General features: G+C 41.0%; 1 long non-coding RNA gene across 1 annotated transcript; it reads left to right on the plus strand.

The window, feature by feature from the left end:
• The first annotated feature begins 1,023 nt into the window (after positions 1-1,023).
• On the plus strand, positions 1,024-55,464 carry LOC133049248 (uncharacterized). Its single transcript, XR_009691254.1, has 4 exons — positions 1,024-1,066; positions 26,686-26,752; positions 29,378-30,682; positions 55,270-55,464. It is a non-coding gene; the product is annotated as an uncharacterized LOC133049248 (long non-coding RNA).
• Positions 55,465-72,089: the final 16,625 nt, after the last annotated feature.

Raw genomic sequence — 72,089 nt, forward strand, 5'->3', positions numbered from 1 at the left:
AGCTGTTCAGATGAATCTTAAATAATGCTGATTATGAACTATATGCCTAAAGTAAAAGAATAATGCATGTGTCTAGCCTCTAGTAGTAATCAGTAACTAAAAATTCACATAACCTTGGAGTTATCACATTACCTAAAACTCCTAAAATAAATATGCAAACTAAAGGGGAAAAAAAAAACTATAAATGTGGCACCAATATAGACAACAGCAAATTTCATCATATGTTTATTTAAATTGTTTGAATTCAACTATGTTTGACAAAAATGTAAAATGAGAAAACAAAATAATGCCAGAGACTCCCACTGTTCCACTCTGTGAGCTTAGGCCTTGCAGGAAGCACAAGATGGGAAACATGAATCTCTTCTTCACCCAATCTCTGCGATTCTACAATATAATTCCAGAAAGATTCTGGTTATATGTAGGCTTATATCTCTAAAACAACCCATCAAATGCAAGCCAACTATTTCATCAGAGTCACTGAAGAAACAGTGAGCTCTTGCAATGCTAGAGAGGAAACTAGTTGGAGTAGTATGTGCTAAACCCTGTCCTGGGGCAAGCTGGGGGATTAGGAAAAAATTTTCTGGGAGGACATTGGTTGGAAGAAGTATGTGGGAGAAAACATGCTCTTTGCTGCTGTTTTTAAAGGAATGCTGCCCATATACTATGGCTCCTGATTTAAAAGGGAATGAATAAATTATACAAAACTCTCAAAAGATTAGTGACTCTGGCTTAAACAATAGCCTAAATTGTTGAAATGGAGCTATTCTAACAGAATTAAGAACTGACGAATTATAATCATTTGTAGGAGCCAACCAGAGCCTTTTAAATTATTTTAAAACTAATTAAGCAGGGTAACACAGTTTAAAAATAATGATGTGCCAGTGACTTGGCTTATGGTATCTGGATGTGCCATCTGAGCAGAATAATCAGATGAACTTAGTGTTCCTCATATGTAACCTAACAAAGTTTCTTTTGACTCTTACCATTCATTTCCTCAGCTCTCTGCTTTACTCTTTGAGACCACAGCAGTCGGTGATGTTGAGAGTTTGAGAACATCAGACAAAAGGTGAAGTAATAAGCAAAAAACATCAGATGTGAAATTATTCAGCAGAAAGTATTTGAATAATACATATATAAGGAAATTTAATTTTGGTCATCCTAATTTATGATGTTATATAATACCAATTATATAATTATATAATATCAATCCTCATGGGGGTGGAAAATGCTACTAGAGACTACTGTTAACAAGAGGGACATCCCGGGTGGTCGGTCCACTGGCCAGGAATCCGCACTCCCAATGGAGGGGTCCCAGGTTCAGTCCCTGGTCAGGGAACTAGATCCCACATGCCACAACTAAGACCTGGCACAGCAAAATGAATAATAAATTAATTTTTTTAAAACGGAAATTAGACTTTTCCAACGAGCAGTATTTCACAGTAATAGTTGAAGTCTTAGGCAACTCAAGATGAGTATTGAAAATGAACATATCCAGAATGAGAATTAGAATCACAGTGGAACAGTTTCTCTATCAAAGGAACCTAAAACATGGCAGTAATTATGGAAAGACAGATAGATAATGCAAATACACTCATAAGTCAGCAGACCCCAGATAGGATACAGCAAGACCTGTCTTAGAAGATTGTTTTAGAAATGCAAGATAACACACCATATTTTATCAATTCTGAGACACCATGGGTTCTAAGACATGCCATTATTTTTGGACTACTGAAAGAAAAAAATGCTGGTAATTAAATTACAACATAGGAATTCCCTGGAATTCCCAGTGGTTAGGACTCGGTGCTTCCACTGCCAGGATGCCAGGTTCCATCCTGGTTGGGGAACTAAGATCCCACATGTCTTGTGGTGCAACCAAAAAAAAATTTTTTAATAATAAACTGTGATATATTGCTGTCTTATCAGTATGAATTTTTCCATACTGTATTGAATTCTACCAACCAGAAGTATTAGTGATACAACATGCTTTAAAAGCATACTCCACTGTTGTCTTCAGTAATTCTTCCATTCTACAAGTTCTGATGCTGGTGCTTTCTTGATCCAACTAGAAGGTGTTCGTGAAAGGTTTTCAGACCACAAATAGGATTTATATCCTATCTTTAAATGCTTAGTTGTCTAAAATGTCTAAGGTTTGCAACTGCCACCAAGAATAATCACATAGTTTGCGGATGTGCAGGCTATGACAGCTACATCACAACTGTCTTCTGGTGACAGCACTGTAAGATGCAATTATTGAAAGTTGAATTCCAACTTTCAAGATGTTACAAGAGAAAGCAATGTACATTTTTAAATCAGTGAGGGACTTCCCTGATGGTCCGGTGTCTAAGACTTGGAGCTCCCCAAGCAGGGGGCCCAGGTTCAATCCCTGGTCAGGGAACTAGATCCCGCATGCCCCAATTAAGAGTTTGAATGCTTCCAGCTAAAGATCCTGCATGCTGCAACTAAGATCTGGCTAAGCCAAATAAATATTTTAAAAAATAAAATTGATGAAATACTACTTAGTGCTTATAGCTCTTAAAATAAGTATCATGAGAATATACAAAGAGCTCTGTGGTACTGAGAATAGAGCAGCTAATCTCACAAAGTATTGACATTTGAGCAGACAGAAATCCGTGGGGCTGGAACACGTGTGGAAGAGTGGCAGGAGTTGAGCCTGGACCACCTCATAGAGGGTTTCATGTGTACAAGTTAGAAATTCTGAATTTTATCTTTGAGTGATAGAAAGAGTTTTGAGGTTAGGCAATAATATAATCAGAATCTCGTTTTAGGAAAATAACTTCAGTCACAACTGGAAAGATGCAGTGGAATGGGAATACAGCATGCAAGGAGACCAATGAGGCAATTTCTGACTTAATTCAGGGAACAAATAGGAATCACTGTGGATGTGACAACAGGGACAGTGAAGTAAGGAGTGTGATTTAAAGACGTGGAGATGATAGACTCCATGAATTGACAGGACTTGGTGAACTGAGTAGATGCAGGCAGAATCATGATACTGTGAGATTTATTCCACCTCTCGTCATGTAAAGTGAATGTCAAATGAATGGTAAATATAAATTCTAACAAGAACCAACGGTGTTTATTCAGTCATTCGTTCAACCAATATTAAGTGAGTATGTCCAGGAGCCAGAAATTTAGCAGTGGCTAAAACAGGAAGGAAAATGCCTGCCCTTATGAAGTTTACATTCTAGTGGGAGAGGGAGGCAGTAAACAAGATAAGTATATAGTACCTTCACTCTAATTGCAAAGGAGAAAAAATACAGCAGGAAACCTCACAGTGTAACAGAGGGGTAGGGCTGCAGTGTTAGATGTGGAGGACAGGGAAGACATGTTGAGAAATGACATTTGAGTAGAGACCTGAAAAAAGCAAGAGGCAGAGCTGCGCAGACATCTAGGCGAAGACAGATTTTAACGATTTACCTTACTGAAAACATTTATGGTTTGAAATGCTGATACATTTTAAGGTCTCATCTGTTGGTAAGTATGCTTTGCTGATACTTAATAAGTATTCTGATAACAAGTAATATTAATAATAACTATTCTTGGCTGATACTTAATACATATTCTTACTAATAGTAGTATTGCTCTAATTAATTATAATAAAAATTCTTTGCTCATATAGGTCCACCTTGACAAGCAGAATATCAATTATTCATTAAATATTATTGAATATTACTGAGAGATTTATCTTAAAGTTGACAGGTACTGTTTCAGATTCTAGAGATTCTGTGTTAAATGAGATAGACCTACTCCCAACCCACACAAGAGTTGCCAGATAAAATACAGGACCCAAGGTTAAATTGGAATTTCAGATAACACATCATTTTCTAGTATAATTATGGACCTGATATTATGTGGAGTATACTTATGCTAAAAAAAAAGTATGTGTTCTCATCTGAAATTCATATTTAAGTAGGCATCCTGTATTTTTATTTGCTAAATCTGACCTCACTGAACCTACAATCTGACCTTCTGGAAGCAGAGATGAGTAAATAAAATTAGTATACAGTGCATATCCTGTATAACCTGGGAAGCCATAAAATGGAAGACACTGGGACTCTAAAGGTATGGAGGAAACCTGCCTGCCAACCAAAAACATTTATCCCTGAGAGCAAGAAATAAACTTCTCTGTACTTGAGCCATGTGTTTTGGATCCATTTGTCCCATGGTCACTTTGTAACAACTGCCTACCCTAACTACCTTAGTGGCCATTCCTCAAATTGACTATCGTGGTCAGATTGACTCCAGAATCAGAAGTTGTCATGTAATGTACCAACAATTAATAAAAAATGTAAGTAAACTTTTACATTTTGTAAATGTAAATAAACAGATAAAAATGCTTGTACTGTAGTCATCATTCTCTCAGGTGCTGGTTTTAAAAACTGGGGTGCCCCATGTGGGGTACGAACCCTTCACTCCTCAGGAATAAGCTCACTCATTCCTCTTTTTTCCTTTTCACTGCAACATTCCCTCCTGATTAGAGGTCGCTGTGCCAGGGGCGGGGTTTACAGTGAGATTGTATCTCAGCCTTTTCTACCTGCTTCAATGTGGTTTCTCTCTGGTTTGCCTCATGTGAAGGGTTTGCTTTGCCAGTTTTTAGGTTTTTTCAGAGGAAATTATTCTAAAAACAGCTGTAGATAGGTTGTGTCCATAGGAGGCAGTGAAATCAAGATCTTCCTATGTCACCATCTTGAACCAGCAAATAAAAATACAGGATGCCCACAGTTATCATCCTAACATGGCTCTAAATCTGAGTATTTTCAAGGCAGTCATGAGAGACATAAGAAAATTACATGATTTGATGGTTTCCCTAAGCAACTAACACTGTACATTATTTTCAGCTATTAAAATATTATACAATTTTTTTTCTTTCAAACAGTTATAGAATGTAAAGACAGGTATGGTAGGCTCTGAAAGTTACGAAAAATACGACATGATTTCTGATTTCAGAAAGTGTAGGGCCTAGCAGAAATAAAGACACATAATACTAAGCAGAATATAATCAGTGCCAAAAGTGCAAATAGTATCTTTAATTGAAGTGAGAAATTCATTGAGACTAGAGAAGAGGAAGCATTTTTTTCAAAGCTTTACAGTTTTCTATCTTTAATTTTTTTGCTGTTGTTGAAAGGAATTGGTCGAAAATTTACAAAATGCAAAAATAACAGAGAAAACCAAAAGTCACTTTTAATCTCACTACACAGATACAGCCACTGATAACATTTTAGTGTATATCCCCTCCTTTATATTTTAAATAAAATTAGGATCCTTTACATATATTTTTCTAGCCTGCTTTTTCTCCACCTAATGTGGGCATTTTCCACTAAAGTTTTAAAGTATGACTTTCAATAAATGCACAATATTCCATCTCATGGATGTATCATGATTTATTTTCTTATTACTAGATATTTTATTTCCAGATGTTTTAGTTTTATAGATAATTATGCACTGAACAGCCCTAATCTTTGTAATAATTCAACAGCTATTATCTGAACACTAGTTGCTGCTCTGGATGTTGGAGATATGTTAGTGAAAAAACAGTGCCAAATTCCTTCCTGCCATGGGGAAAAGGAGGAGAGACAATAAATATGTAAACTCTGTGCTTTGTGAGATGCTGATAAGTGCTCTGGAGAAAGATCAAGCAGGGAAGAGTAAGTAGTGGGGCTAGGTGCTTGCCTTTTAAACCTGTGCAAGAGAAATAACTAAAACATGGAGTAGAATTTGATAATTGCCAAAACAGATACAAAATGCAAAGAAGGACATTACCTAATTGGACAGGATAGGAAAGTGAAACCCCTCAAATCAGCAGAGAACAAGGTAGACACCCAAAGCCAAAGCAAAGAGAATTTCTTTTTACAAAAGTTAATGACATATTAAAGTGAAGACTGAACAAAAGCTGTTAGATTTGAGGAAGCCACTGTTGACTTTTATAAGGAATATAAAGACAGAAGAAATAAGATGAATTAGATCACCAGGGATTTTAGTGAATGACTGAAGGCAGAGAATATAAACTTCTCTTTTTGAACTAAAAAAAGAGGATGGGTTGTTAAGCTCAAAGGACAGAAGAGAACCTTTATTTTAAAGTGAAGGAAAAACCTGAACATGTTTTTAGGTAGAGAAAAAGCAGGGGTAAACCGAAAGTGTGAGAGAGGTCTGAGGGTGGGGTAGGTCTTAGCAACAGGAAAGGACAGGCCCGGGAGCACAGGTGGGAATAGCAGGACGCGGAAAAAGGTGCACTGGCTTCTCTGAGACCAGAAATGATGACAAGACTGTGAACCATGCCCAGCCCAGTGCTCAGTGTGATGTTAGCTGACCACAGGCTGCCCAGATATTTGGTCAAATATTCCCAGTGTATGTGAGGGTGTTTTTGGATGAGAATATTTGAATGGGTAGCCTGAGTTCAGTAGATTGCCCTCCCCCAAGTGGGTGGACCTCATCCAAGCAAAGACCTGAATGGAACCAAAAGGGACACTCTCCCCTGAGGAGGAAGGACCTCGAGCCAGACTGCCTTGAGGTGGACTTCAGTCTTTCAGTCTTCAGGCTCAAACTGAAACACGCTCTTTTTGGGTCTCAAGCCCGCCAGTTTTTGGACTGGAACTGCACTATCAGCTCTCCTAGGTCTCCACTTTGCTGACTGTGGATGTTGGGACTTCTCAGGCTCCATGATCCTCTGAGCCAATTCTTTAAAATCAGTCAATCTCAATCTCTTTCTCTCTCTCTCTCTGTATGTGTGTGTGTGTGTATATATATATATATATATATATATATATATATGTATATGTATATTTTGTGTTCTGTGTCCATTGGTTATTCCTCTGCAGAACCCTAATGTGCCAGTTCAGCCTTCAACTCTGGGCAATAGTGAAGGACAAGGAAGTCTGGCGTGCTGCAGTTCGTGGGGTCACAAAAGTAGTTCAGGACTTAGCAACTCAATGACAGTGTGCCAGTATATGGCAAATGTTTCATCTGTGTTGAATGATAAAATCAATTATAGAGAAATTCAAAGGTGGAAAGAATAAATGCTGAGGGAGCCATGGGAAATGGATGGTTGCCCAAGCCAACCAGTGATACTGACAGCCAAGTAAGCACTCCAGGGAGGTCCCTTCATTGGCTGCTGCCACCGCTTAGTCACTTCGGTCGTGTCCAACTCTGTGCGACCCCATGGACTGCAGCCTGCCAGGCGCCTCTGTCCATGGGATTCTCCAGGCAAGAATCCTGGAGAGGGTTGCCATGCTCTCCTCCAGGAGATCTTTCGACCCAGGGATCAAACCCAGGTCTCCTGCATTGCAGTCAGATTCTTTACCAATGAGCTACCAGGGAAGCCCCTTCATTGGATAATATGGACAAGCAAGCAGATGTTCGGAGCTCTTCATGGGCAAGGATCCTAGCGGGCAGGTGGACAGCCTCTAGGACATTCTACAAGCATTCCTGTAAGTAGTCAGAGCTCTGACTACATTTCAGGAATATGAAATCAAGGGAATGGGAAGAAAACAAGCATTTCATCACCTACTTGTGCAGGCCCTCTGCTAGCACTTCCCATGCCTGCAAGATGAGTGTTCTTTCTTTTTCAGAAAAGGAAGCAAAGACCAAGTAATATTAATTAAGATAATCCAAGGTCACAAAACAATAGACTCAGAACCTGGATCTGATTCTGGAGGCGTTATCCAGGGCAAGCCTGACAGTTGTCATTGACCGGTCTATGGGACTTGGGGCTTAGGGACCAGCTTCCGATCCCTGTGCAGACTGTAGGAACTGGGATTGTTGTTTATCTAAGTCACATCCGACTCTTTGCGACCCCATAGACTGTAGCCCGCCAGACTCCTCTGTCCATGGGATTTCCCAGGCAAGAACACTGGCTGCAGCTGCTGCTAAGTCACTTCAGTCATGTCCGACTCTGTGCGACCCCATAGATGGCAGCCCGCCAGGCTCCTCTGTCCCTGGGATTCTCCAGGCAAGAATACTGGAGTAGGTTGCTATTTCCTTCTCCAGGGGATCTTCCCACCCCAGGGATGCAACCCACATCTCCTACATTGCAAGTGTTTTCTTTACCACTAAGCCACCTGTGAAGCCCAGGAACTGAGATACCTGGATCAAAAACAAGTCAGAGACTTGGACACAGAGGAAAACATAAGGGAGCCAATCAACAAAATATAGTGTAAGGAAGGAATCTGCTCATCAGAACTTAACTGGAAGGATAATGGGGTGAGAGCTTCTAAGATATCTGTAACACTTTAATGTTCAATTCACCAGTCTCCAAAGACTGGTGCTCTAAAACAGTGAGCAAAATAGCTTTACATCTTATTAAGCAATATCTGTCACAGATGATGGGTACATAGGAGCTCTCATGACATCTACTTAATTTGCCAGATTAACTGATGCTCCTCATTCCTTCATTAAAATATGCCCATGGCACAGAATACATATATATATATACACATAAATGCCTGTGTGCTCAGTTGTGTCCAGCTCTTTGCTACCCCATGGACTATAACCCACCAGGCCCTCTGTCCATGGGATTTTTCAGGCAAGAATACTGGAGTGAGTTGCCATTTCCTACTCCAAGGGATCTTCCTGATCCAAAGATCGAACCCACATCTCTTATGTCTCCTGCATTGGCAGGCAGGTTCTTTACCCCTGAGCCACTTGGGAGTCCCTCCACAGCACAGTATATGCCCCAAACTTGTAAAATTTCCTCTACTATCCTTGTGAACTTCACCCACTACAAGTTCCATGCCTGTGTAGTCAGATGCCTTTCTGCCCAAGCCTCTTTATACCCACTGAACTTGTTATTGTAATTATGTTAATTATTATATAAACCCATGCAATTTGAAAAAATGTCACTAAATAAAACTGCTGCCAAACTAGGTGTAAGCAAGACAACTATAAAAACCTGGAAAAAGTAAAAATCCACAATTATTTTGCATTTCAAAAGATTGACAAATACAGTCAACTCTTGCACAAAAGAGGGGTTAGCGGTCCCACCACACAGTGGAAAATTTGAGTATAATTTATAATTGGGCCTCTGTTTATGCAGCTCCTGGGTATCCACTGTCCACATCAAATCCACGAATTCAATCAACCAAGGATCAAATAATACAGTAGTACTTACTGTTGAAAACACTGGCATATAAGTAGACCTGCACAGTTCAAACCCCATGTGAGGGTCAACTGTACATTTGCAGTTCAAGCTATTTTAACATTAAGGTATGCAGCAACATTTAAGAAATCTCTTTGCTTTAATTTACTTTTTCAATCCACCAATCACCAGTGTTGGCTAAGAGGGCTTTTATTAAGCTCTGCACTGTACTTGTATAGCACGTTTGTTTGCTTTTTTCTGAAAAAGCACAATCTGTCTAGAAAAGCAAAATTCAAGGTTGAGTCCACGTTCTCTAAGTGATTCTAGTCAGAACTTTTCTGTTAAATCTCAATAGAGAGCATAATACTACTACATGTCTGTTTGGACTATTCCTCCAAGTCTCAGGTATAATGTGATTCCTATGCATTAAATTCAATGTTGCAAGCAAATATATGGCTCACTAGTATTCATAAGATTGCAAGGAATTATGCATTTGGGGGCCATGTTGTTGTTTCACTATAGGCCAACATGTAGAGCATTCTAATAGTTCTCAGTGCAAGGAATCCTAGAGATAATCTAGTGTGATTCTTTTGTAACAAAGATAAGTAAGCTGATGTCCAGGGTTAGAGATACCTGCCCAAGTAAAAATATATTGTAATAAAAGTAAGGGAAACGTTTCAATAACCCCAAACAATTGGACCTTCCCATAAACACATAGCATTTAAAACCCAGGATTCTCAAAGCACTTTTAAATCAAGTCATTAACAATTCTGATACCTATGTATCAAATTATTGTCCTATTTTCTATCAGCTGGGTTGCCTCCTCTCAACCACTGACTGAAAGGTCAACATTTTCTTTGCAGGTGAATCAGTTGAGAGTTGCATTCATCCGTGAATAAGAAACCTGAAAAACAAGGGTTATTTTTATCACCTGTGTCAGTGGTAGGCTGTCCAGGCAGGTCTCATTTGCCCACTCTTAAGTTTTATAACGTCATTAAGAACATGATGCTTTCTCAGGTTTTTGTTCAGCCAACCTTAATGTGTGCTTGTCAACTGGTAATGAGCTATTTCACCTCATGCATTGTAGGTTTGCTTCGGTAGAAGTGATGGAAAGAAGAAAAGAAAGCATGTCAGCTGAACTGGCTTTCCCTTAGAAAAGAGATTTTCTGGAACCATCCTAATAATTTCCTCTTAGATCTGATGGCCAACTATGTTACACGGCCACTGTCACCTGCACTGTGACTGTACTAAGAGATGGGAGGGCACCCCATAACCTTTGTAGGACTGTTGCCAGGATTAGGAAGTGTGTGTGGCGTCTATATCATGTTCTTGGTTCACAGTTGCTGCTGCTGCTAAGGTGCTTCAGTTGTGTCTGATTCTGTGCGACCCCATAGACGGCAGCCCACCAGCCTCCTCTGTCCCTGGGATTCTCCAGGCAAGAAGACTGGAGTGGGTTGCCATTTCCTTCTCCAATGCATGAAAGGGAAAGTGAAAGTGAAGTCACTCAGTCCCATAGATGTCAGGCGAGTTTATGCTCCTCAGTTCTATCTCGTCACGACAAAGATTTGGAGTGACAGACATTAAAGCCCTCGGCACGTCACAGCTCTCGGGTCTTGGACAGACTGTGATATAGCTCTTAGACAAATCAGTGTTACAGCTCTACTTTATTTAGAAAATAGCAGGAGAATCCATCCTCCAGGTGTGAGGGCATGCCAACCCAAAGACGCGAACCAGCATGTGTCCGACTCTTAAGCGACCCCATGGACTACAGCCTACCAGGCTCCTCCACCCATGGGATTTGCCAGGCAAGAGAACTGGAGTGGGGTGCCATTGCTGTCTCCTCTTGGTTCACAGTAGATACTGAAAAACCAGCAGCTCTTATTTTGTTAGAAAAAAATGAAATGAGTGGTGACATTGCCAAATTTCTTCCACAGTAATTATGAAGAAATGTAGAAATGTTTTCATACATGTAAAGAATCCAATGTGGTAATAACATAATTTTTAGTAGTAAAACTCATTTATACTGAACTTCCATTTGGCACTAAAATATTGGTATGGCAACTTTTAAAAACTCATTTGATTAACCAGATTATCATTCTGGACACTAGTCAATAGTTTGTGAATATGCACTGTAGTCTCAAAAGTTTTAAATACAAATGACCTTTTTCTCTCATATGTTTCATGAGTTGGGAAGTATTTGTTTATTGTACTTTATTGCTAAAAATGTATTTTGGGACTTTCTTGGCGGTCTAGTGGTTAAGACTCCTAGCTCCCAATGCAGAGGGCATCGGTTTGATCCCTGGTCAGTTAACTAAGATCCAGCATGCCGTCTGGTATGGCCAAAAGAAAAAAAGGTATTCTATCATAAGTAAAGCATGTTCAAATTGGTGATATGTGAGAGAATAACATCTGTTGGGCCATTAAAATTTTACCACAATAATTTATTTGTAATATTCATACATTGCTAAATAGAGATCATCACTTTAAAAAGATGTCTCTGTAGAGATCATCAGGTTTCTGGTTTCAGTTGCAAGAATTTCTAGTTTGCTATAGGCATTGCCAGTAGAATGGCAATACCAGAAGTTTTATATAAGGTACTTGATTTTTGTGGAGCAAAAAGAAAAAAGAGAAATATGTACTTCATATGAAAATTAACCATTTTCATATACAAAAACTAAAAATATTAGCAGAATTTCATAGATATAAAAACATCTAGGGCTAACATCTGCCTCATACATATGGTTTCCATGTACCAGTCAATCCCATGATAAAAGCTGAAGTACAATCCAATATTGCATTATATTGAACTTTGATGATATAAATTGCTTTGAAATAGTAGGCAAAAAACAAACTTCACATAAAACCTTTGTATAAACATTTTCTCTAAAATGAGTTAAATATGGGGACTACCTTGGTAGTCCAGTGGTTAAGATTCAGTTCTTCCACTGCAGTGGGCATGATGAGGTCAAAAACAAAACAAGAATTAAATATGAAAGGGGTATGTGTGTGTGAGATAAAAAGAAGGGAATGTAGCCATTTAAAAGTCTATCTAGGAATCATTATGCTTCATGTTTTACAAATACTTTTATCTCCCCATCTTTACAACAACCCTGAGTAGTTAATTCCCCAGTAAGGGGATCACCTGGAGGTATCCGAGCGTCCTGAACAGGGACTGAGAGCTGGGCTTCAAACACTGAGCAACCTCTGCAGCCTACATTGGCTCCTCTAGTCCGTGCCCTAAACACGAGACTGTCTCATGAATGTGACTTCGCCTCTCAGTTTTTCATAGCAATTTTGTGACTTTTGGGCTTCCCTCATGGTTCAGTTGGTAAAGAATCTGCCTGCAATGCAGGAGACCTGGGTTTGATCCCTGGGTCAGGAAGATCCACTGGAGAAGGGATAGGCTGCCCACTCCAGCATTCTTGGGCTTCCCTTGTGGCTCAGCTGGTAAAGAATCCGCCTGCAGTGTGGGAAACCTGGGTTCAATCCCTGGGTTGGGAGATCCCCTGAAGAAGAGAAAGGCTTCCCACTCCAGTACTCTGGCCTGCAGGATTCACAGAGTCAGGCATGACTGAGCCACTTTCACTTTCACTTTGTAACCTTTGATATTAATAGATGTATTGTGGTTTTAATTTTCAGATCTGTGAAATGTAATTTTGGTTCTAGTTTGCTTTTCAAAATACAACCCAAGACAATACAAGCAATGTAATATGAAGAAATGAGTAATTAGATGGCGAATTTAACCAATTTGTAACATTTGAGCCCATGCTTGCCCTGGCTTGCAAGATTTTTTTCCTCTATAATTACCAAAATACTTGATTCAGTTATCCAGTTCATTTTATATATGTATGTATATCTCCAATTGCATTTTTTAAATTGCCATATTCCACTAGGAAGCATGTACATGCTTTTTCCTTTTGAACTTTTTCTTGCTATTTTTCCCTTTGCTTAGGTTTACCCCATCATCTATAGTTAAGCCTGTTTTCTAGGAAGTCTTTGTCCTTCTTTAAATTATTTCTTTAATCTAAATTCCACCTCTTCCCAACTTCAATTCAGCATATATCCTGCACTTACCTATAGTACCTGTGTCAACAGTATTATTTCATTGGCAACACTGTCACTACTTGAAGTCAGTCTCAGTTGTGAAAGAGAATTTATCTAAATAAACAGCATAACAACAGCAATGTTGAAAAGATATTTTCAATGTCTTTTGTAAAGAACTGAAATAAAACACAAGTCTCTCTTTAAGCCACTGGATCTTTTTGCAGACATTAAAAAATTTAAGTTAAAGTGCACTTCATTTTTCTCACTAATGCATCCAAGAAGATCCTTTTATACTTTGAGGAGTATCATTTTCACTTGCATGAAGAATTCTGAAATCTATTAGCTACTCAGATCCAATAGTTTTTTCCTTCCCACAGATTGGGCTGAGCAAACTGCCCTGGCAGGAAGCCACCAGAAATTCCAGTTGCAGAAGACAGTAATCTTCCCTCACAAAAAGGGGCCTGGAAAGTGCTAGCAATGCCCTATTCCTCTTAACCATCTCTAATCATCTCTAACCCTTACTCAAGAAAAGGGCAAAGGTTAAGTAAAAATGTCTGGCATAGTTGATTTCTTAAAAATAATAAAAATACATACTCACACTATGGATAAACTTTTTAAAGTATGTTCTGCCTTATTTTCTGAGACATAAAAATATTTTGAGGCAATTTCAATGAATCAGATTTCAAGAAACTACTAGAACATCTTTTGTGGGTTGCTTTCATTTTGTCTGAATTATGATATGCATTTCAACACTTTGCTCTACCAGAGTATGTAGGTTTGTCTGTCACTTCACAGCTGTCAAAGGGAAATTCTTATTTTAAATCTCTATATCATCATTGAATAGTTCTAATAATAAAAGGCCTAAATTTTAGGTCCTCAGGGATATCAAGGTATCTCATCTACTGTGTTGTTCAAGTTCTGGCAGCATGTTGTAAAACAGATATGTAATAGGCAGTAGAGGGTAAGAACAAAACCTAACATTGTTACCTGGTGTCGATAGCACCCGAGATGTTGAATAAGATTATACAATATATTTTGTTTAAGACAAGTAGGCTATTGCAATAAGTGAACCAAACTGAGGTGGGGGTGAGGAATTCCAGATATATCTCTTTCAGAATACATCTTATCACTGACCCCTTTTCCTCCTTAAGTAAGTGTATTCCTCCTCCTACATATCCCAGAGCATTGTCGTAACATTCTTGTGAAAGCAGTCATTTAAAAATGGAGTTCACACAGACTTAAGATAAGGAACTCATGGTGGGGGGTGGGGGTGGTTGGGAGCTAGAGGGAAGGGATAGTTAGGGAGTTAGGGATGGACATGCACATACTGATATATTTAAAAATGGATAACGAACAAAGACCTACTGTGTAGAGCACAAGGAACTCTGCTCAATGTTATGTGGGGGCCTGGATGGGAGGAGGGGAGTCTGGGGGAGAGTGGATACATGTATGTGTATAACTGAGTCCATTCACTGTCCACCCGAAACTATCTCAACACTGTTAACTGGCTATACCCCCAATACAAAATAAAAAGGCTAAAAATAAATAAATAAAAATTACACAATACTATACTAGCTTTTCCATCTAAAAAAAAAGAAAAACAGAGTTCAGAGTTCACATTGCAACCTTGTTAAGGTGTTCAAGTTGTGTGATGACCTTGGAGATAGCTCCAATTGAACAAAGTCTAGTGAAGTGGATCTAGCATAGCAAATACAAAACCCCTAAGCTTCTTTTTATTCTACTAAATATCTGTACTTGTTATGGCTTCCCTGAGGAAGGGTTTGGTGCTGGTAAAAGGGCAACGAGCCTGATGGTCTGAATTTGACAGCCAAAAATAAACATGGAAAATATCCTGACTTTCAGATGCATGACTCTGAGATTTAGCCCAGGCTGAAGTCATTTACCTTTGCACTGTAAAAAAAAAAAAAAAAAAATTGCTATATGGGTAAACAGCAGAGTTTATCTTACTTAATAATGACTATCAAACAATCCAAGATATTTTAAGCTCAAAATTGTTTATTCACAAATAATGAAGAAGAGCATTACAAACACACCTACAAAATTATCTCATATTCATCACCTGATCCTTTTCTTTACCTATCAGTTGTGCTGCTGTGTGTTTTTAAAGTTATAAATTTCTAAAAATGCATGAAACTTTTAGACAAGCTGTGAGACAGACAGATGATAGATGGAGAGAGTATGTATATATATATTTTTATAAACATTTTTCCCCTGGTCATTCTCAACTGGAGATGTTGAACTGGGAAGCATTTGGAGATGGACAAGGGTACTTCTGATTTCTCAGTGACGGAGGATGTGTCAGACAGTGAGCTACTGCCGTTCGGGGCCAGAAGCTAGGGACATGAAACAACCTGCAGGAATGGCGTGTTCACTGTGAGGAAGTACAGACAGGAGTGTAGGCACTCCGTGTGGGCTGTGGAGCCACACAGCTTGAGTTCGAACCCAGTTTCTGCCTGTAGGATCTTGACCATGTTAACTAAGTGGTCTCAGGCTCAGCTGCCTCATCTGTAAAATGAACATGGTGGTAATATCTGCCTCACAGAATTCTGTTGTAAGGATTAAGCAAGTTAAAATATATAAAGTGCTTGACATACGGTAAGCTCTCGTTGCTGGCTATGGCTGCTACAAGTTCACTCAGGTCCTTCACTTTATGTTAATTAGAACTGGTAAGAGAATGTACAAATACAGTTTTTGAAACCTGCACCTCCTAAATTTAAAAATTCTCAGTCTGGAATCCATGATGTAGTAGGAGATATTTCTTGATGATGACAGTCATAACGGAAGCACACTTTCAATCACTAAATGTGTTCAGACGAAGCAGTAGGAGAAGGTTAAGAGTAGGAGTGGGAAGCATTCTCAGGTCAAAGAAAATTTGTGTGGGCTGTAAAACAGTGTAAGCAGACACTTTACAGGGTGAAGAGATGCAGGGGAGTCCTGATCAAATTATCACTGTGAGTTTGCACAATGGTGATCACAGCTAATGAGAGGCAACCAAGAAGAGGTTATTACTGACCTAGGACCATGAGGAAAAATCAAATCCAGATCACAGTCAACTTGGAGGGTATCTGTGGAACACACTACACTCCCCTCCCGTGGGGTCTGCAAGTCTAGAGCCTATCAATGCAGACTGAGAACATCCTGAATAGTTAAATGCTTCTTTCTGTAAAAGAGGAGACTTCTCACTCTGCAGCTAAATCTTGGATCTGTTGTTTGCACACAAGGGCCTTTCCTGTGTAATACTCATTTGCACCAATATTCAGTCTTTCAAACACGTAAAGGAAAAGCCATTGAAAGCTAGTTTTACCTCTATTATTTATAATTCTAAAAGTGAGCATTAATCTTAGTGTTTTATACATACATACATACAAAAAAAAAAAAAAAAAAAAACTGAATCCAAACAAGAATGAGGTTAGTGCCTGTGGGAAGAACAGAATAGCACATCACAGGTGGATGTAACACATTTTTCGTAAGCACAAATTAAGCAGCCTGAAACAAAAAGATAAAAGTAAACCAACCACCCTTCTAATTTCCTAAATTGAAGTTCTGTCAACTGTCAGATGTTTAAAGTGATGATTCAAATGATCAAACGCTTTAATCAAAAATAGAATTGAGTATTAGCACCATTAATAGAAAACTTCCCAAAATAGCGATAGTAGTACTATGTTGATTCATTCTCTTTCAGAGACTGAGTCACAAAGTATAAAATCTAGTAATTTGGAACTGATGACAAACTATCCCATTTTCGCTGTATCATTCTTCATTCCTCTTCCCACCTTGTAAGTCTTCACACTGCTGAAGGTCCAATAGTTCTCCTTTACGTTCTCTAGCTGCACACTTGCATCACACACACACACACACACACACACACACACACACTTTTTGGAGGCTCCTTAAAGTCATCTTACTGGCATTACTGTGAATGTTTCTCAAATCTCTGTCTGATCATCCTTTCATTGCACTCTAGTCATACTGTTTCTGAAAGCTATGAGATATCACCACTGAAACACAAAAGTTCAACTGTAGAGACTTCCCTGGTGGTCCAATGGCTAAGACTCTGAGCTCCCAATGCAGGGGGCCTGGGTTCGCTCCCTGGTCTGGAAACTAGATCCCACATGCCGTAACTAAGAGTTCACACGCTCTAAAAGATCCCATGTGCCACAATGAAGACCTGGCACAGCCAAATAAATAAATATTTTAAAAATCCTACCATAAAATTCACATATTTTCCCCTTACATCACACACCCAAACCATCAACACATCAGGTTCATTTTCCAACTACATCCAAACTCTGAACCTCTCTCTTGGCCTCCCTTCCAGCCTATACCAACCTCAAGCCTTCCTCCGTTTCACAGTGGCCTCACCACTGCCATCCATGCTTCCACCCTTGCTGTGCTTCACTCTCCTGGACATAGGAGGCAAGTGGCGCTTTTAAAACAGAAGTCACATCCCAACACAACTCTGCACAAAACCCTCCAGTGACATAATTTCCCTGCAAGAAAGTATGCTATCCCACTTCTGTCACTGGGTTACCTGAGGAAAGCTACTTAACAGCTCTGAGCCTCTATTACCTGCTGGTAAAATGAGGACAATGATTTTCTTATTGGTGTATAGGGAATATACATGTTCATTGTGACAGACATAGTAGAGTGTGAAAACTGTACTTAATTCTACTGATCTCTAGGGAAGCCTTTGTGGCAATGAAATGAGCCATAGGATGTTTTGTCAAACTCAGGAATGAAGATGGATGTACAGGGTCAGGTGGTAACTGAGAACCTTAGAGCATAACCATTCCGTGACTCTTAAGAATGAGCCCTCGAGGAATTAAGTGTAAGGTAAACTCACAACCAGAAGATTAGTCCAGGACAAAGACTGCTGACAGGACCCAATACTCTAGATCCAGGTCATCTACTTGGATGGTCGGATGCAAGTGATCACCAGTATTTTAAGTAGAGAGAATGCTCAGGTCTGGGAGTTCCAACTTCTTCCCTTCAATTTTAGTTGAATACATGGACACTCAGAATTGATCCCATCCCCTAGTTTTCCTTGCCTTTGAGTGTCCCCTGGTCTTGGGATGGGAGCAGGAGGAATGCATGTAATTTTGAGGGTTGTAACTAAAAAAGTCAAACGCTGGGCTGGATGAAGCACAAACTGTAATCAAGATTGCTGGGAGAAATATCAATAACCTCAGATGATGCAGATGACACCACCCTTACGGCAGAAAGTGAAGAGGAACTAAAAAGCCTCTTGATGAAAGTGAAAGAGGAGAGTGAAAAAGTTGACTTAAAGCTCAACATGCAGAAAACTAAGATCATGGCATCTGGTCCCATCACTTCATGGCAAATAGATGGGGAAACAGTGGAAACAGTGTTAGACTTTTTTTTCTGGGCTCCAAAATCACTGCAGATGGTGACTGCAGCCATGAAATTAAAAGACGCTTACTCCTTGGAAGGAAAGTTATGACCAACCTAGATAGCATATTAAAAAGCAGAGACATTACTTTGCCAACAAAGGTCCATCTAGTCAAGGCTATGGTTTTTCCAGTAGTCGTGTATGGATGTGAGAGTTGGACTGTGAAGAAAGCTGAGCGCTGAAGAATTGATGCTTTTGAACTGTGGTATTGGAGAAGACGCTTGAGAGTCCCTTGGACTGCAAGGAGATCCAACCAGTCCATCCTAAAGGAGATCAGTCCTGGGTGTTCATTGGAAGGACTGATGCTGAAGCTGAAACTCCAATACTTTGGCCACCTCATGCAAAGAGTTGACTCATTGGAGAAGACCCTGATGCTGGGAGGGATTGGGGGCAGGAGGAGAAGGGGACGACAGAGGATGAGATGGCTGGATGGCATCGCTGACTCGATGGACATGAGAATTGGTGATGGACAGGGAGGCCTGGCGTGAAAAGGCCAGGGGGTCGCAAAGAGTCAGGCATGACTGAGAGACTGGATTGAACTGAACTAAAAAAGCATGTCTTCCAACCCTTTTTCTTAATTTTGCTGCTAAATATGATTAGCCATCTTGGGTCCTGATAAGGACCACACTCTAAGATAGTAGAGAAAATAAGATCACCAAAGCTCATGTCTGACTCTTTTAAAGCTGCCATATTGGTCTTGAACGGTCTAAATTTATATTATAATATTGTTTTGTGTTAGGACAGCCAAATGAATATATAGCAGATGACAAGATTGCCTGTTAATTATCTAGCAGCAAGATTTTTTCAGAAATAGCTTAGGTACAAAGGACAAGTTGTAACCTATGGACCCAATCTATGCTGTCTCTGGGAGGTGCCAGCCCTGGCTCCAAGCTGTGACCTCAATACTACTCCTGCACCTTATGGCCAACAATGGCTGAACACTGCCCCAGCCAGAGCTACTGTGACTGAGTTTTCTTCTAAGGTTTGACACCCAGGGCTATCAGGGCTGACTCTGGACTCATAGATTCTTTCCTAGACAAGCTTGATTGGGTGGTGGTATGTGGTCACAGTCTTTAGCTTTGTTCCAGAGGTTCTCTCCTGACTTCTGATAGAAATTAAGACCTGGAGTCTTAGAATTCAGAGACTACTATCGTGAATAAGGAACAACCTATCTGGTCCTATAAGGCATTGGAATGACCACTGATTTAATGCTGTAGAGGTCCTTGGGAGTCCCTTCGACAGCAAGGAGATCAAACCAGTCACTCCTAATGTGAATATTCATTAGAAGGACTGATGCTCAGGCTGAAACTCCAATACTTTGGCCACCTGATAGTAAGAGCCGACTTGTTGGGAAAGACCCTGATGCTGGGAAAGATTGAGGGCAAGAGGAGAAGCGGGCAGCAGAAGATGAAATGGTTGAATAACATCACTGACTCAGTGGACATGAATGTGAACAAACTCTGGGAAATAGTTAAGGACAGAGGAGACTGGCGTGCTGTAATCCAGGGGGTCACAAAGAGTCAGACACAACTTAGCGACAGAACAAAAACAACAACAAAAGTCTTTCTCCAGTAAGTATGGACTTTAGCCTGAGGTCAGCATTCAAGAAATTCCATATGCTAAAATGGAGAACAACTTTGTTATTAGATATTTTGAAATTAATTTTGGGTACCATGTGCAATGTGTAGATTTTCTCTATACTGCCGTTAATTCCAAAACTGATATATTCTATTTCTGTCTCTCATTTTAGGGGATATTTTTTTTACTGTGCTAAAATATACATAAAATTTTAACCAATTTAAGTGTATAAATCAGTGGAAGTTAGGTACAATCTCACTGCTGTGCAACTATCACCACTCTCCATCTCCAGAACTTTTTTACCATCCAAAACTCAAATACTATAAGTATTAAACACTAGTTCCCCATCATTCTCACTTCCCAGCCCTTGCTAATTACTACTCTACTTTCTGTCTCTATGAATTTGACTGCTTTAGGCACCTCAAACAAATACATAGGGTATGAATTATACAATATTTGTCCTTTTCCATCTGGCTTAGTTCATGGTTCATCCATATTGTAGCATGTGTCAGAATTTCATTCCTTTTTAAGGCTAACTAATATTCAACTGCATGTATAGACCACATTTTCTTAGTCCACTCATCCATCGATGGATACTCAGGTTACTTCCATCTTTTGGCTACACAGAACCTGTTGCTGCTATGAAGATGGGCATACAAGTATCTTTTCAAGGCCCTAATTTCAATTCTTTTGGATATGTACTTAGAAGTGGAATTGCTGGATTATGTAGTTATTCTATGTTTAGTTTTTTGAGGAACCACCATACTATTTTCCACAGCAGCTGCACCATTTTATATTCCCATAAGTGATGCACAAAGACTCCAATTTCTCCACACCCATGCCAACATTTGTAATTTTCCGGGTTGCTGTTGTTGTTTTTATGACAGCCATCCTAATGAGTATGAAGTGGTTTCAGTTTCACATTTTTAACGTTCTCAATTAGAATTTCAGAAACCCCTACCAGTCAGTACTGGTTTGAATCTTCTACCCTGACTGTATTCTTTGACAAAGTGGTTAATTAGGGAGTTCACTGTGGGATGGACTTTCAAGGTCACATTCGCCTATTGGTTTTTACATCTTAGTCCCCAAAGCTGCTTCCCCAGTTTTCAGCCAAATATACTTCTCTTATTTCATCAGTTTTACTAGTGCATGTCTGAGTAAGATTTCACTTTATAAGAATTCCTCAACTTAAAATTTTGAAAATGTGGTCCATACTCTCTAAGGTTCAGAGAAATTAAGTGACTTTTCTGAAGTCTCTTAGCTCAGTAGTGGCAGAGTCATAATTTGAACAGAATGAGACACCCAGTGAGACAGAAGGTATGCCTAGTAGCAGTCATATTATGCATGCATTCTGTCAATCATTCATTCATTTCTTCAACATATGCTGCATATACAATTTAACTGCAATATTCATTTATAAAATAGACTAGATCAGTTGATTTTTGTTGTTGCTGTTGTTTAGTCACTAAGTCCATGTTTGGCTCTCTGTGACCCCATGGACTGTAGCCCACCAGGCTCCTCTGTCATGGGATTTCCCAGGCAAGAATACTGGAGTGGGTTGCCATTTCCTTCTCTAGGGGATATTCCTGACCCAGGGATTGAACCCACATCTCCTGCATCAACAGGCAGATTCTTTATCACTGAGCCACCTGAGAAGCCCAGTTGGTCTTTATCTCCCACCAAGTTACCAAGGAGAATGGTAAGGATTCAGAGGGATGAAACATGCTCTGATAAATACCATCATCTTAGCAGACAAGAAACCAACAATAATAATGAAACTTCACCCCTTCCTGCCAAGGGAATTACACATAAGAGATATACAGTTATAATGGAAAAGTACCGGGATAATTATTTCTAGAGGGAGAAAAGTATCGTACGTCAAAATTCAGGGACTTCCCCTGGTGGTCTAGTGGCTAAGAATTCACCTTCCAATGTAGGAGACGTGAGTTTGACCTCTGGTTGAGGAACTAAGATCCCACCTGCTTCAGAGAAACTAAGCGAACCCACTGCAACTACTCAGGCCGTGAGGTTCAGATGGCAGCTCGCGGAAAGTCCATGTGCCTCAACAAAGACCAAGTGCCACAACTAAGACCCAACGTGGCCAAAGAAGTATTTTTAAAAAATAAATCAATATTTAAAAATAGTAATGAAGAGTATTTCTGTGAGATGCACTACATTAATACTGACAGTACAGGAAACAGTTGAAGGAGGTATAGGCCATGCATGTAAGAAGCTTACAGTATAATAAAAGCCTAAGACAGTCTACATATAGCCATGAGCAGAGTGACAAATACTTGAAAGACCAGGGTGAAATCAAAGTACTGAAAGTTATTTTTTTTTTTAAAGAGACTTAAAGGAGAGAAAGACCCTATTTGGTTAGGGAAATCCAGGAAGTCTTTGTAAGGGACTTTGTAAAAGAGAGTCTAAAGGAAGAGGACTATGGCCTATTCTCTGAAAGGTACACAGATGTTGAACAAGCAGATCTTGGGGAATCAACAGAGGGAAGGCCAATTTAAGTAAAAGAAAGTACATGCAAAGACACGAATGGGGAGGATTATGACCTGTATCCCAGAACAGGCTGTTGAGAATAGGCTGTATATGGGCTAGTTGTAGGATAAAAGCCTGAACAGATGAGTTAGGAACACATGGTGGAAACAGCCTAGAATGGAAAGCTGCAAAGTGTTATGTTCTACTAAACAGAAAGTGAAGGGGAGTCATCAAAGGCTTCTTAGAGCACTGGTTGTGAGAGGTAGGTTATGTGGACAAGCAGATTCTCTGGGCCTCAGGTTGTCACATATGCTTCATGCCCTGCTACAAGCACTGCTTTAGGAAGATTTATCTTACAGACTGTTCCCTCCTCTCAAATGTCAAGAAGAACAGAGGCAAAGATGATGGCCAAATTAGTGTGGCAACTTGGTGCAACAAACTCAACTATCTGTACATTAGATTGGGTACAGAGTGGACAGGAGTTAGGGTAACAGTTAAGAATTTATTACAGTAGTCCAGGTAAAACGCTTTTAAAGACCCCTAACTACAACCTGGTCATGAGACTGTACATGCAGTAGAAAAGCACACTTGAAGGAGAAGGTAGATGACTTTGCAACCAACCAATGGGGAAGGGGAAAGGTGAGAAAGGGAAGGCACAGAGAAGCATGACTGACCTGCAAGATTGAGTCACTAGGGGAAGGATGGTGTTTCCAAGTGAAGTAGTATGAGTTGGGAGGAAGAGGAGCCAGTTTGCGGCCTGAGGTTGCAGAAGATTATGCTGGATTTAGGATCTGTGGATTTCAGAGTGCCAGTGGCCATCTGGGTCAAGTTGTCCAGCAGGCAGTTGGATTAGGTGGAGGTCAGGCTACATTCCTGGAGATTGTGCAAAGTGGTGAGCATTATTTAACCTATGGGGCAAGAGGTCTGCGGGATGCCCTTTGAGGATGAAGCCTTGAGTGATGGCCAGGTTTATTCTTAAACCTGGGGAAAAAGAGTCATGGAGAGGTAAGAAGTCAGAGGGGTAAGAAGGAGGTCGGTCTTGCTTTAGGAATCCAGGTGTGTCAGATAACTTATACTGGTTCCTCCAGACTCCCTCTCCTGCTTCCTACATTCTGCTCTCAGGCCCAAGTGTGCCCCATATGGCTCCGTGTCTTTGGCTTTAATATGTGTTGAGTCAAAGGGGAGTCTGGCAGGAGACACAGAGGAGGGAGGAGAGGGAGAGGTTGCCTTGCACTGGCTGTGATCTACTCACCGCTGTTCTCAAAGTATTAGTACCTGCTATGCATGATTCTCCTTCCAGGCTCTGTAACTTTCGCTCACCTTGTCCCTTGGGGCCAGGAGTGATAACTATGTGGCTGCTGCCATTTCCGAATGCATCCCATACCTTATGGCTCCCTTAGCTCTGCCTTCAGTTTTGTACTTAGCTTTTTATAACATTTGTAACACTTAATAAGTTATCCTAATTTGAGTGTTCTACTTGTTTGCTGTTGGGACCCCAAATGATATACCTACTATACCCTAATGTTAACAGTAAGTGTTAACTAGGAGTATGACTGGGAACACTGACATTGTCCTAACTCCTACCAATAGCGCCTTTTCTTTATAGGAATCAACAGCAAAATTTAATTGCCACCATAATTCTACCTAGTTCTTCAACTCCTACTCAGAAATTGACATGCACTGAATAAAGGGGACCTTTGCTAATCAAACTAAGCTGTTGTTCGTTGTTTTTAGCCACTAAGTCATGTCTGACTTTTTGTGACCTCATGGACTGTAGCTTGCCTGGCTCCTCTATGGGATTTTCCAGGCAAGAATAGTGAAGTGGGTTGCCATTTCCTTCTCCAGGGGATCTTCCTGACCCAGGCATCAAACCTGAGTCCCTGCATCTTCTGCATTGGCAGCTTTATGGCTGAGCCACACCTAGGCCTAAAACCACGAGCACATTTTTGACAAAGATGCTGACTGATGCATGAAGACAGTAAACACATAGATAAGAGGGAAGCATCCTTGATTCTTGATACTCTCAAGATGGGCACAACTATCAGTCAAATGCGCTAGAAGTAAAAAAGAATCCCTGCTCTTTGGCTGTCTGAAACACTTAGTGCTCTCCAGGAGGTCAATGGCCAGCCATTGTTGACAGCCTAGCTTCTCACAATCTTCTCCACTTTCAAAGCTGAATCTTACACTGATTTCTCCAGCTTAAAGAAGACTTTGACGACAAGAGTATCCAATTCCAGGTATCTACCTGAATCAACCCTAGGGGCCCATGGAAACAGATGAATTCAGGATTTAGTGGTCTTTTTAAGCCACTAAATATTGGAAATATTGGCTAAGACTCACGTTCCCAACGCAGGGGTCCAAGTTTGATCCCTGGTCAGGAAACTAAACCACAACAAAGATCGAGGATCCCATATGTTGCAACTAACACCTGGTGCAACCAAATAAGTTTGTTTTTTTTTAAAGAGGAACTATAGAGGGAAATTTCAGTAATTCTCGGGTACACGGAGCCTGGTCTCATTTCTGAAACTTCATCTGTCCTTGCAGTATAAAAAAATATCTGAGAATGGGGTTTCGTGGCCTTGGCAGAGATAAGTTTTAGATTTCAAGAGAGAAGGAAGGAGTCTTTGAGTTAGGAAACATGTTTAAGTGGTGAATAAGCACAGGCACTGAGGTTTTTAAGAGCAGCTGGGTTTGGCAAATATGAGGCTGTTCCTTCTCTCCCTTTTTGTTCTCTTCTCTCCTTTGCACAGTGAGGCAGGCTTCTGGGGTCTGAGTATTTCTCTGGTCACTGGTCAGACCCGCAGGAGAGCTTCCCTGGACACCTTGAGAATGAGCTGTTCTGAGAAGCTTGCAAGCCTTTCAGCATGGCAGGACCAGGGGTGGCAGATTTCTGATGAGAGATGGTCCTGCTTTCAGGGCTCTGCATCAGAAGTCATACGGCTGGCAGATGCTGCTAAAAAAGCAAGCACATTCCATTCAAGGCGGTGCTTCTAGCATACTGCAGCTGAAGAAGGGACATACTCTGGGTTAGAGCCAAGGCTGAATGTTGGAGAGTGACTTCAGAGGTAAAACTTGACCTCTCTCCCCTTAAAGAGGAAACTACCAGGAAGGGATTCTAAACCATGAAACAAGTCACTAAGGTTGCTTTTACTATCCCCAAGCTCATGGCTCACAAAACTATTGTTAATCCTGGTCTCACCATGTAGCTTTAGGAATGAACACACTATCCTATGATGGGTATGTTTTAAGTTATGTCTTCTATGCATTTAGTATCTTCAACAGAAATGCACATCAAGATTTGCTATAAATAATCCTGATGGGGATAATCAAAAGTTGTGGCCACGTGACTTCCTAGTTTTCCTTCACTTTGATTTATATCTGCTGTGTTCTTTGAGATAACAGAGACTCCTATTTATTACTGCTAATTCCTTGACACAGAATCCCCCTGAAGGATATGTATCATTTCCCTTTTCTCCCAAACATACATTCATGTTAAAAATCTTTCCTGTAAGTGGGGAAATTTATAGCAAACAAAAAATTGCTGCATCAGTTCAAGTTTTCAGAGAAATCCTGAAGGGACTGAAGCAAGTATAATTAGCTAAGCTGCGCAACAACAACACGAGGCTAATTCTGGGGAAGAAGGAGGGAAAGCGTGACTAGGAAAATGTAGATGGCAATAATTGGACAGTCTCAAAGTGACAGCTCTGTGACATGAATGCAGAGTCAAATTCATTTTATTTATTGTTTTTATTTATCTTTGACTGCCTTGGGTCTTCGTTGCTGCACGCAGGCTTTCTCTAGTTGCGATGAGTGGGGACTACTCTTCGTTGTGGCGTGCAGGCTTCTCATTGCCGTGGCTTCTCTTGTCGCAGAGCATGGGCTCAGCAGTTGTGGCACACAGGCTTAGGTGACCTGTGCTATGTGGGATCTTCCCAGACGAGGGATCGAATTCATGCTCCCTGCATTGGCAGGTGGATTCTTAACCACTGGACCACCAGGGAAGCCCTAAATTAGTTTTAAATAATAACATGTCTCATCTGCTTTGTGTTATTAGGTCTGAGACAGTGCTCTGAGCAACTACCATGCACTATCTGATTTCGCCCTCACATCAACATTCTGAGGTACGGAAATTGTGATTATTTACATTTGCTAGATGGTGAAACTGTGGCCCAGTCACACAGTTTGCAAACAGTAGATCAAGTATTCAAATTTGGGTCTGACTCCAACATTTCTCCAACAAATGTATTTCATTTCATTTCTCCAACAAATAGAAATTGGGCACCCACTCTAAGTCAGGCATTGGTAATGGGCAGACAGTGGTATCTGTCTGCAGGACATTTATAATCCAGTAATGGTGATGAACGTTAATCACATATTTGGGTTAGAATTGTCATACACACCACGAACAAATGGTAGAAGATATTCTTATATTGCAAACCCCAAGATCATGCCTATGTCAGATTCCCAGGAAATACTGCTTGAATTGTGGACTAACCCTAGTCTTGGCAGAGGACCAGGAAAGCTTTTCTAAGGTCTTGAACCTTGAGACTTGAAGGATGATTTGGGCTGATTGGGAGGTAGGAGCACTTGCCAGAAAGGAGTGTTTTAAGCTGCCCACCTAAAGTACTCAATTCCAGGAAGAACCTTAGCAGTTAGAAGAGATACAAAGTAGTCCAAAATTGAAGCATGGAAGGTGGGCGAGTGTAAGTGAGGGTCAGTGCAGTTTAGTCGCTCTGTCTGTGTCCGACTCTTTGCGACCCCATGGACTGCAGCACGCCAGGCTTCCCTGTCCATCACCAACTCCCAGAGTACACCCAAACCCGTGTCCATTGAGTCGGTGATGCCATCCAACCATCTTATCCTCTGTCGTCCCCTTCTCCTCCTGCCTTCAATCTTTCCTAGCATCAGGGTCTTTTCCAATGAGTCAGTTCTTCACATCAGGTGGCCAAAGTATTGGAGTTTCAGCTTCAGCATCAGTCCCTCCAATGAATATTCAGGACTGATTTCCTTTAGGATGGACTGGTTGGATCTCCTTGCAGTCCAAGGGACTCTCAAGAGTCTTCTCCAACACCACAGTTCAAAAGCATCAATTCTTCAGTGCTCAGCTTTCTTTATAGTCCAACTCTACAGTTCAACTCCAACTTTATAGTCCAAGGTTCAAGTGAGGGTAGCCAAAGATAAACTATAAAGGTAAAAAAAGGTAAGCTATCCAGGGTCATGTGAGCCACATAAAGATTTGGACTTCCCTGGTGGTGCAGTACATAAGAATCTGCCTACCAATGCAGGGGACATGGGTTCAATCCCTGGTTCAGGAAGATGTCACATGCCTCAGAGCAACTAAGCCCATGCACCACAACCTCTGGGCTCGAGTGCTCCAACTACTGAAGCCCACACGCCTAGAGCCTGTGCTCCACAATAAGAGAAGCCACCGCAGTGGGAAGCCTGTGCACCACAATGAATAGACCCTGCTCACCACAACTAGAGAAAGTCCGAGCAAAGCAACAAAGAGCCAGTGCAGCCAAACATAAATAATTTTTTGAAAAACAGGTTTTAATCTTGATTCTAAGAGCAACAGGTTTCCAGGGAAGGATTTTAATAAGGAGAATATCACCCATGGGTTTCCACTGATCATTCTTGCTGGAGTGCAGTCAGTGGGAAGGTCATTTAGAGATCTGTCACCATGGTCCAGACTTGGACTAGGATGATGGCAGCAGAGAAGGGGAGAAGTGAGTAGATACTTAGGAGGTAAATCCCTAGAAATGAAGGATAAGAGTGGGGAATTGTGTCTGTCAGGGTGCCTAAATTAGTTATCTATTGTGGCAAGACAAATTACCTCAAACAGTAAGTATTTAGTATCTCACAGAGTCTCTTGAAAGGTCAGAGACCTGGGAGCAGCTTACCTGGGTGGCTCTGGCTCAGTCTTTCATGAGGCCAATGTGGAGATGTTGCATGTGTCACAACATTCTTACGTTTTCATTGGGGCTAGAGGATCTGCTTTCAATCTCACTCACGTGATTGACTGCAGGCCTCAGTTCCTTACGACATGGGGAATGTCTGATGTGAAGGTTGATTCACCCCAAAGTGAATGATCAGAAAAAGAGAGAGTGTGCAAGGTGACCAAGAAGAAAGCTGCAGTGTTGTTCATGACCAGTCTCAGAAGAGACACGCCATCACTTCTGCCACTTTCTACAGTTAACACAGACCAAGTCTGACAAAGTGTGGGAGGGAACTACCCAAGGACATGAGGGGACTACACAGGAGGCACAGCCTGTTAGGGGCCACCTTGGAGGCTGATAACCACTGTGCTCGTTGTGAAAAAGACGGCACTTTCAAATGAGGGTAATTTGAGAAGTTGTGTGTATGTAGGAATAGTTGTTTTGTCTTCTTACACAGGGACAATTTACAAAGATGTGTGCAAGGAAAAGAAAGACCACAAAGGAATAAAGACCACACTGGAAGCAGAAACTGTTATCATCCCCTATACCCAAGGGCCAAGAGGAGGGAGAGGTTGTTGGAACTTCGAAGGTGAGAGAATCATGGACAGCAGGCCCACCTTGAGAGAAGCTGAGTTATTCTGTCAGGCGACATGGCCAGCCATGTGCCTGGACATGCGGGGAGCTGACTGCTACCACCTTTCTCTAGCTATGCATTCAATGACATCACATGGGTAGCCACATAAGTTTTGGTTGGTAATATAGCCAGAGATACCAGTGAATAATATGAACCAGAACTTTTTTTTCTTTCAGAGACCCAGTTGTTAAACATTTACAAGCACACTGCTGGACACAGCCAGCCTGAGGCAACCTCTCAATGTGGGAGCTAAGAAAACTCACTCACTCTCAAGTTAGGAAGAGGACCAACTCAACCAGGAAGCCAAACACAGGGGCCTCTTGACTCAATTAATTGCTCTTGACTTCCTCTAGTCAAACCATCCCCTGGGGGAGACAGCAAGTGAAGGAGGGTGGAGCGTGGATCCAGCACAGCAAGGCTGCGTATCAAGTATGATTCTCCAGCTCCTTCCGCGAACAACCACATAGATGGCGATTCAATTCACTGGGCACTGAAAAAAGACAAAGTATCACTTGTCACAATCTCTTTTAATTATAATTTTGTACCCATCCATATCTCTCCTGCTTCCCCACACCAGTGGGGGTAACTTTGGCAAACAGCCGAAAACTGGATTTTCTAGTAGAGTCAGAGAATGAGTTCATTTTTTTGTTTAACTTTTTTAAAACAATAGAGACTGACTCTAATTGAGAGAATTTATTAGAAAGGTGTGAGAGAGCTCAGAGACTTGAAAAAGGACTTGAAGAACGAGGCTCATGAAGGCAGAAACAGGGCAACTCTGAATCACCCAAATGGTAGGAAGTAATCAATGATCTCAGAGCACCTTTGATGAAGAAAATCCTTCTCCAATTTTTTTTTCTTTCATAACAGTCCTTGAGTTATTCTGTTCAAGATGCACTGTTGGAAGGCTTCCCTGGTAGTCCAGTGGTTAAGAATCTGCCTTGCATTGCAAGGGACACCAGTTCCATCCCTGGTCTGGGGCGATCCCACATGCCAGAGAGCAACTAAGCCCATGCACCACAACTACTGAGCTTGCGCTCTAGAGCCCAGGAGCCGCAACTACTGAGCCCACGTACCTAGAGCCTGTGCTCCACAACAAGAGAAGCAAATGCAATGAGAAGCCTGCACACTGCAATGAAGAGTAGCCCCTACTCACTGCAACCAGAGAAAGCCCTTGTGCAACAACAAAGACCCACCACAGCCAAAAAATAAAATAAATATATCTTAAAAAAAAAAAAAAAAGATGCACTGTCTTAGAGTAAAATTCTATTGGCCAGCTTCAGTCACTAACTACTCTTGGCAAGGAGAAGCCAAGGGTTCCTTAACAGGCTCACTGGGACTCACAATAAGGAGCCAGGAATCCCCAAAAAGGGATTCATAATTAAGAACAGGAGGGCAAATGGATGCTGGGAAGCCAAGGAGCAGCAAATGTCCACTACAGCCTGGGACATGACTTTGCTCCAGGATCCCTCCTCATTTGGCAGGTAGGGAAAGGAACAACTTTCAGATCATTAATGTGGAAGTAACGAGGAATTAACTGTTCTTTAAAAATCTCTAAGCATAATGTCAATAGTTCAGAAATGTCACACGATTTGACATTAAGAGAATTAATCTTGAAAAATCACAGGTATGTAAATAAATGTTGGAACTAAAATGAATAGCTGAAATGTGCTGATGTTTTAAAAGGAAGGTCAGATGCCAAATATCAAACCTGATGAAAAGATAAGTGTGTTCCAGTTGCATTCAGAGGAAGTGGAAAATGTAGAGTTAAAGCAAAAATAGGCTGTAAGTACTGGAAGTTTGTGGGAGGCTTTCTGATATACCTCAGCAGTAACTATGAGCTAAGAGAAAATGCGTCATGTTTAAGGCCATGGGTCCCCTGACCTGCACTGCTCTGCCCTGCTCTTTTCCACTCATCTAAGCCCTGCTGTCCTTTCAAGATCCCACACACATGTCTTCTCTCAGATCTTCCTGGACCAGCTCAATCCAGCCCTGTTCACAATTAAATAGCACTTCTTGTTCCATGCACTCGGCACTTCCTAAATGTCCCCATAGGTTGTTCCACATCTTCTGATGTGTGCATCCTGATCCTCATCAAGTCCAAGAATGCTGGAGGCAGGATCTCTGTCTTATGATGATAATAAGTTGGCTGTGGAGGTTTAAAGTAACTTTTAAAAACTTTGGTCTTTCTTCCCTTTTCTAGTTCCTCTTCTGCCTTCACCCTGAAAGTGAGGACCTTAGCAAGGATTTGCCTCTTCTCCCTCTTTTTTTTCTACCTCACAGTGTTCTTGAGAGAAGTAAGGAAAGCATACAAGTAACAGACCAGACTTAAGACTCACATGTTTTAATTTTGTTTGCTGCTCTTTCCCCTGTCAGCCAAAATCTAAGTGCACAGGAAGATCCTTGAAATGGTTACTAACATTGATGGTATTTGTTTCGTGCTGCACATCCTTCCTCAATGATCTCATCCACTTGGGCAGTTTCAGCTGTGATCTTTAAGTGGGTGACTTGCCATCTGCCTTCAGCTGATTCATCTTCCAAGCCCCGGGCCCATATTTCCAATGGGAAGTTCTGTAAACATCTCAGACTCAACACATCCTGAATTGAACTCATCTTTCCATACAAACCTAATCCTTCTTTTTACTGAGGTACTTGATCACAAGTTATAACTGAGCTAGATGTGACTTCAGCTTGAAATACCAGAAATGTCCTAGCTCCAGCATCTCCCTTTCACTTTCTCCCATCCAATATCCTAGTAGAGAATACCTTGTGTTTCTAATGTTCTTTTTTCTCTGCAGCCCCATGTCTGACTTTCATTAAATCTCAACTGAAACCTTACAAGAATGTCCTGGCTAGTCCCTCTATCTCTGCCCCCCACCTCAGCCCTGCTCTACACTGTCATTAGAGTTCTTTTCCTAAAACACTGATAAGATTTTTATCAAACTCCAGCACCCTCCCCACATACATCAAAGTTTTTAGTCTCCTTCTTACTGCATGTAAGCAGTCAAAGCTGTCCACAGTTTTCAGCCCCTGCCAAACTTTCTAGCCTCATCTCCTCTGCAAACTCCAAACCTAATGCCACCCCCTATTTCACATTCCCAAGATATGTCCTCCACTGTCACACAGTTAATTCAGTTAAAGTTGCTTCCATTGTCTTCAATAGTCTTGCCATCCAGGATCTTCTTAATCTTACATCTTCTAAACTGCTTTACTAATTTTAACAGTTAAAATCAATTGTTCTTTCAAGTAGTAAATATTCATTACCGAGAACTAAATGTGCGTTAGGGAATTTACATACATGATCACAGGAATCCTCACCACAATTGAGTAAGTTGGGTATTACATGACCACAATCTCTTACCCAAAGTCATGAGGCAAATCGTGCTTACAAATTTAGGATATCTTGCTTTTTTAGAAAGACAATAGAGTGGACCGAGTCAGTTTCCCTATCTGTAAAGTGGAAAGGGTAAGAACTAGTGCGGTATTCACCTCGTAGCGTTGTTGTGAAACAGGCAATGTGTTCCATCGGAAAAGTGCTTAATGACATGGCCTTATTCAATGCATTTTGGGAATCTATTGACTTGTCATAATTCATAATACAGCAGCCTACGAACAATGCCTTGGTAGGAAGACAAATGCATCAACTTGTATAGTTACCTAATTTGTATCAGAAAAGTAACTTGGATGGTGATAAGAGCCTTCATTTTGCTGGCAGTTGTGTTTCTTTTTCTTTCTTTACTTTCACTTCCTTCTGCTAATTACCACACCCTTTACTCAATGTTTCCTACCAAAATCACAGGCCTTCTGCCCCTGCAGTAAAAATGGGTTCTTCAGTTTCCTGGCCCTGGAGAAGGAAATGGCAGCCCACTCCAGTACCCTTGCCTGGAAAATCCCATGGACGGAGGAGCCTAGTAGACTACAGTCCATGGGGTCGCAAAGAGTTATTATTAATACATAATTTTCTCTGGCCAAAAAAAAAAAGAAAAAAATTATACCAGATAATTATTCCCTTCCTCTCTGACAAAAACACTTCATGACAATTATGCTAATTTTAGGAAGTCATGAAAACACTACTAACAAACTCATCTCCTTTACTCTTCCATGGGATGTAGATGAGATCAAGAACGTAGTACTGGCAGGGACCTTGGAGTTGAGGTGGTACATATGATCTGGGCTTACTTAATTATCTAGAGGCAAATCTCGTTTTATTGCACTTCTCAGATTTTGTGCTTTTTACAAATTGAAAGTTTGTGGCTACCCTACGTTGAGCAAGTCTACTGGCACCATTTTTCAAAAGGCACTTGCTCACTTCATGTTTCTGTGTCACATTTGGTAATTTTCATAACATTTCAAACTTTCATTATATTTGTGTGGTGATCTGTGATCAATGACCTTTGATGTTACTATTGTAATTGTTTTGGGGCACCATGAACTGTGCCCATGTAAGCTGGCAAACAATTGATAAATGTGTATATTCTGATTGCTCCATTGATGGATTAGTCCCCCATCCCTTTTCTCAGGCCTCCCTATTCTTGGAGACACAACGTTATTGTAATTAGGCCAATTAATAACCCTACAATGGCCTCTAAGTGTTCAAGTGAAAAAAGGAATTACACACCTTTCACTTTAAGTGAAAGTGAAATTGTCAGCAGGGTGACAATATACAGGCTATTTATACTCTTTTCCCAATTTTTAACCAATCTGTTGTTTCATGTCTGGTTCTAACTGTTGCTTCTTGACCCACATACAGGTTTCTCAGGAAGCAGGTAAGATGGTCTGGTATTCCTATCTCTAACTTTAACTTTCCATAGTTTGTTGTGATCCACAGTCAAGGGCTTTAGTGTAGTCAATGAAACATGTTTTTCTGAAATTCCCTTGTTTTCTCTATGGTCCAATGAATGTTGGCAATTTGATCTCTGGTTCCTCTGCCTTTTCTCAATCCAGCTTGTACATCTGGAAGTTCTCGGTTCACTTACTGCTGAAGCCCAGTTTGAAGCATTCTCTTGATATGCTGAGTAATACTGATCAATGTCCAAATGTTAACCAACCTTGCATTCCTGGAAACCACCCCATCCCAACCACTTGTTCATGATGTATTATCCCTTTTTTCTTATTGAATTTGATTTGCCAAAATTTTGTTAAGGATTTTTGCATCTATGCTCATGAGGAATATTGGCTGTAACAGTTTTCCTTTCTGTAACATCTATGCTTAGTTTTGGTGGCAAGTTAAGTATTGGCCTCATAAAAGGAGTAGAAAATTATTCCTTCCCTCTATCTTTTCTGAAATAGTTTTTGAAAATTTGTATTATGTCTTCCTTAAATGCCTGATAAGACTCATCAGTGAAGCCATCTGATCCTGGATTCTTGTTTGTGGCAAGATTTTAAGTCACAAAATTCAATTTCTTTAGTAGGTGTAAGATTATTTGGGTTTTCTACTTCTTGTTATGTCAGTTTGATAAATAGTGTCTTTCAAGAAAGCTATTTCATCTAAGTTGGACAATTTACAGACACAAGTTGTTTATACTATTTCCTTTTATCCTTGAAGGTCTGTAGACTCTGTAGTTGTGCTCCCTCTTTTATTCCTGATGTTGCTGATTTGTATCTTCTCTCTCTCTCTCTCTCTTTTTTTGGCCATGCTATGCAACATGCAGGATCTTCCCCAGCCAGGGATAGACCCTGTGCAGCGGAAGATCCCAGTCTTAACCATTGGAGTGCCAGGGTTTCCTGTACCTTCTTTTTTTTTTTTTCCCATTGATCTTTTCAAAGAACCACCTTTTGCTTTCATTAATGTTCTCTGTTTTTGTCAGTTTCTGTTTCACTGATTTCTGCTCTTTCTTACTGCTTACTTTGAGTTTCTGCCAGGTCGCTTCAGTTGTGTCCAACTCTTATCGACCCCTTGGACAGTAGCCTGCCAGCCTCCTCGGTCCATGGGATTCTCCAGGCAAGAATACGGGAGTGGGTGCCCCTTCTCCAAGGGATCTTCCCAATCCAGGGATCAAACTCGCGTCTCTTAGGTCTCCTGCATTGGTAGGAGGGTTCTTTACCACTAGCGCTACCTGGGAAGCCCCCTTAATTTACTCTCATTTTTCTAATTTCTTTTTCCTACACCTTTACTGAGATAGTTGACATATTGTGTAAATTTAAGGTGCACACTATTTTAAAATTTTCTTAAGGTCAAAACTTAGATCACTGATTTTAGATCTCTTTTTTCCTAACAAACATTTAAAGCAATAAATTGCACTCTAAGTACAGCTTAGCAGACAAGTTTTGATATGTTGAGCTTACATTATCAAATAATTCAGGATATTTTCTTATTTCCCTTGTGATTTCTCTTTGAGTCAGGGGTTATTCAGACATATGCTGTTTACTTTCAAAATATTTGGTGCTTTTCTCTTTATCTTATTGTTATTATTGCTCATTTAATTCTATTATGGTTAGAGAATACATTCTGTAAGATTTCAGTCTTTTGGTATGTATTAAGATTTATTTTATGGCCCAGGATATGATCTATCTTGGTGAACATTCCTTACATACTTGAAAAGAATGTGTAGTTTGAAGTTGATGAGTGCATTATTCTATAAATGTCAGTTAGGTTATAGTGTTGATAATGTTTTTCAGATCTTCTACAGCCTTACTGATTTTTCTGGTTGTTTTTTTTTCTATCCATTACTATAGAAGTATTTAAAATTTTCCAACTATGTTTATGTATTTGTCTATTTCTCCCTTTAGTTCTATCAGTTTTTGCTTCATATATTTTAAAGTTCTATATATATAATTATGTATCATAGCAATGCATAATATCATTATAAAATGTCTCTCTGCCTATTATGAAACTTTTTTTGAAGTCTGCTTTTATTAATGTAGCCAGTCTAACTTTATTATGTTTGTATTTTTAGATGCTTTTACTCTACTTATATTTCTGTTTTTAAAGTGTGTCTCTCACATACAGCAAGTAATTGGGTGTTGCTTTTTAAATTCAGTCTTACGGTCTAACAATCTCTTCTTTTTGATCAGAGTGCTTGGCCAATTTAAAGTTAATGTAATTGTTAATCTGATTGTATTGTGGTTTACCATTTTGCTGTGTGTCTTATCTTTATTATTTCTTTCCTACCTTCTTTTATGTTAAACAGCTATCTGTAGCATTTCATTTTAATTCTTGTATTGACTTTTAAGCTACATCTCTTGGTATTACTTCTTTAGTGATTGTGCCAGGGATTACAATCTTTAATTTCTCCCAGTCTACTTAGAGTAAATGTTAATTTAACTCTAATGTTGAAATGTAGGAAACCTGTATATAAATATTGAGAAACGGAGTATTTCCTGCCATATCAGAAAACAAGGATGTCACAGTCATCAGTGATCCCAGTCCTCCAATGTGAGCTTCTGAGCCCTAAGGCTCTCACGAAGAATACCTGAGATCCTACAGCCAGCAGGACTGCAGTCACTCCTTATGTGAGCCTTAAGGGAGCTCAGGATGTGAAAAACACAGGGTACTAGCCCCAGATAGCTGAGATGCATATGAAAGGAATGAGCCTAGACTCTTGAATCTTCCCATACATAGAAAAGGGCTAAATTCCTTAACTTGGGATATCTGGTTTTCTTTAACTTCCTTTAAGTCCTTTAACAAGGGCTTCCCTTGTGGCTCAGCTGGTAAAGAATCTGCCTGCAGTGTAGGAGACCTGGGTTCGATCCCTGGTTTGGGAAGATCCCCTAGCGAAGGAAAAGCCCACCCACTCCAGTATTCTGGCCTGCAGAATTCCATGGACTATACGGTTGCAAAGAGTTGAACACAACTGAGCGACTTTCACTTGGGATATCTGGTTTTCTTTAACTAACAATAATCTTTTGATGTTCAGATTACCTGCCCTTTGTTGCAAAACTTCTATATAACCCAGTTCCTCCTCTCATCTCCTTGGAGTGGTTCTTTCAGGGTCACTTGAGATGTTATCTCCTGGGCTTGAAGTCCTAAAAATTCCCACCAAATAAAACATAATTCTCAACTTTTGAGTTTTGAATATTTTTTAAGTCAATAATATATATAAACATATATAAATCTACATGTATTATAAACCAAAGAATACTAGACCCCAAGTTTGTGCTCTACCATTCCTGATTCATGGTGAGATATTCCATTTTAAACCATATCTTAATAGTTATAATCTAACACAAGTAAGTCAAAACCAGTTTCTCACTGGATTAAGAAATTTTCTAAAAAAATTTTGTGTCTTTATGCCATTAAAAAAGCTAGTAATGGAAAAACCTGAGCAGCTCACTGAGATTTATTCCTTGACTCTGAAACAAACATATGGAACATTTAAGTTTCAAAGTTGAAAGAGAATTAAAAATCCTCTAGTCACACCCTCATTTTGTACACAAAGAGAAATTCAGACAACTAATATCACATACATCCATTTATTTAATAGTTTACTTAAAATTTCACATTCATTCTAAAAACATTTATTAACTGCTTCTTTGTCATTGAAAATATAAAAGTGAGTAGACACTAAAAGTCATTGAATTGTATACTTAAAATAGGTGAGTATTATGGTAGGTAAATTATACCTCATATGAAACTGTTGGGTTTTTAAAAAAAATATTTAATTATTTATTCAGGCTGCCTTGGGTCTTACTTGTGGCATGTAGACTTCTTAGGTGCCTAGTTGCCCCACAGCATGTTGGATCTAGTTCTCTGATCAGGGATCAAACCCAGACATCTCATTAGGAGCATAGGGGCTTAACCACTGGACCACCAGGTAAGTCCCTGAAACTGTTTTTCAGTTCAGTTAAGTTCAGTCGCTCAGTCGTGTCCGACTCTTTGCGACCCCAGGAATCGCAGCATGCCAGGCCTCCCTGTCCATCACCAACTCCCGGAGTACATCCAAACCCATGTCCATTGAGTCGGTGATGCCATCCAACCATCTTATCCTCTGTGGTCCCCTTCTCCTCCCACCCTCAATCTTTCCCAGCATCAGGGTCTTTTCAAATGAGTCAGCTCTTCACATCAGGTGGCCAAAGTATTGGAGTTTCAGCTTCAACATCAGTCCTTCCAATGAACACCTAAGACTGATCTCCTTTAGGATGGACTGGTTGGAGCCCCTTGCAGTCCAAGAGACTCTCAAGAGTAAAATTCAGTCCATCAAGGAGTTCACAATATAAGATAGGCATAAACAATTACAAGAAAATGTGAACATGCTATAACAGACCCGCATGCTGAATCACGTAACACTGGAGCACCCTAGGGCTCAGGCTTGTACCTCCTGTATTTTCTTTCTACAACCACTCCCTTCATGATCTCATTCACTGTCATGGCTTTAAATATCAATTGTATGTTGATGACTCCAAAATTTTTATCTCCAGCAGATGTCTCTCCCAAACTCCAAACTCACTAATCCAGCTGACAACCTGACATCTCTCCTTTAAAGGCTGTGTGTATGTGCAAGGTCATGTCAGTCATGTCTGACTCTTTGCAATGCTATGGACTGTAGCCTGTCAGGCTCCTCTGTCCATGGGATTTTCCAAGCAAGAATATTGGAGTGAGTTGCCATACCCTTTTAAAGGGGATTTTCCTGACCCAGGGATCGAACCCGCATCTCTCATGTCTCTTGCATTGGCTGGCAGGCTCTTTACTGCTAGAGTCACCTAGGAAGCCCCATTTAAAGGCTCAGTTCAGTTCAGTTCAGTCACTCAGTCGTGTCTGACTCTTTGTGACCCCACTTTGCTTTCTGCCATAAGGGTGGTGTCATCTGCATATCTGAGGTTATTGATATTTCTCCCAGCAATCTTGATTCCAGCTTGTGCTTCATCCAGTCCAGCATTTCTCATGATGTACTCTGCATATAAGTTCAATAAGCAGGGTGACAATATATAGCCTTGAGGTACTTCTTTCCCGATTTGGAAACAGCCTGTTGTTCCATGTCTAGTTCTAACTGTTGTCTCTTGACCTGCATACAGATTTCTCAGGAGGTAGGTCAGGTGGTCTGGTATCTATTTCTTTAGGAATTTTCTACAGTTTGTTGTGATCTACACAGTCAAAGGCTTTGGCATAGTCAATAAACCAGAAGTAGATGTTTTTCGGGAACTTGCTTTCTTTTTCAATGCTCCAATGGATGTTGGCAATTTGATCTCTGGTTCCTCTGCCTTTTCTAAATCCAGCTTGAACATCTGAAAGTTCATGGTTCACATACTGTTGAAGCCTGGCTTGGAGAATTATCATCTAAAACTCAACATGTTCAAAAACAAATTTCTAAACTTCACTTCCATATCTGCTCCGGACACAATCTTCATCATTGCAATTCATTAATAGCTTCATCTTTCCAGTTGAATGAAGTGAGTGAGCGAAAGTCACTCAGTCATGTTCAACTCTTTGCAACCCCATGGATTTACAGTCTATGGAATTCTCCAGGCCAGAATACTAGAGTGCGTAGTCTTTCCCTTCTCCAGGGGATCTTCCCAAGCCAGGGATCATACCCAGGTCTCCCGCATTGCAGGCAGATTCTTTAACAGCTGAGCCATAAGGTAAGCCCAAGAATACTGGAGTGGGTAACCTTCTCCAGCGGAGAATTTTTTACTGAATACTTTGGCGTCATCTTTGACTTATTTCTTTCTCTCATTTACTCCATCATGAAAGCCTACTAGCTCTTCCCTCAGCATATATCCAGGATCCAACCACTTCTTACCATCTCCCCTGACACAATCTTGGTCCAAGCCACAATCTTCCCTTGTCCGGATTACTGCCTTGTCCTCCAACAGTCCATATTCCATGAATCAGAGGAACCTTTAAGATTGTAACTCGGATAAGTCAGTTTTCATATCAAATCCTCCAAGGACTTCCTATCACATTCCTAGTAAAAGCCAGAGTCCTCACAATGGCCTCCAGGACCCCATGAAGTCTTGGCCCCCATCTCCACTCTATTATATCTTTCTGATCTAGTCTCTACTACTGTTGTTTTTGCTCACTTTGTTCCAAGCACATGGGCTTCCTTGTTGTTCCTCAGATAGTATTGGCAAGCTCCAACCTCAGGGCCTTTGCACTAGCTGTTCCTTCTACCTGAGCTCTATTAGATATCCCCATTTCTCTCTCCTTCAAATCTTGGCTCACATGTCCTTTCCTCACTGAAGTCTTCCTGATTAATCAATTTCAATTTGTAATCAATTTGTAACCCCCAACCTAAAACTCATACCCTTGTGCAGAGACTTTCTATTGGTCTTCCCACTCTGTTTTCTCTATAGGCACTTACACTTTCAATATACTATGAAAAATACACTTATCTAATTCATAGTCTATCTCTATTAGGCTAAAAGCTCTATGAAGGAAGGCTGTTCCAAGCATCTAGAACAATAGGAATTCTATAAAATATTTGAAAAACTGAATAAACATGCCTAGTACTCTTAGAAAAGGAAATGAGTATGGTTCCTTCTTCAACCTGGCCAGGTTTTTCTGTCTGGGTTTTGGGGGAGTGGGGGAGGGGAACTGTAGCTAAGATGGAGGAAAAGGTTGCTGGCTGTTAAGCAAGGGTTAACTGTGGAAGTCATAGTTGAACTTAGTTATGAAAGATGATCAGGAATTTTCTAGATCAAGAAGATGGTGAAGAGTATTCCAAATAAAAGGAACAGCATGTGCAAGAGCAGAACATTTTGCAAATTTATGGCATGGTCACAAAAGGCCAGAGAGCTGGGTATTTCCTCCACACACCAGGGAAGTATGGAGTAGGAGAGGGTCCAGAGAGGAGGCCTGGAGGGCTAGTCAGAACCAATCATGAAAAGTGGAGGCAGATTAAACCCTGGTCTCCCAACACCCTTTCCAATGCTGTATTCACTGCTTTATACAGTTTCACTTTTCAGTCTAAAAGTTATTTTTCTTTTAGATATTGTAGGCTGATACCTTTACCACCCACATTTTCCTTTATAAATAAATATGCATTCATGATCCGGGACTGTGAGATTTGTGGTAGGTGATTATCAAAAAATACGCACATTTTAAAAAGCAAAAAGCTGAAAGGACTCATGTTTTGAAATAGATTACAGATTTTTGATTACTTATATGCAAAATACTGAAATAATCAAAGCTTCCAAAGAAATGACAGTTGGTGTCTTAGAGATAAAACTCTATACGAAAAAAGTACCTGTAATATAACACAGAGGGCTGTGGAAACAGATGTTAAGTTTTGGGGAGGACTGAAAAATATCCTCCAAATCTTTTGGTAACTGGCAACTATTAAATCAACACTGAGATTATATTGGCCATTATGTATCTGAATTGTTAAATTAGGAATGAAGAATAGGAAACTGTATGCAATAAACTGATTATGGACTATAATATCATGTTTTATCCTTAAAAGTGGTATTTCTTATACTTTGGTTCTCCTTAACTTGATATGTAAACTGAAGATCTTGTACCTTTCAAACTTCATTAGAATTAAGTATTAAATATTAAAAATATGCAATAGCAGAACAATTATATGTATATTCAACAAATATTTGACAGACTACTATGAGCAAAGAATACAATTTGGTTTTAGATTCCAAACACAAAGTAAGACACAAAAGCAAGTAGCTATTTCTCTTTTCTTAAAATAACCATGAGGAATACACTGATCTATAGTGTAGAGAACAACCATTCAAATGAATCTGCAAATTTACAGTCTTGTTTGGCTTAAGACAAAACAGTTGTGAGAATCCACCAAAAGCCCTGCGGAAATCAGACCACTCCCATTGACTTGTATGCACAACTGACTAAAACTTTGTTGAAAACTGTATCTGCCTGTATTTGCCTTCCAACAGAGATGTCATTTAGCTTCCTTATACTGTAGTGAACTCAGCCTCCATCTAGCCCTTGGGAGCCTGAACCACTGTAATAAGACCAATTTTCTATGCATTAACATATATGTCCGTAGTATTTTTTAAGTGCATTTCTTATAATATGTAGCAAGAGCCAATAGATGTTCTGTCACTTTGACCTAGCAACTCTACTCCTGGGAACTTATCCAAAAAGAACTAATTCCACAGAAGTAAAAATCTAGATGCACAAAATCTTTTAGCACAAGGCTATCTATAACAGCCAAAATCCAGAAGCAACCTAAATTTCTGTAACCAGAAAATGATTTAGAAAAGTATAATACACCAACAACATGTCCTATTATGTAATCACTGAAAGCCACAACCATGAAAACTGCAGAAACTTCAAAAATATTTTTGATAAACCTGAAATCAAAAGGCAGTAATTTTTCACATAGTACTGTGACTATAAAAGTATAAAACCAGATGAGTGTGTGAAAGATTAGATGATAAAGTGGAAAAACGAAAACAACTGTTTTAGGATGGAGGAATAACAAGTTTGTTTTACATATAAAAATGTTTCAAGTTTCGTTTTGCATCAACTTTTCAACTGAAGATTATGCCAGGCAGAATCAAGTCACACCATGTGGATATGTCCAAACAGATCACACATAAAAGCTGAATTTTTACAGAATTGACCCGTTTGTGTTTTCTGTGAGCTCCTTACTATAACTGTCTCTGTAGTATCATCATTTTTACCACTGTTTTCAACCTTGCAGAGCTGTTTCCAATAGACATATGTTGGGCCTCATCTCAAAGCTACCAAGTCTGAAACTCCAGAAGTGAGGCCTGGGCATAAGCATTTTATTTTATTTATTATTTTTAAAAATTGAAATACAGTTGCCATGCAATACTATGTTAGTTTCAAATGTACTCCATAGGGATTTGATATTTGCATACATTATGAAATGACCACCATGGTCAGTCAGATGAGGAACCATCTGTCCTCATATAAGTCATTACAATATTATTGACCATATTCCTTATGTTGAATATGACGTGCCCTTGGCTTTTTTATAACTGGAGGTTGCACCTCTTAATACCCTTCACCTATTTTGCCCATCTCCCACCCCTCTCCCCTCTGGAAACCATCCATTTGTCCTTTGCATCTGTGAGTGTTTTCATTTTGCTTTGTTTGTTGGCTAGCTTTGTTCTTTAGAGTATTTTAAATTTACCTCCAGGCAATTCGAGATTCAGCTAGGGTCACAACCACTGATAACACTATGTAAGAGGACCAGTGACCTGAAAGCCAGACTTTCCTGAAATTTAAAAGAAAACAAAAAACAAAAAAGCTTTTTAAACTACATTTTAAAGAAGAAACAAAAATTATAGTCAATGTTCAGGTGACATTTTCAATTTTCATTCCCTGGGATGTAGGAAAATGTAGCAAATGTGTTCACACAGCTACAACCGAAGGCATGCTTTCCTGAGGTCCTCAGAGCACACCAAACCAGAGAAGGAGGATGCTGGAGCCATCCCAGACCCGCCCGCAAGGCAGGACCCCTGTGGCCATGGTGACCTTGTAACATGGCAGCAAGAGGCTCTTGGGAATTTCCCAGGAGGCAAATATTTCTTTCTTCATTAAATTTATATGGTGCTCAAGACACTCTACTCATCCCAGAGTTATTATTTTGATATCTAGCAATTTTCAGATACTCGGCTGCTCCCTGCAGGCACATGAAGCTCTGTTGCCTCCAGCATCCCCTATGGCAGTGTCAGTAGAGAAGGGAGAGCTTTCTGCAGGCACAGGAGGAGCAGTGAAGTCACTCGGTCGTGTCCAACTCTTTGCGACCCCATGGGCTCCTCCCGGCCAGGCTCCCCCATCCACGGTATTTTCCAGGCGAGAGTACTGGAGTGGGTTGCCATTTCCTTCTCCAGGGGATCTTCCCGACCCAGGGATCGAACCCGGGTCTCCCGCATTGTAGTCAGACGCTTTTACCATCTGAGCCACCAGGAAGTCCAGGAGGAGCAGAGTCCACCACAAATAGTCCTCTCAGTTCTGTCCTAATGATGAGGCCTCTCCATCTACTTCTTCCCAAATGAGCACCTTACAATCCATTCTCCTGTTGGCTAGTGGTTCTTTCCATTCCTCTTTGGTTTATAGGTTCTATGAATGGGCCACTATCTCAGAATATTAGAGTTGGGAGGAACTTGCCCCAATTCTTTTAAGTTGAGAAAACTAAGGCCCAAAGAGGATAATGATTTGCCCAAGATCACATAACTTTGATGAGGCAAAGCTGCTTCCCTGTCTTAAAGTCCACTCTTCTTTATTATTATTATTAGGAAACTTCTACAACCAACCCATAGGCTGCAGGACATGTGCCTGAAGTTGTTCTAGTAGTGGGGACAGTCGGCAGTGATGTATCCACACTCTCTTGCCCAGCCACCCTGTGACAGGTAACATATATCTGAGACATCTGCTGTGATGTATTGAAATTGTTCAGACGGGTTATCCTGGGGTGGAAGCTAGGAGAGGCTGAACTTCCGACACTAGCCCTGTTAACACACCTCCTAAGAGGAGGTGGTGTTTGGGTAGAAAAGGAGAGGCAAGAATTGCTTGTAAGGCTATGTACCTACCTTCGCTGGTGACTCAGTCAGTGAAGAGTCTACCTGCAATGCGGGAGACCTGGGTTCAATCCCTGGGTCGGGACAATTCTCTGGAGAAGGAAATGACAACCCACCCACTCCAGTATTCTTGCCTGGAGAATTCCTTGGACAGAGGAGCCTGGTAGGCTACAGTTCATGGGGTCACAAAGAGTCGGACATGACTGAATAACTAACACTTTCACTTCACTTTCATATACCTTAGATTGCATGTCAACCACTCTCCATAAAATCCTGAGTGTGAGTTAAATAATAGGATACAGAGCTTTTTCAAAATTTTTATATTCATGCAGTTGCCAAAACATGACTGAGATAGAGTCTAAATTACCTGAAAGGATTTAGTATTTGGAATTCTGTATCCACTTTTGTTAGAGAAAAGATTACAGAATGTAACTGCACAGCAGCCAACTTAGCGCCATGTTGCTGGATGTGTCATTGACAGGACAGACTGAACTGTGTCCTCCCTAAATTCACATGCTGAGGCCATGTGACTGGGTTAGAGCTAGGGCTCTGAGGAGATGGTTAAGGTTAAGTGAGGTCACCATCTCTGATCCCACACCCACTCCAGGATTCTTGCCTGGGAAATCCCATGGATAGAGGAGCCTGGTGGGCTACAGTCCACGGGGTCGCCAAAGAGTCGGACACGGCTGAGTGACTTTCACAAGAGACACCAGGCTCTCTTTCTCTGCCACATGAGGACACAGCAAGTAGGCAGCCAACTCCAAGCCAGTAAGGTGTTCTCACCAGAACCTCACTCTGCCTGGACTTGCAGCCTCCAGGACTATGGAAAACGAAAGTATGTTGTATAAGCTACGCAGCCTATGATATTTTGTTATGGCAGCCTGAGCAGACTGTGACAGGAATCTCCAAACACCTCCTGGACTCTCTAGGCTTGGTGTTCCAGACTCCCCAGCGTGGGCCCAGGAACACCAGGTGCTCCCTGTCCAGACCACCAAATGTCCAGCTTTGGTTGGGGAAGTCCAGAATCAGTAACAGTAATGTAAGTTCTGCCACCTTTGCCAGCTGTTCACAAGCAGGGTATTCTGGAACTAGGTGCTTTCATATACAAACAAGAAAGCACAACCACACACCAATGAATGCAATCACTCGTTCAACAAACAGTCACTGAATATCAACTATGTGTTGGCCACACAAGCATGAGGGATATAGTGCTAAACAGAGCAGACGAAACTTCCTGTTCTCAGACAGCTGATCCTCTCTTGAGGGAAGATAGATGATAAATGAAATAAGTAAAATATTAATATATGATGTGCTAGACAATGATAAGAAAAATTAAGCAGCAAGGAGGCTAAGGAATTCACGTGATTTGCAATAGAGATGTCAGGGGACGTCGTCTCACTAAGAAGGTGCCAGAGGAGTAAAGACCTGAAAGAGGTAAAGGAGCGAACCAAGCATATGTCAGCAAAAGAACATTCCAGAATGGTAGAAAGGACTGAGGCATGTTGGCGAACACCAAGATGGGCGGTGTGGCAGAGAGAAGAACTGGGGTGAGAGAGATGGTGTACAGATCACGCAGAGCTTGTCAACCAGTCCATTAACTTCACCCTCAACTCTGCGAAGAGCAGCGGTATGACCTTACATTCTACCAGAATCTCTCAGGCTGCTGGGCTGGCAAAGCTGCTGTGGAGTAAAAGCTTGGAACATACGCTCTATTGGCCTCCTAGGGCTGTTGTAACCAGTTACCACACATTGGTGGCTTAAAACAAAAGTAATATATTCTCTCACATTTCTGGAAGCTAAAGACCTGAAATCAAGGTGTCAGCACCACTGGTTTCTTGTGGAACCTCTGATAGAGAATCTGGCCCATGCCTCCCTCCCAGCTTCTGGTGGTGCAGCAACCCCTGGTGTTCCTTGGTTTGTAGCCACATCACCCCAATCTCTGTCTGCATCTTCGTATGACCTTGTCCCCCATGTGCATTTCAGTGTCTGAGTCCAAATCTCCCTCTCCTTTCTCTTATAAATACTCTAGCCATTGGATGTAGGGCCCAGCCTAATCCAGTATGACCTCATCTTAACTAATTCAATCTGCAAAGACCTTGTTTCCAAATGAGGTCACATTGACAGCTTCTGTATGGACATGAACTGGAGAAGATATTATACGACTCACTACACATACCTGACATTAAATACTTCATTTAGGCTTATAATCTGAGAAAAACCAGCCTTAAAAAAAAAAATCAATGCTAGATTTAGATCCCTACTGTTTATAGGAAGGAAAACATCATGTGAAGCACTGGTAGGTCCTTCCATAAGATGGAACTGGCTGAAAACAAATTATAAATAAAAATGCCAAACAAAGTCCAGGTCTGAGGAACTAATCTGTTGGTTTTCTTTTTTTTTTTTCCCCTAAGTAATAGTAAACTTACATGAACATGCACATATGAAAAGAAAACCAAAAAAGGCTTCCACAAAATTACTTTCAATAATCACCTTTTTAGCCCTGGCTCTGCGAGTGAATGACCTTGACTCTAGCAATAGGGTCAGCAGATCTGTACTCAGGTCTCAAAGATAAAGGTAGGGGTGTTGCTGTTGTTGTTGTTTAGTTGCTAAGTTATGTCCGACTATTTGTGACCCTGTGGACCATACATAGCCTGCCAGGCTCCTCTGTCCATGGTACTCTCCAGGCAAGAGTACTGGAGTGGGTAGCATTCCCTTCTCCAGGTGATCTTCCTGACCCAGGGAACGAACCCCAGGGCTCCTGCATTACTGGCAGATTCTTTACTGACTCAGCCACCAGGAAGCCCAAAGGTAGTGTAGGGGCTGCCAATCCTTTTCTGGTGACTTAAAAAAAAATTTTTTTAAGTTTTTATTTACTTATGTATTGATTTGGCTGCACCTGGTCTTAGTTACACTGTGCAAACTCTTAGTTTTGGCACTTGGAATCTAGTTCCCTGACTAGGGATCAAACCCAGGTGCCCTGAGTTGGGAGCATGGAATCTTAGCCACTGGATCATCAAGAAAGTCCCTCCTAGTGACTTTTAAAAAAGGGACATGTTTGTGTCCCAGGAAACAAAAATGTGGGATAAATTCAACCTCTGTAAATAAAAATAATGAAATTCTTAAATACCACATCTCTTCCCCAGGCCCATCCATTTGCCACCCTGCTCCACAAGGCCTTCGGAACCCAGTTCACTGAGGTTCAGGAAAAAAATCCCAGGAGCGAAGGTCAGCAAGGGACGCATGGTGCTTTGCCTCCTTTACCTGCCCCGTTTCCTGCAGCCAGCTGGGATTCTCAGATGGCCTGGTCTCAGCACGGTTACACAGCTGAGTCCACCTCAGAATAAAGTCGTGGAACGTTTCTGGAGAAGCTATTCAGCACAGGAAGCTGCTTCGAAGCCACACATTAGTGATGTCTGGTGATCACAGGAATTCTCTCTCTTGTGTTCTTCAGTCTTTTATACACACATACACTTCACACAGTCTTTAATGCATCGCCTCTTCTATACACCACCCCCAACTCTTCTGGTCTGGCTTTTCCTTTTTTCCATACCCTCTCCCCACACATGAGCACTCAGTAACAGCCCCCCACCCCTGCCAGTACCTAACCTTCCTGAGCACCTGCACCACCAGCCTTTCCACTCAGCTGTCCACCGGATACAGTCCCGCCCCTTCCCATCCTGTGTGGCCTGGAGCTGGAACCAGGCCACAGCTCAAATCAACTTGCCTCCAACACGGGCTCCACGCACACTTCTAGGCCTGCTTGGGGGAAAGGCACCCACCAAAGCCTCCACTTGTGAAGACAGACACCTCTGCTGCTTCTCCCCACAGACAACCCACTGCCCCCAGAGCCCATACTTTTGGTATTTCAATACTAAGGCTAGAAGGAAGCACAGAAGTGTGAAAGCCCAAAGAGAGGTAACCACTTTCATTGAAAAGAAAAATTTTTTTTCGGCATACCTTTTCGTTAAGATTCAGCCTCTTTTGACGAAATATCAGTTAATTCCCACCTTTTTTCTAACTCTCCTGGGTCTCACAGCCATTTTCACGTTTTCCTGAGTGCTCCCTCTGGAGATAAGCTTGGCCTGCAAAACGCAGATCTGAGGAACTGAAGAAAAATGAGAGGTGCGGGGAGAAAGACCCTCTGCACAAGCCGAAGAGGGGCCAGTCCTAGCCGCAAGATCTACACAAGGATCACAGAAGACGATGCACTCCCTAGAGCTCAGCTAACTGAGAAACGGGCGTCGAGAGGGGCCACGAGGACAGCGGCACTAACTTCCTATATTTCGGCCAGAGGAAATGGTCTTTCGCACTACAGGACTTATAAAATCCGGCTGAGCGACCCCGGTGCAGAAAAGGTCTCCTGGGAACTCGCTTTCCAGGCGCTCCCCGCCCCCGCCCCCGCCCCCGCCGTAGGAGAAGCGCATGCGCGAACATGTCACGTGGTGTGCGCTTCAGCCGGATTAGCCCCAGAAGCGAAAGTGGTTCTAGAGTTCTGTGGGGTGCTAGAACTTTGAAGCAGAGAAGTCTGAATATGTTTTTCTGTTAGTATACCTCAGACTAGGGGCCGGTTATTTGGAGCGCACTTAGAATTTAGGATGAGGTCACAGAGAAGCTGCCTTAGTTTGCAGTGAGTCCGTCTCAAGAAGAAATTTATTAAATGGTTAGGTCAGAACTGTGCTAAATCAAAAAGACTTGGGACGATTCGTTAGTGAAATACCATGTGTTGGCTTTAACTGGGTTCTGGTTGGCAAAAGACGTTTTGAGAAACATCATATGTTAACATTAACTGAAAATTAGATTTTCTTGGGGAATCATTATTAGTTTTGTTAGGTAACCAGGGAAGGGTCTAAGAAGGAAAAATACTTAAAATTTTCAGATACACATGTTGAAGTATTTAGCCATCTAATGATGTTTGGAATTTGTTTTAGAATATTTAAACTTGCTAAATCAAAGATATGGGGTAGGGACTTCCCTGGTGGTCCAGTGGTTAAGAATTTGCCTTCCAATGCAGGAGACACTAGTTTGGTGCCTGACTGGGAAATTAGATCCCACATGCCAGAACTAAGACCTGCTGCAGACAAATAAATTTATAAATAAAAATAAATATTTTTATTTTTAGAAAAAAGATGTTATCTGGGATTTGTTGTAAACCATTCCAGGAAAAATGTTGATAGGGGAATAGATTAAAACAAGATTGACAGTATTGATATTGCTAAATCTGAGAAATAGGTACTATTCTCAAATATTTTCACATATTTAAAATTTTCATAGTGAACATATGAAATGTACAATTTTCAATAATGTGATTTAGGGAAAAAACACTATAGAGAGAACACTATTTCAATACATTAAGTTGTTCACACAAATAATCAAAAATTTTAAATAGAAAAAAAGATTCAGTCTCTTTTGCCCTACCTTTGGTTTCATGCTTTTTCCTTCAAATGGTAGCATATTAAATACGTTGCTGTATGCCTTGCTTTTTAATATATCTTTATTGATACATTGAAGAAGGAAATGGTAACCGCTCCAGTATTCTTTCCTGGGAAATCCCATGGACAGAGGAGCCTGGTGGGCTACGTATGGTCCACGGGATCAAAAAGAGTCAGACACAACTTAGCGACTAAACAATTGACGCACATTTTACATATCATATAATTCACCCATTTCAAGTGTAAAATTCAATTTTCTTTTGTAAATTACCAAGTTGTGCAGCCATAACCTTAAGGCAGTTTTCAGTTTTTTCCATCACTTCAATAAGATCCCTCAGGCCCATTTACGATTACCCCTCTCCATTCTCACCTCCCTCAGGCCCAGACAACCTCCTTTGCGTCCTGATTAGCAACTGTGATAAAAATAATTCTTAGTATTGTCATCAGAGTCTGAACAGACTTGGCCAGTTTCCGTTCCATCAGAAGAACTAGGCATTTCACAGTGGACTATGCCATATGCCAAAACCAAGTCCACCTTATAAACTCCTGAGGTAAGGGAGACCCGTTTCCTCTGGTTGGAATATAGGACATGAACAGTTTCAGGTATTGAAACAGTGTTCTCTCTGTAGTGTTTGGGTTTTTTTTTTTTTTTTTTTTAATATAAATCACACTGTTGAAAATCATATATTTCAAACTTTCACTATAAAGATTTCAAGCATATAAAGATATTTGAGAATAGTACCTAAGCCCATGGTAGACGCTATGGTAAAACTGCAGGATGGGAGAGCAGAGAGTAGGCCACGGGAGCACATTAAATTGTGCTTGAACCCACAGGCTCTTTTGCCCCCAAACCATACCCCTTAAACCAGCTTTGCCCCTTAAACCAGCTTTGCCAAGAAGAGTCTTTTTAAAAAGTTTTGAAAACTGAACTTCCCGGGTGGTCCAGTGGTTAAGAATCCACCTGCCAATGCAGGGGGCATGGGTTTGATCCCTGGTCTGGGAAGATTCCATCTGCCACAACTAAGCCCCACGCACCACAACTACTGAGCCCGAGCAGAGAAGTCACTGCAGTGAAAAACCTGTGCACTGAGCTAGAGAGTAGCCCCTGCTCACTGAAGCTAGAGAGAGCCCACGCACAGCAGCGAAGGCCCAGTGCAGTCAAAAAATTTTAATTAAAAAAAAAAACAAACTTGAAAACCAAATTCACAGGGAAAATGACTACATGCTGGAGTCTTCCATTTTCTTTAACTTTTTAAAAAGTAATTTTAAAAAAATCCTGGCTGATTGCAACCAAATAGGTTTTTCATAGGTAGAAAACGAAAGTTGCCATAAAACAACTGAATCACTATCCTCAGGTATACAGGAAAACACCTGTCACTGACCGCTTGGAATTTTTTTTAAAGAAAGGAAAAAGTCAAAGCAAACACAGGAATCAAAACTCACAGAAATCAAGTTCAAACTCCCATCAAGACTGTTTTGAAGAGCAGTGATCACAAAATGAAAAGAAAGGTGAACAAGTCGAGTTGTAAGGCAATTTGATTTACAAAACAAACAACTCTTGCTGCCTGTACTTTCCTTTATGCTCTGTGAGAGGAAGAACACAATAGATCCTCAACACAGTGAATATTTGCCTAAAGAAGGAGTAAATGAATGAGGGCCTATCGTTTTCTAAGCACTATGCAAAAAATTTGACGATCAAAAATGACAAAGATCTTGATCAAGAAATACAAGAACAGTGAAGAAGAAAATATATATGCAAATAATTTCTAGGTAGTGTGATAATCACTGAAAGTAATTTCAAGGTATAGAGATAGCTCAAGATGAGCAGTAGTGAATACAGTTGAGGAAGGAGGAAATGACTAGAGAAACTGCATGTGCTCATATTCTCCAGGAAAGCAATGACCAGGAGAATATTCTAGGTAGAGGAAATAGCTTCTCAAGTGGCTCAGCAGTGAAGAATCCGTCTGCAGTGCAGGAGACACAAGAGACTCGGGTTCGATCCCTGATTTGGGAAGATCCCCTGGAGAAGGAAATGGCAACCCACTCCAGTATTCTTCCCAGGAAAAAATCCCATGGACAGAGGAGCCTGGCAGGCTACAGTCCATGGAGTCATCAAGAGTCAGACACAACAGCACATCAAGTACTCTCTAGAGGAAATAGCATTTGCAAAGGGAGTGGGTAGTTCAGTCTAACTAGAGCATTAAATGTATCAAAATGGGTTTCCCCCCTGAGCCCTGGGGCAGAACTAAGGTGAAGGAAGTCCTGGGTGAGGTTAGAAGTGGGAAGCAAGAAACAGTTTGATGGTCAAGTCAAAGAGGTCGATGGGAAGTAAGAACTGAACACGATATAAAGGGTCTTCAACAGAGGAGAGACTAGATAGTGTGAGCAACAGGGTGCGGAATAATGGAACAAATTTCTTGTCCTAGTTTATGTACAGGAACTCAGAACTAAGGATGTAGAAAGGTGGCAGGTATTGAATTCACAGCTTTAATGGAATGAGGTGGCAGGTGAAACTGTATGTGAAAATTGTGGTAAGGCAGTAGATGTACTAGTTAGAAGGAAAGGAATGCTCTTCAAATACTCTGTTCAATATTCTGTGGATAAGGGATAGTATATGGGTAAATGTGAACTTGGGGGGGACTTCCCTTGTGGTCCAGTGGCTAAGACTCCATGCTCCCAATGCAGGGGACCCAGGTTCAATCCCTGGTCAGGGAACTAGATCCCACATGCTGCAACTAAGACCCAGTGCAGCCATATATATATATGTATGTATGTATGTATATTCACTTGGATGAATTTAAACAGCATCTCCTAAACCAATAGAGAAACAAAGTGAAAGAGTAGATATCAGGATTGTTAAGATGGGCTGAAAAAAAAAGTGAAAGTGATAGGCACGCAGTCATGTCCAACTCTTTGTGACCCCATGGACTGTATCCCACCAGGCTCCTCTATCCATGGAATTCTTCAGGCAAGAGTAACGGAGTGGGTTGCCATTTCCTTCTCCATAAGATGGGCTGGGTCAGAATAAATTACCATCCTGTCTGATATACTTACAGAGAGATCTTTGTGGATAAACTTGCCACCCCCCACACAAAAGTCTACTTTGACCAAAAGAGCAAGAAGAGTAAGAAATACTGCTTCTTGGAACATACTGGAAAATCTTTTCTTTACTTAAAAGAGAGGGAGCCTCTTCTACCCCTAAATTTATGGCACATTGCTCTTGCTATGCAGAGGTCCTTTGGCTGACAGGATGTGGTACATATCCTCCTTTACAGGGCTCTTGAAAACCTTTTCTCAGTATTGGCCAGGATTTAATGATACAAACTATAGTTGAGACTCGCCCAGACCAGAACACCACAAGATATGTGAATCATAGCTTCCCACTATCAAAAGGCATGTGATACACTGGCCATTGACCCATAACCTAAGAGAATACCTTTCTTGCAAGTGGAGAATCCAGTGTGACTTTGATTAGAGTACAGAGATAAAGAGCTGGGTGTGGGAGCAGGAGCCTTAGGAGTGGGGGACAGAAAAAGGGAAATAAAATCTCTGACTCAGACAATAATGAACTTAGAAAGGGACAGTCTGAGGTATGAGATTCAAAGGGGTTTACAGAGAGCAAGACCCAGATTACAATGGAAGTGGAGACCAAGAAGCCCCCCAGCTGCGGTAGGTAGCAGAGGAAGGTTGCTAGAGACTCCTTTGGTCAAGTTCGAGCACAACTTGGGAGCTACTTAAGATGCTGTTGTTGAAGATTTTCACCATGTATGTGAGGCTTGGAAAGCAAACTTTAAAAAAAAGTCATCCTAAGATATCATCTCACTAAAAAGATCTGGAGAATATCAGAAACCTTTTAATTTGTTACAGGGGGAAAAAAAGTACAAAGCAAATGATCTATTTCTATACAAAATTTTCCTAATTCCAGAGAAATAACTTCAATGTCAACAAATCTTGTGGTCTTTATAAAGTTCCAAATTATTAAACTCCAGCTTTCCTGATAGCTCAGACAGTAAAGAATCTCCTTCAATGCAGGAGACCCAAGTTAGAGCCCCTAGGTGGGGAAGATTCCCTGGAGAAGGGAATGGCAACCCACTCCAGTATTCTTGCCTGGAGAATGCCATGGACAGACCATGAGGTTGCAAAGAATTGGACGTGACTGAGCGACTTACACTTTCACTTTCATACATACTACACACAAACCTGGCCAAGACAGGCAATAAATTTGAATCAAGGTCTAGGTTTCCAAAATAGCAGAGTCAAGTAGACACTCTCCTTACAGAATTGTTTTTAAAAATATTTTAAATTTATTTTTAAAGGGTTTTTTGTTTTCTTTTTTTGGTGGTGGGGGGAACAGGGGAGGGAATGTGAGCATGCTCCATCCATCTATGCTGCTAAGCTGTTAAATCACTTCAGTTGTGTCCGACTCTGTGTGACCCCATAGACGGTAGCCCACCAGGCTCCCCCATCCCTGGGATGCTCCAGGCAGGAACCCTGGAGTGGGTTGCCACTTCCTTCTCCAAAGCATAAAAGAGAAAAGTGAAAGTGAAGTTGCTCAGTCGAGTCCAACTCTTAGCAACCTCATGGACTGCAGCACACCAGTCTCCTGCATCCACGGGATTTTCCAGGCAAGAGTACTGGAGTGGGTTGCCATTGCCTTCTCCGCCATCCATATGATGCCATAAAAACTCATAGACAAGATAATCACGTGGTTCCTTCGACTGTGAGATAAGAAACTGTGAACAGTTCTGTTTTTATGTGGACGTGCTCTTGATAAAGGAAAAACATTGAGGACTAGCGTGATGACAACTTAACGGTTACATTAATGGCTCATTCAAGAAAAGGGAAGCAGGAAAATTCTGAATGTGACTTTATGATGATGGTATAAAGTTGGTGGCCTGGGGACATAGAGTACTTATTTGCTTTATCTCAGCGTTGCTAGAGCACACACTAACAATGGTATTCCACTTCTGAAATTCCACTGGTCCTGGAATTCCAGCAAAGGTTCCTCCAGGTCATTGTGTTCTCGCTGATGGGAATTTGGGAAGGTACTGCCTTTTCTTTGCATCATAAATTGTTTAGAGAACTATTCTTAAGAGCCAAACAAAAAAAATAATAAAACTCTATGGAAATTATCTTGAGCTCTGATTTAATGTTTCCAAGTTTTGTTTTGTTTTTTTTTCTGTATAGAACATGATTAAAAATGAGAACTCAGTCAAAGCTTCAGCTGGTTGATCTTTTGGCAGGTTGAGAAGTCATGATTCAAACAGAAGAGACAGTCCCTTGCTTCACCCCACTCACCCTGAGCCTGTGATGGAGACAAGACGGCCTGCCCTCTGGAAAAGGGACACCACCACACTTTGGCACATCTGCTTGTTCAGAATGTTCCCCAAACGTTAACAGCTGCAGCTGGGCCTACCAAGGGGATTCTTCAGTGACACAAAAAGCCTTTCATTCCGGTTCTCAATGCTATTTGTGATGTTCAGATTCTTCCGTGGTTACTGTCATTCTTGAAGATTGCTTCTGGTTTGGAGCACTAGTTAAAACCTGGGGATCTCTTTTCCCTACATCAAAGTAGTATTGTGCCCACAGAGAGTGGTATATAAGTACACTAAACAGAGCTTTGGCACAGATAATCTCCCAAGTGGGAGGAAAACACCTGAACTATTCAATACAAACCCACATTTTTAGTAAGTGACATAGCATGTCTTATAGTTTCAAGTTATATCCTTCTAATTTCAAGTCTTCATCCTACTTTAAATGTGCAGATTTTCTTTAATCTTATTTCTTAATGAAAAAAGAAACTATTAGGGAGATAAAAAGTTTAGCATTTTTCAGGGTATGCTTTGGGGATATTGATTCATTCACTTTATACCCCTTGGTGACATAAATGAAAAAGGATATCAAGCTCACTTGGAAATTCACAGGGTTTTACCCTCTCAGGCTTCTGAGCAATTAATTAGAACAACAGGGAAGCCTTTCATGAAAGCTATATCTTCAGGCTCACTCTCATGTTCTTTTATCTGAACATAACATGTTGGTTTCTAATTTCTTTTCTTTTTCTTGCTCCTCCTCCATGTATGTAGGTTAACAGCCAATCAAAAAGCAAAGACATTTTCTAATATTATGAAGTATTTAACATGATAAACTACTTTCCTCGTTTCAAAATACTGCTTTTATGCAGAAAAAAAAATGTCATCATGTAAGTTGCCCTCTTCAAACTGCAGTTAACATGATAATTAATTTCTTTGATTGTTTGTTATCAATACATTTTACTGAGTTCCTGATGGGGTCAGAGCAGTATGATGTGCTGCTTTGCTCAATCGCTTGGTCATATCTGACTCTTTGTGACCCCTTGGACTGTAGCCCACCAGGATCCTCTGTCCACGGAATTCTCCAGGCAAGAATACTGGAGTGGGTTGCCACTTCCTACTCTAGAGGATCTTTCTTACCCAGGGATCAAACCCAAGTCTCTTTGGTCTCCTGCATCAGCAGGTGAATTCTTTACCTCTGTGCCATCTGGGAAGTACAAGCTCCTTTTTCTTTCTTTCTTTTTTTTTTTTTTTAAATATTTATTTCTTAGGCTATGCTGGTTTTAGTTGCAGCAGGTGTGATCTTCAGTTGCTGCTTGGGAACTCTTAGTTGTGGCATGTGGGATCTAGTTCCCTGACCAAGGATTGAACCCAGGCCCCTAGCTTTGGGAGCATGGAGTCCTAGCCACTGGACCACTAGGGAAGTCCCTCCATGCTTCTTTTGAGCCTGATATAAATCAGGGACCCATCAACAAGGGTCTTGTTGACCAGTGGAAAGTCAAGTGGATGTGTGTGAAAGCATCATTACCGAGGTAGTGTTAAATTTTGTGGTGGAGGCGGGGGTGTGCTCTTCTTCAGAGGCTGAAGAAGTAAGGGTGCTATTCCCTGGATACTGGGAGTGACGATGACCCACAGCCTTCAGTGAAGTCCTTCTTCCAGGATAGCCCTCAGTCCAAGACTGCGTCCCTCCCCCCAAGATCATACTATCTCCCTGAAAGCAGAATTCACCCAATGACTGGTTGTTTAGAGAGTTGGTGTTAGAGGTTTCAGGCCATGGCCTCGAGTCAGGATAACTCAGAAGGACCATCCCAGTTCCAGACAACCTGGAAGTTAAGTCACTCTTCCCTCTGCCCAACTCTGTTCTACTCCCCAGGGCACGTCCCTAAGTATTCCAAATATGTTTCTTTTCTTTTTTAAAAAAGTTTACTTATTTATTTACTTTTAGCTGCACTGGATCTTTGTTGCTGCAGGCGGGCTTTTCTCTAGTTGCGGTGAGCAGGGGCTACTCTTCGTTAAGGTGAGCTAGCTTCTCATTGCCATGGCTTCTTTGGTTGCGGAGCATGGGCTGGAGGCACTCAGGCTTCGAGGAGTTTTGGCTTGTGGGCTCTAGAGCCCAGGCTCAGTGCTTGTGATTCACATGCTTAGTTGCTTTCAGGCATGTGTGATCTTTCCGGACCAGGAATCGAACCCGTGTCCCCTGTAGTGGCAGGCAGATTCTTAACCACTGAACCACCAGGAAAGTTCCCCCAATAAATTCCTTGCATGCAAATTTGTCTCAGAACCTGCTTGGGAGGAACCCAGCCACAGCAGCATCAAATGCTGATATAATGAAATTATGATGCCCAGGTTTTGGTCTTGCGCCTGCCACTGTGGGGGAGTAAACTTTCTCCGCCTCCTTTAAAAAGAAGAGCTAGACTAGATCTCCAAAGTGACATCTCTCTAAAGGTCTGAGATAACAGTCATAGTAAGCACTCAGTCTTGACCGTTCTTCTCAAAATTGTAACTGATGTCAACTGAAAAGAATGTGGAATCAAAAATCAATGACCAGGAAAAGAAAAAATCAATGACCAGGAATCAATTTCAATTACTAATTTGTTTGGCAATACAAAATAGAGTTTTCCCCAAGTTATCTCCTTGACGACAGAAAATACTCTTGTAAATCATCTCCAGTCTGGGTTTAACTCGGCAGCTTTCATTCCTTTCTTGTCTCTGCCAAGGTTTCCAGGAGCCCAGGTAAATCCATTCAGTCATCTCCTCTCTATCTGGAACCAGATCACTGATTGCAAAGAGGGTTTGTGGAAACCATCCACAGTCAGGTATTTCAGAATCAGACAAAAATTTTGTTAGTATTCCCAAGTGGAGAAATTTTAAAGGGAAAAGGGACTCCTTAAAAACAATTCAACAAATATAACAAGGGAAGGAATCACCACCAATTTATTAAATGAAATATATCCAACTAGTCACAATATGGGGCTTCCGCAGTGGCTCAGACAGTAAAGAATCTGCCTGCAATACAGGAGACACAGGTTCAATCCCTGGGTTGGAAAGACCCCCTGGAGAAGGAAAGGGCTACCCACTCCAGTACCCTTGCCTGGAGAATTCCATGGACAGAGGAGCCTGGCAGGCTGCAGTCCATGCGGTTGCAAGAGTCAGACACAACTGAGAGACTAACACACACACAGTCACAATATATGACTCCACTGCTTAAAAGCCCTAAGTCCTTCGTTTTTCACTTTATTCTCTTAGATTGCTTCTTGGATGTAGGTATTGTTAAAGCCGTTGTAGTACTTGCGTTAACTCTATCCTCCTTGGTAGGTGTCTTAACAGAACATAAACTCTCACTGAGAGAGGCAGGGTGTCAGTTCCTGCCACTAGCACCAAGGTGTTCTTGACCTGAGGATAGTCTTTTACAAATTCACTTTGTTTCTTTATTTCCCCCCTTCTCCCCTTCCTTTCCTGTTTCATCCATCCTACTTTTTGGCCCCTCCCTCTGCTATGCTTTTCTGGTGGCTCAGATGGTAAAGCGTCTGTCTACAATGTGGGAGACCTGGGTTCGATCCCTGGGTCAGGAAGATCCGCTGGAGAAGGAAATGGCAACCCACTCTAGTACTCTTGCCTGGACAATCCCATGGATGGGAGGAGCCTGGTAGGCTACAGCCCATGGGGTCACAAAGAGTCAGACATGACTGAGTGACTTCACTTTCTTTCTTTCTTTCTTTTCTGCTATACCTCTTGTCCTGCATCTTTCCCTGTAAGGGTGTACTTCATGTACCACATTTGACTGCTGTTACTGGGATTGTTTCCGCTCTCGTCCTGCCTTGTCTATAGCTTGTCTATGTGGTACTGAACTCACTTCCAAGTGCCCATCTCAGCATGAGGCGACCATCTCCTGGTGGTGAGGGGAAGGGTGGGGGTAGTGAGCTATTATAGATGAGGTGTGGGGAGGTGTGATCAGGTATGGGGAGGTGTAGAGAGGTGTAGGGGGAGCATGGGGCAGTTTGGTTAGATATGGTAAGGTGTGGGGAGAGGTGGGAAGGAATGGTGAGGTTTGGGAAGGTGTGGTGAGGTGTGGTGAGGTTTGGGAAGGAATAGTGAGGTTTGGGAAGGTGTGGTGAGGTGTGGTGAGGTTTGGTCAGGTGTGGTAAGGTGTGGGGAGAGGTGGGAATGTTTGGGAAGGTGTGGGGAGATTTGGTCAGGTATGGTGAGGTGTGGGAAGGTGTGGTGAGCTGTCAGGAGGTGTGGGGAGGTGTGGTAAGGTGTGGGGAGAGATGGGAAAGTTTGGGAAGTTATGGTAAGCTGTGGGAAGGTGGTGAGTCATTGATGCAGTCTAAGCATCTCATCCTTTGCTACCCCCTTCTCCTTTTGCTTTCAATCGTCCCCAGCATCAGGATCTTTTCCAATGAGTCAGCTCTTTACATCAGGTGGCCAAAGGATTGGATTGTGGTTCTATTTTTTCCTAAACTGACTCCATGCACAGTGGGAGAAACTATAACTTGCTCTGGAAAACCTATCTTTGGCCAAAAAGGCCTAGCTTTCTGGCAATACTGTCTGGTTACCAGCTGACCCTGGGAAACAAACCCATTCTCTGTGCATGTAATTTGTCTCCCTCCCATAGGGAGGGCTTTACATTAGGGTTCACTCTTGGTATTGTACATTCTATGCCTTTGGACAAATGTTGAATGACATGTATCCATCATTATAGTGTCAATGTAAGTTCATCAATTGTAAAAACCATACCACTCTGGTGGAGGTGTGTGTTGTTATTGTTCAGTCACTGAGTCATGTCTGACTGTTTATGACCCCATGTACTTTAGTATGTAAGACTCTTCTGTCCTCCACTATTTCCCAAAGTTTGCTCAAATTTGTGTCAATTGAGTCAGTGATGCAGTCTAAGCATCTCATTCTCTGCTGCCCCCTTCTCCTTTTGCTTACAGTCTTCCCCACCATCAGGATCTTTTCCAGTGAGTCAGCTGTTTACATCAGGTGACCAAAGTATTGGATCTTCAGCTTCAACATCAGTCCTTCCATTGAATAGTCAGGGTTGATTTACTTTAGGATTGACTGGTTTGATCTCCTTTCTGTCCAAGCGACTCACAAGAGTCTTCTCCAGCACCACAGTTCAAAAAATCAGTTTTTTTGCCCTCAGCCTTCTTTATGGTCCAACTCTTACATCTGTACACGACTACCGTAAAACCACAGCTTTGACTATATGGACCTTTGTTGGCGAATGTCTCTGATTTTTAATACACTGTCTAAATTTGTCATAACATTCCTTCCAAAGAGCAAGCATCTTTTAATTTCATGGCTGCAGTCACCATCTGCAGTGATTTTGGAGCCCAAGAAAATAAAATCTGTCACTACTTCCACAGTGGTATCCCATTCTTTCAATTCATATTTAATTTTAAGTTATTTTTAATTTTTAAATCATGGCTTCTCTCTATACATGTTTTAATTTGTAAAACAATAATATTTTAAAAGAACCTTTCTCATGATTGAATTAAAGGTGATGTTTGACTGTTGAAAGCCTAACTCAACAGTTTACAGTAGATATTCATTAAGTGTTCAACCAGGCCTCATTCACCAAGAACTTTGGCATCTGGATCTTAGGCTCTGTCTTCATTCCAAGGCCTGCCATTGATCTAGGCAATTTTCCTGTCAATATAGTTGACCTACTCAGCACCCTAGCCTCCAAGTGCAGCTAAGGTTATCAAGCTACTCAAATCTAGCTCCACTCCTATTGGCTGTATGACCTTAGACAATAGTCTGCCTTGCCTAGAACCTTTAAAGCCTATAATTCCACTGCCTGGATCAATCTGGTTGTTATTCCAGTCATAATTCCAGTCTTATCTTCTGCACCCCTGTAACCATGCAATTAGCATATCCATTGCAAATCATCACAACTGTAAGTTTATGACCTCCAACCACAGACAAATCCTCTGCAGCGCTGTGCAGTCACCCGATGTGTCTTTAAACAGCCATCTTCAACCTAAATTTCTAAATGGTGATCCTAAATCTTTACCACTCTCCTTATGAACCTTCCACAGAAATCATCAGCAGATGGGAACTCACTCCATCGCTTGCCCTTCTATCCAACTCCAAACATATCTTCATTTATACCCATCCTGCCCTCCTTCCAACTCATCGAGAGAGTGTTCCACCACTCATGCATGGCTACTCTGGATACCAACCTTTCTTATCTCCTCTGATGTGTGTCTCTTCATGTGTCCATGCGACACTGTATCCCCTGCCTCTCTCCCTCCCTACTGCTTTCTTCCCTGAGCCTATGAATGTGCTTATTCACTCAGTCGTGTCAGACTCTGCGACACCATGGACTGTAGCCCGCCAGGCTCCTCTGTCCATGGGGATTCTCCAGGCAAGAATATTGGAGTGGGTTGCCATGCCCTCCTCCAGGGGGTCTTCCCAACCCAGGGATCAAACCCAGGTCTCCTACATTGCAGGCGAATTCTTTTTTTTTTTTTCTAGATTTTCTTTTTTTTCTTTCTTCTTTTTCTTTTTTTCCATTTATTTTTATTAGTTGGAGGCTAATTACTTTACAATACTGTAGTGGTTTTTGTCATACATTGACATGAATCAGCCATGGATTTACATGTATTCCCCGTCCCTATCCCCCCTCTGGCCTCCCTCTCCACCCGATCCCTCTGGGTCTTCCCAGTGCACCAGCCCAGAGCACTTGTCTCATGCATCCAACCTGGGTTGGTGATCTGTTTCACCCTTGATAATATACATGTTTCAATGCTCTTCTCTCAAAACATCCCACCCTCGCCTTCTCCCACAGAGTCCAAAAGTCTGTTCTGTACATCTGTGTCTCTTTTTCTGTTTTGCATATAGGGTTATCGTTACCATCTCTTTACCATCTGAGCCACCAGGGAAGCCCCAAGCCTATGAATAAGCTCACTCTTTTTATCTTTAAAGAGAAAAAAAGGGCTTCTATCTTCTATACAAACTCTCTTTCCATTCACAGACAACCTTCTGCAAATATCAGTCTATGAAATCATCACTGCCTCTTTACAATCCTCCCGTTCACTACTTTACCCACTTCAATCTCGCTTCCAGCCCCATCTGAATTGTAAACCTATCCCCACAGATGGCAGAGGTGACATCCCTATTGCCCAATCCAATATAACTTTCTAACATTTTGATGTACACACTGTCTCTGTGTCATTGAGCATTGACCACATTTCTTTCTAAAGTCCCCTCTTCTTCTTTGGCACCTGTGACATCACTTTCTCCGAATTTCCTGCTTGTGCGTGTGTGTTTAGTCACTCAGTCATGTCCAACTCTCTGAGACCCATGGACTATAGCCTGCCAGTCTCCTCTGTCCATGGGATTTCCCTGGCAAGAGTCCTGGGGTGGGTTGCCATTTCCTCCTCCAGGGAATTTTCCTGACCCAGGGATCGAACCCACATCTCCAGCATCTCTTTACCACTGAGCCACCTTAAGTGGCAGGAGTGTGTCCTTTGGGTAGTACTTACCTAAATTTATTTTACTTAATCTATTTGTAATCTACATATTTTATATTAAATTTATAATTGTAAAATATCAGGACAAGTTCGGTAGAGAACTATTGGAACTCCCAGTCTAGAATCTCTTTCTCAGAATCAGGCCAGCTACTATGGCAGTCAAGAGTTTTGTACTTAATAGGTCTCTGTTGCCAGTTTGATAAAATACACCTGATATATCCATAAAATTGAATGCTTAAATCAAATAATTTAAAATATATTTATTGCAATTATACAAAAAGTTTAAAGTTCTCCTTCTCTCTATTAAAAAAAAAAGTTTGTCCGTACTTTTTAAAAATAATTTTATTTATTTATCTGGCTGTGCTGGGTCTTCATTGCTGCGAGGGCTTTCTCTGGTTTTAGTGCACAGGCAGCTTCTCTTGTTTCCGAGCGCAGGCTTTAGAGTGTTTGGGCTTCAGTAGCTGTACCACTCGGGCTCGGTCAGTAGTTGGGGTTCCCGGGTTCTAGAGCACAGGCTCAGTAGTTGTGGCACACAGGCTTAGTTGTCCCTCGGCGTGTGGGATCTTCCCAGACCAGGGATTGAACCCATGTCTCCTGCATTGGCAGGAGGATTCTTTACCACTGAGCCTTCCCTAGTGGAAAGATAGGATCCAACTCTTCTCATCTCTCTGGTATCTGATGTGAAAGGCAATCGGTTTAATGATTGAAATATCAGGGAAATACCGAGTGAATGGGGACAGCAGCAGAGTTTGTATTATTTGTTTATGATTCTTTATCTCTAAATGAGAAATCTTTCTCATTTTCCCTACCGATCCTTGGGTCTGGAGGAGAAGGAAACAGATAGCAGTGGAAGGACCCAAATCTGTGCTCATGCTAAATATATAGTTTTATTTCTTTTTTTTAAATTGAGATATAGTTGACATACAACATTATCTTCCTTTCAGGTATAGAATATAATGATTCAATATCTTTATGTATTGCAAAATGACCACCACAATAAGTTTAGTTATCCATCACCACACATAATGACAAATTCTTTTTCTTGTGATGGGAACTTTTAAGATCTACTCTCTTACTAACTTCTGGGTATACAATACAATATTATTAACTATGGTCACCATGTCTATATTTTAATCAGTGTAACGTTATTTTTCAATATATTATTTTTAACTGTACTGGGTCTTTGTTGCTGCTCAGGCTTCTCTCTAGTTGCAGAGAGTGGGTGCCCCTCTTTGCTGTGGTGGCTTGTCTGAGAACTGACTCTAGGGTGCAGGGGGTTCAGTAGTTGAGGCTTCTGGGCCCTAGAGCACAGGGTCAGTAGTTGTGGTGCATGGCTTCAGTCGCCCTCAGCATGTGGGATCTTCCCAGACCAGAGACCGCATCCTATGTCTCCTGCGCTCACAAATGGATTCTTTGCAAGCGAGCCACCAGGGAAGCCCCTTAATCAGTATAATTTTAAATGCATTTTGATGTATAATATGATCATTATCCCCTCTTTACTTTTCTTTTTTTTTTAATATTTATTTAGGTCTTAGTTGCAACATGCAGGATCTTTAGTTTCAGCTTGTGGAATCTAGTTCCCTGACCAGGGATTGAACCCGGTCCCCCTGCATTAAGAGGGCAGAGTCTTAGTCACTGGACCATCAGGGAAGTTCCTTTACCTTTTTTTAAAAGACCATATTAAAATAAAATAAAGGACAACATTACCTTTAATTTTAACCCTCCTCTTGCTTTTCAAAATGTCCATTAGACTTGTATGTTTACGCCAAATAATTCTTAGGTCAATAAAGAGAAAAGAGGTGGAGGGAGAAAGGACATTCAGAATTTTTTTATTTTGTTTTCCAAAAAGAAGACTGAAAGGCATTTAAAAAGTCTTGAAATGCTAACTATAGATGTTAAAACTCACTCCAAAAGCCAAGATCTCCCAGCTTTGAATTCCAGCTCCACTTCCCACAAGCTAGATAAGCTTAGACAAGTTTCTTAACCTCTCTGTGCCCTGAGCAGTAACATTGGGATAATCTTATACCTACCTAAAGTCTTGTGAAGAATGAATGAGTAAATATATAAAGCTCTTGGCCTGGCAGGTAGTAAGTGCTTAGTAAAAGTTTTTCTTTTCTTTCCCTTTTTTAAAAACTTTTTGGCAGCCCTGTGCCACATGTGGGATCTTAGTTCCCTGACCAGGTATCATACTTGCATGCCCTGCATTGGAAGGCAAATTCTTGAATACTGGACCACCAGGGAAGCTCAGAAAGTGCTTGGTAAATGTTAACTCTTCTTAACACCTGCTTAGAACATACACACCACGAAAATAAGAACTTCTGTTTTAGCCACAATCCTATTGGCAGCAATAAATATTTGCAGTTCAGTTCATTTAAGTTCAACAAATATTTATGTGTACTTCTGACACGCCAGACAGACACCAGAGATGCAGTGATGAGTACGAATTAAGCTTAGAGAGGTGAAGACAGGAAGGTAGAGTTCTCTCTCCACTCTTTCTTTGCAAGTGCTGTTCCCTCTTCCTGGAATGTTCCCTGCCACTTCTTCACCTGCTTAATTCCTACCATTCATCACATTCTTAAAACTTTTAGCTCCGACACTATATCCCCACAGAAAAGCTTTCCTGACATCCCAGGATGGGCAAGGAAACATCCACAGCCCTTGTGCCAACATCTGTCGTGTTCTTAGCAGATGGTGATTGTGTGTTTCCCACTGACTAGTCAGTAACCAGAGGTCAAGAAGGTGGATCTCAGCCCTGTGGCCTCAGCGCCCAGCCCAGGCTCTGCTATGTAATATGTGTGAAATGTATGGTAAAAAAACAAATGATGACGAAGAAACCTGGCAATCTTTCCAAAACGAGGTGACTCTTTTTGAGCAGTCGTGCCGTAGCCCTGGAATTTCCAGGTGGCTCGGTGATAAAGAATCTGCCTGCCAATGGTTCAGTCCCTGAGTCAGGAGGATCCTCTGGAGGAGGCAATGGCAACCCAATCCAGTATTCCTTCCTGGAAAATCTCATGGATAGAAGAGCACGGTGGGCTACAGTCCATGGCGTCTGTAAAGAGTCGAACACACCTGAGCACGCACACAGGCTGTAGGCTTAAGAAGCAAAGATGGGACTTCCCTGGTAGTCCAGTGGCCAAGACTCCCTGCTCCCATGTCCAGGTTTAATTCTTGGTCAGGGAACTAGATCCCACATGCCACAACTAGGGGTTTGCATGCCACAACTCAAGATCCTACATGCCGCAACTGAGACCCAGCCAGTCAAATAAATAAATATTTTAGAAAGAAGAAGAAGCAAATATATGTACTGCACTGCAAATCATGACTTACAAAACGGTATAATAACAAAATAGACACAGACTCACAGACATGGAAAACAAGCTTGTGGTTGCCAAAGAGCGGGAGGGACAAATTTGGGGTATGGGATTAACAGATGCAAATTGCTATGCATAAAATAGATAAGTAACAAGGACCTATTGTGTAGCATAGGAAACTGTGGCCGTTATCTTATAATAACTTATAATGGAATAATCTGTGATTATAAAAATAATGGAATCATTTTGCTGTCCACCTGGAACTAATGTAACACTGTAGATCAACTATACTTCAGTTAAAAAGTTAATAAAAATAAAAATGACATGATAAGCCAAACTTTGTAAAATCTCCTTTTGACCTAGGTACTAAGTCGTTCTGAAAGTTACATAATAGGAAATAACTAAGTTAAATGGTGAAAAATTAAAATTAAAAAGTCACTGTTATTTCTGTGATAACCAGGTAGCCAGTAACAACCTAGTTGGAAAGCCTAACAGGTGACGAAAAAAAAAGCCTGGGGACATTTATATACACCAGCATCCATTTACTCCTTTATAAAACTGTAGGGGAGAGAGAGGAATTCTCCCATGTCAGAAGTGTTTTATAGAATACCTTTTAAAATGATAAAGGTGGGGCTTCCCTGGTGGTCCAGTGGTTAAGACTCTGCACTTCCAAAGCACGGTTCAGAGGTTTGACCCCTGGTCAGGAAACTGAGGTCCCATCTGCTGTGTGGAATGGCCAAAAAAATAAAAATAAATAAAAAATATATAAAATGATAAAGGTGCTAAAATGTTCCTGGTTGCTATGGTGAAACAATAGATATGAATTAAAGTAAGCAAGTCATCTGGACTCATTGGAGGATTAACTGCTGTGTTAATCTCTTCAGTGGTGAGGTTTACCAGAGACTCAAATGTGCCTGATTTCTTAGCACCATGTCTGCATATCAACCTTCTCTTCTTCCAGTATTCAGAGAAGGAAAGAGGGCTAAAACGGGTTCCTTCCGAGGAAAAAGTCTCCAGATTTCTTTCCTGAGCTTCCTCACTTACTAGTGATCTTCCCTGTTTTCCTCCAAGGGAGACGCCTCCCCCATCACACATTCAGCCTCATTTCCAAAGAGCCAGGATCCCTTTTCCTTCTCCCCACCCAGCTGGAAAAGCCTGTTAGATCTGGAGTCAGTGAGGAAATCACCATCGAAGTAAAAATGGCCCAGAGAATTTAACATGTGATCCTGAGTTGGGCTGTTAGTATTTTAATAGATGAAGTCTTAAACCAAGAAAACGAATTCCTGGTGTTCAAAGTTTCAGGCATCAACAAGCAAGGGCTGGGAGTGGTTTCGGGGTCTCGCCCAGGGCAGCTGTCTCCTCCTCAGACTTAGATGGCTGGTGTCTTCAGTCTCGGTTTCTATTTTGAAAGAAGTGTCTCTTCCCTCTTCCATAAAAATTTGCCTAGTGTTCTGGCCCATAAAAACATTGCAATCACACGCAATGATTTGAGCAAAACCACAGTTATGAAAACCTCAGGGTAATCTCTCAACCAAATACTTCATATTATCTGAAATTATCCAAAATTAATACAGTTACCATCTCCCCCTTTCCAAAGCAGAGCAGAGGGAAAGGGGTTTTGAATTGAACAATCTTTCCTCAGTTAAAATCATTCTGGAAAGAAATCAGCATTTGATCAAGTTTAGACAAGACTCTTTTGGTTGTTGTTGAAGATTGTGGCAATGGTTTCATATTAGGTCTTCTTGCCCCTTTTCAATTTGTTTACAATCACTCCTCCCTCCCCAGGGGTTTTGGAATGAATCATCAACTTTTCTTTTTCAAGTACACTATTAAATTAGGCTACAGCCTGGAACCAAACATTTGTTCTTACAAGCATTTCTTTCATGTCATCAGCTGTAATGGAAACCAGAAATTCAGTAGGCAGGCCTTATCTCTAGCAAAGCAGAAGGAGGGACATCTAGGCCCACACTTCTGCTGTCATACACCATTTGGACAAATCTAAAAATCATATCTAAGGGCTGGAGAATTCATGCTGGAATTAGAAAAGGCCAACTTAAATTTATATGAAAATTCATAATTTCTGATAATTCAGAAGTGATACATTTCATTCATATTGAGTAAGAAGTTAAAAACAACTTCTTCCTCTGACTTTCAATCTTATGTAAGATGTTTTTTAAAGGATAGCCACACTTTAAAATAAACAGTGGTTTTTCAATTCCAGCTTCAAGAACTTAAAGATGCTTTCAGTTTATTTTTCATTTCAGAAGACAGCAATTGTTGAATACAAAAATACCTAATTATAAAAATAGCTACCTTTTAATAACATGTTATTATGAAAATCAGACCTTCACCAAAAGATATAAATGAAATAACACATGAGGTGACCATTTATCCATTCAACAAAGGGTGCTATCACTAACCTGAGGATTAATGAAGCAGCAATAAACAAACAAAATCCCCTGTCTTGTGGAATTTTATATTGAAGGGAGGGCTAGACAAGATAGATTGTTAATATAATAAGTCAATAAATGTATAGAGAAACACTATAGAGAAAATAGAGTGGGAAAGGCGATTAGAGAGGGGTGTCAGTGGGAAAAAATTATGGTTTTAAATAGGAGGGTCAAGGAAGGTCATAAAGAAATGTGATTTCAAGAAAAGAACTCCAGGTAGATGGAACTACCAGTGCAAAGGCCCTGAGGCAGGAGTACTTGGCACATTGAGGGACAGCAAAGAGTCCCATTTGGCCTGTGCAGAAGAAGTAGGCTGGAGGATCTGAAAGGATTAAGTCATAGAAGTAGGGTTGGGGTAAAAAAAAAAAAAAGAAGTAGGGTTGGGGTGAGCAGATTACATAAGACCTTATAGGGCATTGTGAAGATGTTGGCTTTTACTTTGAATGAGGTGGGGAGCCCTTGGAAGATTTTGAATGCAGAAGCAGCATGTCTGCTAAATCACTTCAGTCATGTCTAACTCTTTGTGACTGCATGAACTGTAGTCCACCAGGCTCCACTATCCATGGGCTTTTCCAGGCAAGAATACTGGAATGGGTTGCCATGCTAGAGGAGACCTCTAGCGGATCTTTCCCACCCAGGGCTCGAACCTGTGTCTTAACACTAGTACCACCTGGGAAGCCCAGAAGTGATGTGATCAGACTTAAATCCTTAAAAGATTATTTTGGCTGGTGTGTTGCAAATGGATTTAAAAGAGAGAAGGATAGAAAGAGGAAGACTAGCTGGGTATATACTGGACACTGGAAATATTAATACTTGTCTACTACACACTGAATTTTTACATTAAGTTCCCTATTTTTTTTTTACTTATTTCAACTTTTAAAAATTTGCTTCAATAACCTAAAATGGAAAATAATCTGAAAAAAATACATACATATGTGTGGACTTAGCAGGCACGCACACATGGATGACTGAATCACTTTGCTATACTAACTTTGAAACTAACACAAAGTTGTAAATCAACTATACTTCAATTAAAATAAATGAAAAAATGAAAGAAAAAAACAGAGGAAAAAATAGCTTTATTTCTTTGTTATTTGTTATTTCCATGTTATTTGGGATTGCAATTCAAATTTGAAAGCAGTACAATTGCATTTCTTTGAAACACTGAATACATTTCAGACTTTTCACCATTGAGTCAAGCTGGTCTCTCGTTTAACTTCCTCTTTCCCGTTCCTTAATTTGGGCAAAGAATGAAAAATAGCACATTCTCTGAGAACAGAAACAACTACAAATCAACAGAAGTAGACAAGAGTAACCTTTAATACTAATGGCTATATGAAGTGTTTGACATGTACTAGGCACACTGCTAAATGCTCAACATGAAATAGTTCATTTAATCTTTTTTTAAAATTTATTTTTTAATTGGAGTATAATTGCTTTACAATGTTGTGTTAGTTCCTGCTGAACAACAAGGTGAATCAGGTATAAGTATAAATATATCCCCTCCCTCTTGGGCCTCCCTCCTACCACCCCCCATCACAGAATACTAAGCTGAGCTCCCTGTGCTATCATTTAATCTTGACAATGACATGCTAAAGTAGGTACTGTTATCACTCCCATTTTCACAGGAAGAGAGAAGTTAAATAACCACTTGAGGTTACAGAGCTGGCAAGTGGCCAGGCCTGGATTGGGGCTAAGGCCATGGGACTCAGAACTTGTGACCACTACAGTACTTTACTATTACCTCCTAGCCGTTCACCGAAGTGTCCACGCTGAGAGCTGGGGAGATAGGGAGGGCCTCAGGAAACTTTGGAGAGTGATGCTGTAAAGTAACCATTGTTCACTTGGTTTTATCGTGGTCTGCATGGTTAATGAGGGCTTCCCTGGTAGCTCAGTGGTTAAGAATCCACCTGCCAATGCAGGAGTGGTGGGCTCGACCCCTGGGTCTGGAAGTCCCCTGGAGTAGGAAATGGCAACCCACTCCAGTAATCTTGCCTGGGAAATCCCATGGATGAGGACCCTGGTGGACTGCAGTCCATGGGGCCGCAGAAAGAGTCAGACACAACTTAGCAACTGAAAGACAACCAAGTATGGTTAATGAACAAGTGGTATTTCTGTTTAAAAATCAGTCTTCTGTGAGTTCAATCTGTTTGAATCAGCACCTTCCTCCCCTTCTGCCTCCCAGCTTCCCTTCCCAACTCCCCACTACCACTACTGCCCTCCCCAACCCCCTCCTCCGCCTGGAGCTTTATCAGTCCCAGGGCTGGACTACACCAACTCCACCAAAGGTGCCACCTGCACCCAGCAGCCAGCTCTCCCTCACTGCACACCATGCTTCCAAGTGACTGTTCAGAGTTGTTTACAGCCTAATACAAAGGAAATGGCAACCCACTCCAGTATTCTTAGCTGGGAAATCCTGGGGACAGAACAGCCTGGGCGGGCTATAGTCCATGGGGTGGCAAAGAGTCAGACATGACTGAGCAATTAAGCACACAAAATTATTCAGGGAAAGGCTAAGGTATTTTTATGCCGTGATTTTGATTTATTTAGGTTTCTTCCATCCAAATGAAGAGATTTAGTACACTTTGGGAATTTGATTTGTCATTTTGCACTCTGGTTGTTTGTTGCCTCTCAGGAATGCATGGTTCCTATCTTATTTGCCATCTGAGGTAGGGAAAGCTGAGGTGGTGGACATTTATATTTAGTGCAGCTAATGTGGCATAGACTCCAGATTTATCTCTTGCCATAACTTGATGAGAAAACGGATTTGGAGTTTAAATAAACTGGTAATGGATAATATTAGAAAAACTCCAAAGAGTTTCTCAGCTGCTTCTCTTTCTTTTTTGTGAACAGACTTTTTATCAAGTCTCTGCATTCCATCTGATTCCTTAGGAATATTGCACATCCTCAGCACATTGTTGTTCTCATGTAAACATTTGATATATTTTGTACATATTGCATATATTTTATATATGTGTATGTATATATGTGTGCATTGAATAAGTATGTTTCTTGTATTTTTAAAAAAAAATCCTGTCCTTTTATAGAAGACAGTAGTTGCTTGCAGGGAGAGGAATGTGGTGGCTATGAAACAGGGCTGAAAAGGAAATTTTATTCCACTGTATATATTATTTTCTACCTTTTGAAATCTATATGATATTTGTGAATTATCTCTTCTAGTTCACTAATTGATTTACTTTTAAAATTAAACTATTTAAGATTAAAAGAAATTAATTATTTCTTTATGTAGTGTCAAAAACATCATATTCTTTATGATGAATTTATTTTTTTAATTGGAATAATAAACTACTTGATAAACACTGTTTTATGAAAGTATTCACCTCAAATGACTATCAGATAAATACTGTATTATCTCATTTTTATGTGGAATCTAAAAAAATAAAAGAATCATACAGAGGACAGACCGGTCATTGCCAAAGGTGGGAGTTGAGGATTTCCCTGGTGGTCCAGCGGCTAAGACTGTGCTCCTAATGTAGGGGGCCTGGGTTTGA

The sequence above is a fragment of the Dama dama genome, chromosome 30 (genome assembly GCF_033118175.1).
Source record: "Dama dama isolate Ldn47 chromosome 30, ASM3311817v1, whole genome shotgun sequence".
NCBI lineage: Eukaryota > Metazoa > Chordata > Mammalia > Artiodactyla > Cervidae > Dama > Dama dama.